Genomic DNA, 72,089 nt, shown 5'->3' with positions numbered 1-72,089 from the left:
AACCCAAACAAGGAACAATCATGGTGAGAATCATACTCATAAAATAGATATCAATGTTTACAATGTTTAGGCCATAGGCCAAGGATCTCACTACTGTAGACTTGCTAGCTATGGTACACAACCTTAAGGAAAGGTACTAGTAAATGCATAGCTAAAGATCACTTCTTCAGGAGAAGATACATATCCTTAAATGATACAATATCGAAAGATTGAACTTTTATAAATTTACATCTACCAAAATGCAGATTATAGTTCACAAGTTACAACAGATTTGAAATATCCTTCATCTCTACTTTACAACAAATTTGGATCATTATGTATTTTCGCACTATTTCCACAACAACTATATATTTTATTTACAATGATTTTGTCCTTTTTATACCATTTGTAACACTTAGAAAATTAGGTTAGCCAAAGAGTAGATGAAATGTGTATAAGCAACTATTAGCCTCAATAACAGTCTCTGATGTAAATCCAAAAAGAAAAAGGAAACATGTGGAGGACTACACCATGTCGGCACACCTACCAGACACTACCCAAATAGTACCACACACAATGGCACTGATCAAAGCCCTTAGATAGGCCCAAAAATAGAACCTTTTGGCTTACACTAATATTCAAAACTCAAACTTCAATTTGAACCAAAAAATGCAATAGGTAGACAACAAAATGAAGTATAAGTAAAACCTTAGTGACCATTCTCAACATCATCTAACACATTTCTGTCATAGATTGGACCAAAAGATGTAGAAGCCATTTTGTTCACCAAAACACTCACACATAGAAACATTACATCTATGAACCAAGAAGCCATTTTGTTCAACGAAACACTCACACATAGAAACATTACATCTATGAAGCAAACTAACTAACATCAAAGATTTGGAAACACAACATACCATCAATATTTACCATCAAAAACACCCTCAAGTAGTTTCTATGTGTTCATACACCATGTACACACCCTTTATTGGTATAGAATCACCATGGTCTCTCACATAATCATTGCCCAAGACAATATTCTTTCACTAGAGTGATGCTTGAATACTAGAGAATTGAAGATGATAATCATCAAATTTGGACCAGACAATTGTTTGCAAAAGACCTTCAACATTCTAGACCAAGACACCAAATTAAAACAATGTATTAGTATACACAAAATATCCACATAGTCTTGGAAATTAAGGTGATGCACCATAACACATTTGTTAATGTTACACCCTCATAGAACATTAACACATTGAATAATAATTAACAAAAACTAATTTTAAGCATGATCACTAAAATGTAATTGAAATTTTGTCTTTTATAATTAATTTTAGAAGAACGATAAACTTATCATATCTTTATATATTTTTAATATTTCATTGTATAAATAATAATGTTTTATAAAAACTGTGAATCTCCAAACACAAATAGAAGATGGTCTAGGATTTGAGATGTAGCCTTCAACTATATGTCTAATATTGTGTCACAATTCACACATTATATAATTCTTTAAAAAAATGTTTGTGACCTTATTTAAATTTGAAAAGAGCATGCACCAAGATAAATGACAAATAAGAGTCAATACTATGTTTTAACAAAATTCATAGTAATAACGTAATACACGTGACAATAAGTTCAAACTTATCCACACCACAATGCATACAAATATTTAAATGGCACGTTATAAATGACCAATACTAGTTTATGTCTCACATCAACACATATTAGTATTTGTGATAAGAATAAGACTTTAATATCACATCTTTTAATATTTTAACGTTTAAATTTACCTTATCAAATAATCGTATTGGTTGCAGGAGAAGTTAATGCATTAATGAAGAAGATGCTAAATGAATACGAATGATCAGGATTAAATTGGGAAAATATTGAAATCTAATTTTTTCAAAATTTTCTATGTTTAATTGCAATTTTGAGGGTCTTCGGTGCATTTTTGGACAAATATGCTGCCGAAATTTGGTTCTAGATTATTTGAATACCTTTCCAACGCATCAAACGGTTTGTAATTCGGAGCTAGGATGAGAAAGTTATGCCTTCTCAAAGTGGACTAAAATTTTATATTTAGTTTTTTGATAATTTTGATAGTTTTAGTAGTTTAATTGTAATAAACATTATGGTGACTCTTCGTTTCAATTCCAAGGGATTTGTGTGACCCTTGGGATACATTCGACTTGTATAAACTCCAATTTTGAATAGAATGGAGACAGTTTTTGGTTTGCAATCTTCTTGTTGTCAATTTTTGTGTTGAAACCTACAATACCGCAGGTATCACACTAGGTATTGTAATCTGGTTTTCATAAATCAGATCAACGAAAGGGAATCTTATCATCTTCTGTTTTAAAAAACCAAATAATTAAAACAAAACACCAAGGAAAAACATATGGTAGGTGCCATGTGAATGTTAGTACTTCCGCGTGTAGAAACTCGTAGAAGGACAACAATGAAGCAACCTTCTCTTAAAAGTACATTCACCTGTTCTAATATGTGAAGGATAAAACTTACCCTCTGGTTTAATTCAGAGTGCGCAGATGGACAAGTTCAAGAATTCTCTCATCTTCCACTTCAAGATAATGAATGTTGGTGGGCCACGTGATTGTTTGCACTCCTCCATGTGAAAACCAATAGCTGTCCATCACTAGTTGCACTCAAGCAGAATTTTACCTAGCAAAATAGCCTAGGGGAAGAGCACAAGTAGTTGAGTACCCTAACTTCGCGCTTTTCAAAATCTTACATGGAAATTTCAAATCACTCCCAATTTTTTTGCAGTAGCTTACTTGGCAAGTCCCCTCCTTATAACTAAGCTTTCAACACCACATCATCAAGTATGGTGCCACATCAACATGCTTTTTGCCAAGGTGTCAAAAACAGCCCCCCCAAAAAGTGAGACCAATAGGCTTTCAAAAGAGGCCCCAATAGTTGTGCAGCTGATTTGGCATCACCTAATTGGTTACTTTTTACAATATTGGTGCATTTCGTAACAACTGTTGGTACATTTCCTAACGACTACTGGTACATTTCCTAACAAAAATTGATATTTTATGTTTCAAACAATAGGTTTTATTTTTTCAATTTTTGGAAGAAAAGGTATCAACAACCCTCACAATAATTGGTACATGCTCAACTACTTGTGCTCTTCCCCTATATAATGAGCACCATCCCAAACTCTTAAAGCATGGAAAAGCATTCATTATGAGGCATGGAGAGTCATGGAATATTGAGCCAGAAGTACTCATTTCCCAAGTGTTGCCTAAAATCAAGGCTTTGTCAAGTAATGGAGGAGTCATGTTGTGGTCCAAGTAGTGGGACAAGCAAACCAATTAAAACTCGATCATCAAAGATTTTGTAATCATGAAGCTGTCCTTGGTTCAGTTGCCTAATTTGGCATCTGTATGAGAAGTAAACATGTAGTAAATGAGGTGTAATTGGTAAGTCGATAATAATTTATATAACTATAAATGTTGTAGAATGTTCATAATTGAATGTATGAATATCTTTTCAAGTATCTTAAAGTTGTATCAAAATTTCTTTTTAGGCGAACTAAATTTGTGTGAAGGATAGATCTTGAATGCATGTGAAAATTTGTTTCCCCAATTTTTACAAAATCATTTTTCTTCTTAAGACCTTTCAAACTTTTCACACTATTTTTTTTGCTTCATCAGATTTAAATTTCTCTCTATTTATGAAATAGGCAAAATATAAGGCCTTTGAGTTTGATGCAAGAAGGAGATTTTCAAAACCATAAAGGTTTTCATTTATCTTATTAATCAAATTAATAAGTTTTCTAAAAATATTGTACTTTCTTCAAAAGTCTCAAGCAAATCAGGTCGAGCTTCTACAAAGAAAGTTGCAGAGTTTGTCATGACAAATGCTCATTATATCGAGAAAAGAGGAATGCAAAACCTCCATGTAAAGTTAATCAAATCTTCAATTTTTTTCTCTAATCTTTATGAATTTGATTGAGAACAAATCTGAACTAAATGCGAAATTGCAAACATTCTTGATGGTCACATATTTACCATTTACTTAATTTTTTAGTATTGAATGATTTGATCTTGGATGGATGATAAATATTGTAAATGTTGTTGTCTTGTTCTTGAAAATATTTAAATTACTTTTCATGAAAAGTAGCAAAAATATTTGACTTAGAGTGTTGATAGCAACAAACAAAGTGAGAAAACCTTATAGGAAGATGCCCATGTGAAGAAATCTAATGTTTTTATAGAGGCTTCTTTAATAGAAGAAAGCATCATAACAAATGATGGTGGAGTTGATAAGGAGAACACAGGCTTGCCAATATCTTCTTTCTAGGGCACCTATAAAAATCAACCAAAGACTAATCTTTACAAGATGAGCAATTGACGACAAAAAGTTTAGTATTTGATTGACAACAATATTATTGGCATATTATTGGCAACTTGCACAAATAAAATATATTTATATTCATCAAACATGATTATTATTAAGAAACACGTTATCTAAATCTAGGAGGAAAATAATTAAATATGATAATAATAATAATCTAAAGAGAGTGTACACTCCTATAAAACAAAAAAAGGGTTAATTGATTAGCCAATTTGTACACCACATTTCATCATGGGAAAAAAGCACTTAAACATTTACTAAATCTTATGTTTTTGTTGAATTTCTTAACAAATTTTCTTTGACAAAGGAAACTTGTTGTACATCTTTAAAACATCAACAACTTTTACTATCTTCAAAAATGAATATTTTAACTAAGGCATTCATCTTACTTCATATAGCTTTCTTGTCAAAGATACAATTTCTTAAACAAAGATAATTTAAAATAGAGCAATTAAGAAAAGGTGAAATCTAATCATGTTTCATTTTTTCAATAAGTAAGGTTTATCCTCACATTTTAGCCTTGAGTGTAATGAAATGTTATCTTTCATTTTATTTAATGCAATATTCTAAAGAATTTAATCATATGTTTTATAAAAAATTGAATATAATCATACATTAACGAATATCACTATAACATGTTTCTATTAACCTTTCCAACTATTAGAAAAAAGATTAAAAACATATTATTTTTTAATAAGTATTGATTACTAATTACTTTATTTTTCTTATCATTATTTAAAAATATTGAAATTTTTTCTTATAAAATATTAATTATGAATAGAAAAAAAATAATTTTACCAAATATCATTTATGGAATTTCTTATTGATAAATTTATTTTTAGAACAACTCAATTATGTAGAGGTTACAATAGATGACAACCAAAAGTATACGAGAAATCGTTCGAATTTACAATAGACGAAAGGGAACGAACATATTGCACCACTTTAATTCACATTGTTTGTTAGGCTCTGAGAGCAACAAAACACTGTACATCTAAATCCTATTACTTCATTGCATTAATTTCAGTCGATATCATATAAATTAAATGCTAACTAATTAAAAACCAAACACTCAATTAAAATAAAGGATATAGAAATTGACATCCTACTATTGAAATTTGATTGTTTGCTTCCATAGCTAAAATCCATGTACACCTTGAAGCACTCTCTCTTACCTAAAATTGGGGTCCCATGAAGGAGGGCTTCCTGAAAAATAGACCTCTTATAATGTCGACAATGGAACACTGACCACCAAAGAGCCATACTCTATTCTGGCATAGAGGTCACATTATCAATCCCTATGCTAGCTCTACTAATAGCCTTGAGGTATCATGGTGAGTTCTTTATGCTGTGCACCTATTGTTAGTATGTCATTGTGATTTGGGATACAAGGACACAACATAATTTTTTGAATGGAGAAATAATTTTTTTTGATGAAATGTCTACAGTGAAAACCACTAGAGGAGACTTTCTCGATGAGATTTTATCGCACGAGTTTGGCGTGAGACACTATTCTGGAGGAGGTTTCCCCCACTGGAATAGTCTATCGGCTAATAATAGTTGAGCTTAAGTAACACTCAACCCGCTTTTCTTCACCCTTCTAAGAGTGGAGATTAAGATATGTAATTATTATACATAATCTATGTATAAAGTAATGGTACTAAGAGATTGGCACAAGTATATAAAGTCTGATTGAAAAAATTAATTAACTAATTCTATATAAAGAGGACTCTATAAACAAAATCATAACTAACACCCTAGTCTCCTCTAATTAAAGGGCCATCTTTGTATATATATCTATATTGAAAGATGATGAAGATGAGACAAGTCCTAAACTAAAAATTTAGGTGATCATGAGATCTTTTACTATGGACAAGCACCCTTGTCAAATAACTGTATATAGATTCACCAAGTTTGCATGGAGTTGAATTTAGTAGGGCAATTGAAGATCTCAATTTTTCTCTAAACAATATAGAAGAAGAAACAAATCCTAAACCAAATATTTAGGTCATGGTGTGATATTCTCCTACGGACAAGCACTCTTGTGAAATTTAATTGAATATGCAACAAATATGCATGGGGTTGAATTTGGTTTGGAAATTGAAGATCTCGCTTTTCATCAAAAGAGTCTAGGATAAATGACAAATCATAACCAAAAAATTAGGTCATCATGAGACCTTATCTTATTGATAAACATTGTTGTGAAATAATTTCATATAGTTCCACCAACTTTGCATGGAGTTGAATTTGGAATCAAAATGGGGTATACTCAATGTAATGCAAAAAATATGATACATTTTTATTTAGAAAAGAAAACTATTTGATGTTTATGGGGTTGACAATGTTGCTTGGAGGTTCACCTACAACAAGTAGTGAGGTGATTATATTGGAACAAAATGTTTTTTTCCATTCCAAATAATTTACAATTTGTTGATGGGGTTCATTTATGATCTTATGTAAGTTATTTGGGCATATTTATTTAATTGGAATCACTTCTAGGATTTGGAGTGTAACAAAAGTTAAAAGGGTTGTGGATTATAAAGAGAAAAATTTATTTATGCTAGGATTGTTCTCTTGCCAAAGTCTGGTTGTTTCCTTTGTTTGGCACCACAGTAGATCTCCTTCAATTCGCGAGTAATATTTTACTATCAAGGTAATTACACCTTAGTCATGTTGGGGCACAAATATATAATATAGGTCATAAATGGTGACAATTGAATTGTTGTGTCATGAAAATATTTTTATGGTTGCTTGAAGAGAATACAAGGATATGTGTAAAGTTTCTATAAGAAGTATGAATAGAGTAGGGCTAGAGTTTTGATATTATTAAGATAGCTCTAGTTAAATATTTTATGGCATAAACTCTATGTATTGACATTGACCTAATCGTAGGATGCTAATCACATAAATTTATAGAGTTTTCATAGCTAATAGATTAAATTACAACTTTGTGTAAGCATCATCTAAGAAGTTCAGTATGATCAATATCTTAGAATAAGAGAGTGAACAAGAAAAGCCTAGACCAATGTAAGTAGAGAAATCCACTCAAAAGTGTTTTTGTTGCTAAAGTGAAGGTAGACATACAACAATATGATGGAGAGATAAGAACAAAGAAAAATTATATCCTTGGATTTGTGAAAGAGAGGCATATTTTAACCATATAATTTGGCTCCTAATTAACAATTTTTTTTCCAAACTCTAGGTATTATTTCAAGCTCACATGGTACAATAGTTATGCTTTATGCCTTGAATGTAGAGAGATACCTATAGTTTTAATTTAAGGTCACTTCAAGAAAAATTTGAAGAATTGTTTTTACCAAGAAGACTATATAATATAATAGTATCACTTTCAGCAACACCAAGGAAAAATTGTTTAATAGTATATGAGCAAGTTCCAAGAAAAAATATCAATTTAACTAGCCATGTATGTTGTAGAGAAATATTTTTTTATAACAAGCACCAAATTAGTAACATATAATTTTGATTCTATGAGGAAGTGTACACATTTTTTTTGATTTTACATGTATGCTTAATAAAAAATGAGATAGAAATGTTAGCTAATAAATCAATTAAAAACATTAAAAATATGTGTGGAGGATACAAGAATATAGATATAGGATAGAATAAATATTATTTTATTAATATATATGTTGTTTTAAGAGAAAAATGAACAAAAGCTATGTAAATATTAAAAAAGAAAATAAAAATTGAAGCATCTTAAATAATTACCAAGAAATTAAATATTATGGTGTAATTCTTGAATGAAATAGTATTTCAATATATATTACAGGGATAAATATAGGTAGTGATAGCAGAGAGCAAATAAATTTATCGCATGCTATTTAAGGCTAAGATGAAGATTGAATGATAGAAGCAATAATTTGTTACATTTACTTCCAACAAGGAAGAAAATAAGTAATTAGTAGTTACCTTAAATTTGAAGGTATATGGTTTTGTGAAAGTTAAAGAGAAATTCAAAGTGTAGAGTGAAACCCTATATAAGAAATAAAAATAAAAAGATTTATTTGTATAAAATAGTTAATATTGAGAGGTAGTATATAATGACAAAGTGAGGAATGGAGTGTAATGAATTGAGTATGTTTAGAGAATATTTTTCCTCTTGCCTTAAAATTGATGCATATTTAAATGTAAAAATATTAATATTTAATAATAAGTAATATTTCCAAAATAAGTATCACTTAAGTTTGATGTTCACATCTATGTATTAGCTAAAATATTTTTGAAGTAAAATAAAAAAACTTTTAAGTGAACAAAATAGTTTGAAATTAATATATATTGGCAATATTTATATAGATGTATTCAACATATATATTTTAGCGATAGGAGAAGCCAAATACAAACAAATGTGCATTATAGACTTTGTGTAAATAATAATAAAACTAAATGACAAAGTAGATAAACATAGCACCCATAAAGTTCAATAAGCTTTGACATCAAGACCTTCTTATAAGCTTTATTGTTAAACTATCTCACAAGCAAGTTATATTGGGTATCGGAATTATTTTTAATTTATTGGTATAGTTGAAAGTAGATGAATTTTGTAATATCATTTCTTAGATAATGACAAGTGTAAAGGTTTTCTAGTGATTGCTGATAAATTTTGTAACATCCTTTCTCAAATATTGATAGGTTTAAAGGTTTTATATTGAATATAATTTTGACATTTAATTAGAAGCATGATGTGAAATATAAATATGGAACTATAAAATATTAAAACTATTGAAGGGTCTTATACATGCAATTAAATGATGTGCACAATAAGGATTCTAGGCATGAGATCATAAGATGCAATTATTCTATGATAAGGATTAAAATACTGGTAATGTAACATGAGAGTGAGCTTAAATATTCAAGACCAATGAAGATAAGTATGAAAAGCCATTTAGAAATATATATGAGTTTCATAAGATAATATGTAAACACAAAATAAATTATGGCTATTGTAAAAATGACCATAATAAGAACAATGAACATTCTGTAGATATAATCTTCATTAAACCTAAGGAACATAAAGAAATCAAAAAATTATATTACATAGAATATGAGAAAGGAGAAAGTGAAATGTTAGGTGAAAAATGTTAGATACAAGAGGAAATATGTTAATTATGATAAGTAGGAAATAATAGAAACAAAAGATAAGGAGGAATGAAAAGGAAATATGTGTTAAAGTGAGAAAATAAAGTGGGAAGCATAAAATAGAAGGTGAAATACAAAATCAAAATGAACAAGATGTAAAAAGAAGTAAAGTGCAAGGAAATAGTAGGAAAATAAAATGAATAACCAATATCAAAATATACATAGAATAAGTAAAAGGACCAAACAAAAGTGGTATGAAATAAATTACCACAATGACATGGATGAAAAGTACATGTTGAAAGTCACAAGAGGAGAAATGCACCACTAGAGGCATTTTTGTGATATCAATATTCTAAACAAGTAAATTGACCAAATACACATAAACATAAATGGAAGAAAAAAACATTAAGCAATAAAATATATAAGTGATAATATCTAAGTAATTTATTCTAGGAAAGGTATCTCAACCTTTCTTTTAATTATATCATGGTTTTATAACTACCATATGATGCTTATGTGTACCATTTATCATTTATTCTGAAAGTATTTTTAACATGAGAGGTATACCTTTTATAAACTCTAATCAATTATACTATATGAACATAATATATTTACATGATAAAAAAATTTGCCTTATTAATTGTTATAATTAAAAATTTCCCTTAACCACATGATTAGTTGCTTGTTTTAATGTAGAATATTCTACCAAGAATATTTCTTTCATATGAGTTTTATAGTTTATATTGTCCTACTAGGATAATGATTTCTTAGGTGTGATATATCACATGCATAGTAAATAGCTTCTTACATGAATATTTATCTAGTGTGCAAATAAGTCAATAGTTGAACATTGTATCTAAGCAATATAGGCTCTCTAAGTTATCTTTGATATAGCATAAGAGTGCAGGAGGCCTAAAACATGAACACTAGCTGATCAATAAGGATGGGATATTTAATTTCCCACTAGTTTATAGAAGATAGACATGTGAGGTGACATGTGGTGACTTTTGATTAGCCAATAGGAATGAGGAAATGAGAGGGAAAAATCACAAAAGGGATCCACTCAAAGGCTACAATTTAATTTAATTAGGGAAGATAAAATAAAAATAACGTATAATTTAATTAAAAATATAGATATGTTGCAAATAGGCTACAACAAATGGCAACTCTTTAAAAAAATTATAGAATAATAAAATTCTAGAATTTATAATTGAGAAAGGAAATTTAACAAAGCAAAGAGCCATGTTCAATTAATGTTTTTCATATCTAAATCAACAATAGGAGAAGGTAAGCGTGCATTAGTTATAATTAATTAGAAGGCATTTCTAAATATGATTCTTTTAATATTTCCTATTTATGTAAGAGGATTATTGCTTAGTCAAGGAAATTAGGTTTAGAAATAGGGTTTATCCAAACACATATTCAAAATTGATCTATTTTCACATAAGATTATATAGCTCTGTTCGAGATACCTATAGTATTTATCATAGAATATATCTACTAACTACTAGACATCATAAAATTTTAGTTTTTTATGAAACTATTCTTTTTACTTCTACTTTTCTCAATTTCATTTTACTTTGTTATTTATTATTTATATATCTTTAATTTAACAACATAGCCAAAAATATCACTGTCTAGGTTGGGAAACACCATTCATGACCATTACGAATTATCAATAAAAAAATGTCCTATCAGGTAATGTCATAATGAACCATCCTAACAAATGTTTTATAAGTAAAAAATGGTTATGGACACATACTAATTCTAGAATCAACCAAATAAGAAATACTATCGTTAAATTTAATATCACTTTAAAAAAAAAGATTGAAAAAAGAAATAATCATTAATGATACAAAAGAATGTCATAAGACAATCATGTAACACCAAGAACAAATACATTAGAGAAACCCCAAAACAATGAAAAAAACATGAAATCAAATACACTATAAGAAACACCAAATATGAACATAAAAAATCCACTCAAATCTTTCTACTTATTTAAATAATTCATCAATATAGTAAAGATTCCTTGGATAATTAAAAAGGTAGGGATATCCTCCAAATTAAAAATTACGATAGCTTGTAAAAGCCCTCACCTTTAAAGCAAGATTTCTCTAGCAAATGGTCTATATTGAGACAGACTCCCCAAAATAGACCATTATAGATCAATCATCAAAGATTCCGTAATAAGGAAGTCGTCCGTACTTTGGCCTCTATTTGAGAAGGAAGTATGTAGTAATGTAGTAATGGTTAAAAAGAAGTTGAGCTTAGGTTATGCTCAACCTAATTTTCTTCAGCTCTTGATGAGTGAAGATATGTAATAGTTTCATATAGACAATGTATAAATTAATAGTACTAAGGGTTTCTAAGTTTAGCATAGGCATATAAGATCAAATTTTTAATTAATTATTTCTACAAATAGGATTTTCCAAAAGAATCTTCCTAACATATATTTTACTTCATATATCTAGATATTTAAAATGAAATTGATAAATACAAGATAGATACATAAAGAGTATATAATGAAGAATCTATCTTAGATAAAATGTTTTCTATGCAATACATGATAGGTGGTGAATTAAAATTTTAAAATTTAATAAGACAATATTTAATAACTTGTTAGAAAATTGTTGAAGTTGTTGAATAATGATACATTATTATAGAATTGGTATATTTATTTTTAGAAAGTTGAAGTAAAATACGATGAGAGATGTAAGTTTTAGGTATCCATTTCATTTATATATCATATTTTTCTTTAAAAATTCATATGTCATGTTCTTCAATGTAATGCCAATAATGAATTTTCAAAAAAATAAATCTTGTGGTATGTGTACTATCAACTACCAAAATCAATCATATGAGTATGAGGATAATTATAAGTGTATGTAGAGTTTGGTCTTCAAACATATCTTTGAGTAACTATCACATTCACCTATGATGTGAGTTAGTGGTTATGGTGCACTTTTATAGTTGTATATCATATTTGAACATACCCTAGAATTTCATTTGCAAAGTATACATTTTTGTAAAAATTTACAAATTAACATTATTATTATTTATTCATATATTTATGTAAGTTGTGTTTTTATTTTGATTTTTTATAATAGGTCCAAGGCCTATGTAAGGAAAGTGGAGTCTAGAAAATACCTTCCTAATGTTAATCTGTTAGAGGAGAAAAGAAGATATGTTTTTCAATTCAAACTATAGCAACTTAAGATACACAATACAAGATAAACAGAGCAACACGAAAAACACAATCATGGAGTGGTACACCATAATACATGTGGGAAAACCCTTATTGGTGAAAAATCCACACACAAAAGTAATCTCTTGTATTACAGTAAAAAACTATTTACATACAAGTTACAAATTTTCAAGCTTTGATCCACTCTTTATTTAGGTGGGAGCAGTTTTGAAGATTATCTTCATAATCAACTTTTCAATTCAACATTACAAAATTACCAATTAACACTCAAGCTCTCTGCACAATGACAAGAATCAATATCTCATCAACCTATCATCCAACATGACCAATTCAGACACTTCAACTGTTTTCTAGATGTTTATATGTCTCTATCAAAAAACAGTTCAATTCAGTTACCACATCTCCAATTGTCTAACTTCCGCAGATTATTAATAACAAACCATGCTTTCTCCATCGCTTCCTTTAAGTCATTATAGTTTCCACCAATCATATACATATGACTCAACAAGTTTTTTCATGTTTAGTCATTGTTACCACCTCTGTCGCTCTTATCTTAACTTGTCACCGAAGCCACTTTTGACATCGTTGTGGGACGACAAGATGAGCATGTCTCTTGCTCCCCTAGTTAGCCTGTAGTGCTCCTAAAGAAGAGTCAGATTACGTGTGGGGTGGTGGGGAAAATAAGTCTCCTTGATTCCCTGGAGGCCCGCAACACCACTGTTCGAGCATTGTTCATCATACGGGGTGGCAAGAAGAAATGTCTCTTCACCCTCCATCTCTATCCCACACTGCACTTGCAACTATTAGAAAACCCTCACAACATGGTGGAGAAGATCAAGCTATCTCTCTTCTTCTACCCTGCATGTTCTTCTACCTTGAATTTTCTCTTGGAAATGTTTGATCATCTTTTGATTCCCTTTGCTCTACACTTGGAGAACTAGTAAGTGAAAAATGACCACGCAAAATACTTTAAGTACCTCTTTTTGACCTTATCGGGTTTCGTGTAGTTAGGTAAAATAGGCATTAAATGCACTCAGTTCCACTATACCGACTATCTCTCTTATTAGCTTTTACTGACTAGACAGGTTTAAAACTTTTGCCGACTTCTTTGGTAATTCAAAAGACTAGATAATATTTCAAACTTGCTATTGCATCTTAGCTATGTAGATTTTGGAATTATGTACATGATTATATAGAAACTATTAATATCTTACCTTGTGAGAATGCAGTCCCTCCATACATTTATTTATTAATTCAAAGTAGATGCACCTAACTTGGTAGGTAAGGTGCTTCCTTCATCAGTTGACACATTTTCCTTCTTTTTCTAAAATTTTTGTAATTTGCTTCTTATCTCCTTAGTATCTCCTCTAGGTTGATCTTTGCAGTCTTTAGCCAAGTGTCCAACTACTATGTCTGTATCTTCCACAACATTCACACCATATTCTTGTATTGTAATCCCATGGTATTGAAGTATATTGTCAATTGAGATGCGTGTGAGTTTGGTAACTTCTAGTGTTTGCTCAGTGTGGAGTCCACATATAGTTTTTCTGCTTAAACCAACATTTCTTGGTATTGTGTCCATATCTATCGCAATTTTTGCAAAATCCCTTGAATTTTGCCTTCTGATAATTGTTAACAAATTTTCTCCTACATTGCTTAGATGTGTGACCATACTTACTGCAATTATAACAATAACCATCAAACCTAGTAACATTTGGTTGCTTACGTTTTCTGATCTGGCAAACATTGGTAGTATGTCCTTGTTTTCCATAGTAGTTGAAAATAGGCTTCTTGTCCTTCATGTTATCTTTGTTTCTAGCTTTCTTTGATGATTCTCCTTTCTCGGTAGTGTTGATCCCTTTCTCAGTAGAGTTGTTTCCTTTGTAACTGAGTCCTACAACTTTGTTAGGTGTTCTAATATTTAGTTGCTCATCCAACATTCTTGACGATTCATGGCTTTTCCTTAGTGTTTCTTTTGACTTCTTTTCTACTTCTAGTTCATTGGTCAATCTTGATAATTCAAGTTTCAATGCTTGAATCTCATTTTCCATTAGAGTAGCTTCATTATGTGCATAATCCAATTGATTAGATAGATTATGTTGAACTTCAGTAATCCTTGATATTTTGTCATTCTTTGCAGACACCATTTCTTCTAGCTATTGTTTTTCTCCTTCTAGATTTTGCTTATTATCTTCAGCTGTTCTCAATGCATCAACATTTTCAGTCATCTATGTTGTGAAATACTCATGTTCCTTTCTCATTGCTTTTAGCTGTTCATTAAGTGCTTTGTTATTTTCTCTCAATTTTGCAATCATTTCTTCAGATTCTTCTGATATCCTGTTCTCAGATGATGTCTCAATTTGTTCCACCAACTCTTGTGAGTCTTGTAAATCACCAGACAACCTTCTTCTGACTTTCAGTGATCTTTGCATTTGCCTCTGCATATCTGCAACCACTTGATTAGCATGATCCAATTCTTCTTGAAGATTCACAATCCTACGTGATTGTTTATAGCCTTCCATTGATAGGGTCTTTCTCTTTAGGCTATTAGTCCCTTTACCAAGAATTAGGCTTTGATACCAATTGTTAGGTCTGACTTGGAAAGCTAATGTACTGAGAGGGGAGGGGGGAATCAGTACTTCAAAAATTTTCTTGAAAAACAATTTTACTGATAAACACAAACTAAGTTTGTTGATCTCATAAATATATAATACTGCAACATAATCATAGAAATGACATCTATTAAAATTTCACTCCATAACACAAAGGTTTTTGGTCACGTAGAAACTCTTAGTTAGAGAGACAAACTATAGTAGGGATGGCACCCACAACTTCACTACTACAGTAATCAAGATTGCTCGTTTAGAGCTACATGTTTAGCTATTTCTGATAGCTTACCCCATTAGGAGTATAACGATCTTTAGATCTACCTTGCTAAAAGATTTTACAAACACTTCTATAAAATGTTGTACCTGGTTAAAGGTTTTACAATTTATAGACTTTATTAGAGTCTTTTACCTTGTTAAAGGTTTCTAACACAACTTAATAATTCAATCAAAATCTTTACAAAATATCTGCAACTTCACATCTAAAATGTTATAGCAGACTCTATGTGCTCAATATAAAATTACCTTGCTCATAGCATTCCTCGGTAATTGACAAATAAACTCGGTAGCCACTTCGATATACTCTGTCCCTTAAACTGTTCTCTGAAACCTTCTCAGTAACCTTTGAATATCTCTATCAATCTTCTTTCTTCACTATATCATCACTTCATATTTTCTCTATCGATTTTTCCTGTCATGTCTCAAATACTCAAATCATTCTATTTATATAGATCTCTGAGATGGTGATCTATTCATGCTTTGATCATACAAACATGTTTTATTGAATGAATAAACATAGAAATTATTTGATTGGATATTCTTCCAAAAAATCATACAAAATCTTTAAATGCAATTTCCTATGTAATTACGGTTTCATCTTCTTGAATCTTGTAACACGTTTCACATGTATGTCCAGGTTCATTGAAACTGGTAACACATTTCCACTTAGTTTAGATTAACTTGGTATACATTCTTTGCTATTCGATAGACATATTAACCTTACTCAGTAGACATTTTGTATTCATCTCAGTTCATAGCTCGGTGTATATCATCTTGGTGACTTGTCTCTCTTCTATAATCGACACCAGTAGCCTTGGTATTTACTGACTGGACTTTTCGGTAGTCAACCGACTAGAGTATATAGGATGACTTTGGGCATAAAACCAATGAGAACTTAGTAAATAGCAACAAGTTCATCAAAGCTATCAACTTGCCCTTAATGTGGAAGAAAAACCGAAAAGAAAACATGACTTAAGTAGTAATAGGGGCAAAGGTAGAGGAAAAGAAAAACGAGGCCATAGGGGAGGCTTTGGAGGAAGAAGTTCAGAACAAAGAACACAAGGTGAGTCTAAACTCACTGAGAAGCAAGAAAGTGGCACTGGTAAAGGAGGATTCAATAGAGGAAGGGGATCAAATAGTGGTTTTAGAGGAAGATCTAGTGGACAAGGTAGAGGTTCCTCATATGTTGCAACAATGAAGTTTTACCATTGTAACCAACTTGGTCATCCAGCATATAGGTGTTTGGAGAGGGCTTCATCATCATAGAATAGTGAAAGGAGAGTGAACTACCTTCAAGAAGAGACTTCAAGAAGCAAGACTTCAGAGGTTGCCTTAGAATTAGAGGTAGGTGACAACTTGATGATAAGAAGAACTTTGATAAAAGAACTGGTCAGAGAAGATCCTAGCCAAAGGAGGTCATTATTTAGGATCAAATGCAAGATAATGGACAAATTTTGTAAAGTGATCAATGATTCAGGGTCATAAAACAACATTGTGTTAGAAGAGGCAGTGAGTAAGCTTAAATTGCAAAGGATACCTCACAACAACCCATATAGAGTCACTTGATTGAACAAAGGCCAACATGTCCTAGTCAATGAGCAAGCATGGGTGGATTTTACCATTGGGAGGTATAAGGACAAAGTGTTATGTGATCTCCTACCCATGGATGCATGCCATATTCTATTAGGAAGACCATGGCAATTTGATAGACAATCTATTCATGATGGAGCCAAGAATGCATATTCATTCAAGAAAGATGGAGTCACATTCAAGATCCAATCTATCCTTGAGGAAGGTGAAAAGAGGGCAGCAGGTCCTAATGTTCTTTTGGTGAGTGAAAAATAGTTCTTAGAGACACTTGAGGAAGGTAAAGGTATAGGCTATGCATTAGTAATGAAGCCTAAAGAGGAAGAAAAGAAAGAGCAGCCAAATTTGCCAATAGAGGTTCAAGACCTATTGAAGAAGTTCAAAGGGATAGTGAGTGATGGACAACCAGCCACCTTACCTCTTAAAAGAACCATAAGCCATCAAATAGACTTTATTCCTGGAGCATCCTTACCTAACAAGGCATCTTACAAAATGACTCCCCAACAAAATGTTGAGATTGCCAAGCAAATCCAAGAGCTTTTAGACCAAGGCCTAATTAGGAAAAGCAATAGCCCTTGTGTTGTACCTACCATTTTAGCCCCAAATAAAGGTGGTACTTGGAGATTGTGCACTAACTCTAGAGCTATAAATAGGATCACCATCAGATATAGGTTTCCAATTCCTAGAATAGAGGACCTAATTAATTGTTTAGGGGAAGCCAAGTACTTCACCAAGATTGACCTTAAAAGTGGATACCACCAAATTAGGATTAAGGAGGGTGATGAGTGGGAAACTGCATTCAAAACAACATAGGGTCTTTATGAATGGCTTGTAATACCATTTGGCTTATCCAATGCTCCAAGCATCTTCATGAGACTCATGAATGAGGCGATGAAGGACTTCATAGGTAAATTTGTGGTGGTATATCGAGATGATATTCTCATTTTCAGTAAGGATAGAGTAGGTCATATTAATCATTTGCAAAATGTGTTACAAAGATTGAATGAAGAGAAGCTAACCATGAACTTGGACAAGTGTGAATTTGTTAAGTAGGATTTGGTTTACCTTGGGTTTGGGTTTTCTTAAGGAAACCTCAAGATGGACCCCAACAAGGTTGAAGGCATAGTAAACTAGCCTACTCCTAAGTCAACAACAGAGGGGAGAAGCTTCCATGGACTAGCTCAGTATTACAGGAAGTTCATTAGGAAATTCAGTGCTATATGTGCACCAATGTTGGACACTATTAGAGGTGGAATGAAGGAAAAGTTTTAGTGGAATGAACAAGAACATAGAGGTTTTGAAAACTTGAAGGAGAAGATAGATACTCAAGTGGTGTTAGTGTTGCCTAGTTTTGAGAAGCTCTTCACAGTGGAATGTGATGCAAGCAATGTTGTAGTAGGTGTTGTCCTAAGCCAAGAAGAAAGACTAGTAGCTTTCCATAGTGAGAAAATAAATGATTCAAAGAGGGAATAATCCTCATATGATTTGGAGTTATATTCTTTAGTGCAGGCTTTGAGGAAGTGGAGACACTATCTCCTTCCTAAGGAATTTGTAGTCTATACATACAACCAAGCCTTGAGCTTTCTAAACTCACAAGACAAACTCAGTCACAAACACATGAAGTGGGTGGAGTATATGCAAGCCTACACATTCACAATCAAGAACAAAAAAGGTCAATTAAACCAGGTTGTTGACTGCATTGAGCAGAAGACTTTTGACAGTCCAAGAAATTCAGTTAAGGAGCATAGGTGTTGACAGTTTTAGAGACCTATACCTAGATGATGAAGACTTCTCAAATGCCTACAAGGTGTGCAAAGAATACCAAAATCATTTTCATAGTGAGTATTCAGATTTTACCTTGCAAGATGGATTATTGTTTAGAGGTGGACAACTTTGTGTGCCTAGAGGATCAATGAGAGAAAATCTCACACAAGAGAAGCATAATGGCAGCCTTAGTGGTCATTTTGGAGTCAACAAGACTCAAGAGTGGGTTCAGAGGTATTACTATCAGCCTAGGATGAATCAGGATGTGAAAAAGTATGTGGAGACTTGTATTGTTTGTCAAAAGGCCAAGGGCACTTCTTCAAATGTCAATTTCTACCAACCTCTTCCCATACCAGATAGACCTTGGGAGTGCATCAGTATGGACTTTGTAGTTTTATTACCAAGGAAAAAGCAAGGATTTGACAACATTTATGTCATTGTGGACAAATTTAGTAAGATGGCCCAGTTTGTACCTTGCAAGACTACTCATTATGCATGTCATATAGGTAATTTATTCTTCAAGGAAGTGATAAGGATATTATTATGTCCAACCAGGAAAGCTAATGTACTGAGAGGGGAGGGGTGAATTAGTACTTCAAAAATAACTTTACTGATAAATATAAACTCAATACTGTAAATCTCATATTATATAATGCTAAAACATAATAACAAAAATAACATTCATACACATTTCACTCCATAACACAATTATTTTGGTACGGCAGAAACTCTTGGTTACAAAGAAAAACTGTGGTGGGGATGGCACCCACAACTTCACTATTGCAATAATAAAGGTTGCTCGGTTAGAGCTACATGTTTAGCTATCTTTGATAGCTTACCCTGTTAGGAGTATCAAGATCTTTAGATCTACCTTGCTAAAGAGTTTCACAACACTTATACAAAATGTTGCACCTGATTAAAGGCTTTAAAATTTATAGACTTTGTTAGAGTCTTTTACCCTGTTAAAGGTTTCTATTACAACTCAAATGATTCAATAAAATCTTTACAAAATATCTGTAACTTTACATCTGAAATGTTATAGCAGACTCTATGTTCTTAATATGACATTACCTTGCTCATAGCATACCTCAGTAATTGATAAATCAACTCGGTAAACCCTTTTGTTTACTCTATCCGATAAATTATTCTTTGAAGACTTTCTCGGTGATATCTAAATATCTTTGTCATTCTTAGCAGTCACAACACATTGTCTCTCCTCATTTCATATTCAAATCATATTGTATAAATAGATCTCTAGCATGGTGACCTGTTCATGCTTCGATCTTACAAACATGAATCATCGAATGAATAAACATAGAAAATATTTTATTGGATAAACTTCCTCAAAATCATACAAAATCTTGGAGTGCAATTTCCTCTGTAACACGTTTCACATATGTGTCCAGGTTCATTGAATCTAGTAACACATTTCTACTTAGTTCAAATTACTCGGTATTCCTTCTTTGCTGCTTGGTAGACATAGAACGTTACTCGGTAGACAACTCGGTGTATACTTAACTCTGTGACTCCTTTCTTCTATAACTGACTGCATTAGTGCTTACTAACTGAATATTTTGGTAGTGTTAACTGAGTAGAGTATATAGGATGACTTTGGACATAAAACTAATGACAACTTAATAAGTAAAAACAATCTCCCCTTTTGACATTAGTTTGGTATGTTTGACAGAACTCTTTTCAAAGTCATCACTCAAAATCTATATACTTACAAAATTTGACTAGAATGACAGTATATACAATTGTCAATGAATAGTAACATATTTAAATATATACTCCCCTTATCAATATACTTTAATGCTCGGTGTTCCCTGCTCTATGTTCTATGCTCCCCCTATCAAATTCAACTGTACACTCGAATACACTCTTCTGCTCGATACACTCCCTCTTATATTCGGTACACTCCCTCTTTCTGACAAACATCAAAACTAGTTATCATTCGGTGGGGGCAACTAATCAAAAATAGATTTGTACTTAGTTTGAGCATCGATGAGAGCATTGGTAAGTGCACCCTTAACACTTGCCATTAAAGAATTCTGAGTTGTAATATTAGCTAACAGTGAAATCAAACCATCCAATGTGCTTCCCTTGGCTTGAGTGGACAACTGTGTAGCTTGGTTAATCTTCTCTTGGACTGATGAAAGATGGGGAATAAATAATGCTTGAAGAGTCATGATATCCATCCTGATTTTTTGCTCTTCATTCCGAAGTTCCAAATGTTGAGCCATAAGAGTTTGCAGCTTGGTATAGAAATTCTGAACATAATTTGGACATAATTTGGCTCGGTGGTCAATTTATTTGCGAGATTTGAAATCTCTTGTTTAGTGACTTCGGTCTTATGTTTGATATCCTTAATAAATAATGAAAATGTACATAATTTTTGGAATAAATAAAGAGTGTGCTTGAGTTGAGGGGACAACTCAGCAATGAATCCAACAAGCTTGACTTTACCGATAGCAATGACTTTCTGCAGTTCTTCAATCATTTTGGTAGTTAGCTCTTTGTCCTTTAATTTGCTAAGGTATTCTAATGCATCTACTCTTGATGCTTCTAATTTAGTGATTATTTAATCCAATTGTATATGGATGGCAACATCTTTATTCATGGTAGCTTCAGGTAGCATGTCTATTAATAATCCTTTAACCTTCTGAAGTACTCGATTCTTCTTCTGAATAGGCATTTGTCTTTCTTGCTCTGCTTTGGCTTTGCATAGTTCTCCGAATTCAATAAGTGCTTGCCCTTTCAGTTTGGAAATGTCAACATTGGGCAACAATAGGTTTAGACAGATCTACCTTGAAACTGTTCTTTTTCATTTTCTTTTCCTTGGATGATGAGGCTTTCATCAATTGAACTAGTACAATCGCTCTGGAGGCTTGTACATCCTCGGTAGGTTTCTTGGTAGAGAGAACACTTTTATTTGTTCCTTTAGCCTCTGATGAGTCCTTCAATGATTCATTGCTTGGGGTCTCAACAGAAACAGTTTCAGTGCATGCAGGTGCTTGAGAAGTTTGTTCCTCGGTGGCTTGAGAAGAAGATTCTCCTTTTGTAGACTGTTGACCCTCTTTGCCTTGATCAGTGTCCTGAGGTTGCTTAGTGATCACTTGCTGGGTTACCAGAGCATAGGACTTAACTTGTTCCAAAACTGATTCACTTGATACCAGCTTGGCATAAGCATTTCCTTGTATCATTTCTTGTTCCTGTACCTCAGTATCCATGACATCCTCATCTTGTTGAATATTTAAAGAAGGATCTTGCTCGGTGATGTCAAGAATTTCTACTTCACCTTGAGTTTCTTTAGTCTGAATTCTGAAGATTTCTTGCCATTTTTCCTTTGTCTCCTGTTCAACTTCAAGATAGAATCCATTCATCATTTTCAGGGCTCTTTGCTTCACTTGAAAGTTTGTTGGGTAGTTTTTCAAATGTTTTCTTATATCTTCTATTGACATGTCTGGAAAGAGATGTACTAAAGCACTTTCTCTTATTTACTTCTCTGAGTCCATAGCATATTTCCATCTGTTGTCAATGTGAGAATATAATGCATTTGGAAGAAAATTACTTCCAATGGAACTACTTGGAATTTAAGAAGTGTACATACAACTGACTCTTCTATTTGCCTATTTTCTTCTTCTATCCGAGAGTCATATTTGACATACCTAAATGACCCAAATCCACCATATTGTTTCAAATTGGCACAGAAGTTGTCAACACTATGTCCATCTTCCTTTGTTCTTTTGACAATCTGAAATTTATTTTTGTCTTCAGATTCTGTGTCACTTTGCTCCTTATTCAAAATGAGTCTCTTGGTTGACTTTCTATAAGTCTTAGTAACCTTAGGCAAATCAACAATTTTCTGCCTCTTACTGGGTGACACTACAGATGATCTAGTGTTGGGTCTTTTTACTTGTGGAGTTGATGATACCTTAGGTGTATCCTATCTCTTTCTTTTCAATACTTTTCCCTTTGGCAACTCAGCGCTTAGAGTAATTACTGCTTCTTGAGCTTCAAATTCTTCCTCTATTGAAAGTAGCTCATCTTTTGACTTAGTAGGTGTGGAGGTAGAACCTTCTCCAAATTTCTCCGTTAAGTCTTTTATCATTTTAGTGGCTTTTCTTGTAGCCTTCGGTACTACTATGCTCATTTTTACCTTTTGTTTTACCTCTTCATAGGCACCATATCTGATGTCGGTAGAGTGCCTTGGAAGTGCCAAAAAGGCATCTATCTATTGTTAAGAAATTTCAGAACCAATCTCATAACCCATAGGTGATAAGGATTGAATTCTGGGTTCTACTGCATTGACATAGCAGTAGTCGGTGTCTACTTCAAAACATATATCATCCTTATATTTCTCCACTAGCTGAGGTGGGATTCTATACCTATTATGCATCTTTTGTTGAAATTTTCTAAAATAATCATCCATTATATCATTGAAATTATCACGTAGCTATTTGATAAAATCATTTATCTAATGGGTGATTGGTCGGTGTAACTCCCATACAACATTACCGAGTAATGGGAAGAATTTCTGAAAATAGAAAAACATGCACACTAAGAGTGATCCAAACTTTAGTGTGTTAGCCGAGTTATTCTTCTTGAGTTTCCTTATAGTGTTGAGATTTTCAAATAGGTTTTTCAACAACACTTCACATAGATCAATCTTCATGCCTTTCTTCATAGTCTTGTAGGCCAAATCTATGGCTGCACATGGTACATTGTTCTCTCTTGCTGATTAAAAGAAACAATAACCTATGACTCTAATTGCAAATTTTAGCTCTGCATCTATAACATTATTCAACTTAAGACCTCTACAATCAGACTCAACTCCGGTTAAAGTTATCAATTCCTTTTGTGAAATCATCTTTTGTGCTTGGGCATGATCGAATATAGGATATCTGGTTATTAAGTGAATAATCTCCTTGGTGATTTTGAATGGTTGCTCCTCTAACCACATGAAGTCATCATGAACTCTTCTCAAAACAAATTTAACCCATTGGTGTTTGAAAACTCGAGGGTAGGTTAGGGCTTCGGTCAATCCCTTTACTTTGATATGCTCATACTTGCTATTCAGGTTTCCATCGGTGCATAGCTCATCATACATGACCTTGATTTCGGTATGACCTAGTTCTTCAACACGACACTTAGTGTAGAATTTGACATCCTCAACTAATAGAACCCTATCCGAAATGAGAGAGAAAGTAGTTTTATCGTTGGGTTCGGATGCTACCTTAGGAGGTAATGAATACTTTATTGATGACTTCTCAATGGTCTTAACTACAATAGGATTCTGCAACTTAGGAGCCATTTCTAAGTTGGATTTCTACTAACAAAAGAGCTTAGGGTTTTATCTTGATAGAAAACACTCTTCGACTTACTAAATATAATGCAAATGTTCACAACTGAAATTGCCCAGTTAACTGGTTTTGAAAAAATGTTTGAGATTGTTGTATAAATACCTTGAAATTTTCTCAAGATGTGTTTGATCGCCTTTGAATTTCTTAGCTCTGCTCTTCGATAACTGGTGAGTGTAAAATGACCATGTAAAGGACTTTAAGTACACATTTTACCTTATCGGGCTTTGTGCAATTAGGTAAGAAAGCATTAAATGCACTCGGTTCCACTAAACCGATTACCTTCCTTTTTTAGCTATTACCAACTAGACAAACTTCCTTCATTTACCGACTTCTCTTGTACTCCAAAAGTCTAGATAGAATTTCAAACTTGCTAATGCATCTTAGCTATGCAAATTTTGAAATTAAGTACATGATTTAAATTGGAACTTGTTAAGATATAATCTTTGAATGAATGTAGTCCCTTTATACCTTTACTGATTAATTTGAGGTAGATGTACCTAACTCAGTAGGTAAGGTGCTTTCTTCATTAGTTGACATATTTTCTTTCTTTTTCCCAAACTTCTGAATTGTGCTTCTGATCTCCTCAATATCTCCTTTGGATTGATCTCTACAATCTTTAGCCAAGTGTCCAACTTTGTGACATTGAAAGCATGCCATTCCAGGATTTCTCCATGATCTCCGGTTGTTCATTCCAAACCGTATCATGCAGCTGGCACTTATATGTCCATATCTTCCACAAAATTCACACCATATCCTTGTATTGTAATCCCATGGTATTGCAGTATACTATTGGTTGATATCTGTGTGATTTTGGTAACTTCTAGCATTTGCTTGGTGTGAAGACCACATATAGTTTTTCTGCTTAAACTAACACTTCTCGATACTATGACCATATCTATTGTAGTTTTTGCAAAACCCCTTGAATTTTTCCTTTTGATAATTGTTAATTGAATTAGTCCTACATTGATTAGATGTGTGACCATACTTATTGCAATTGTAACAATAACTATTAGACCTAGTGACATTCGGTTGCTTACCTTTTCTGATCCAGCAAATGTTGGCAATATGACCTTGTTTTCCACAGTAGTTGCAAATAGGCTTCTTATCCTTTATCTTGTCTTTGTTTCCAACTTGCTTTGATGATCCTCCTCTCTCGGTGGTGTTGATCCCTTTCTCGGTGGAGTTCTTTCCTTTGTAACCGAGTCCTGCATCTTTGTTGGGTCTTCTTGTAGTTAGTTGCTCATAAAACATCCTTGATGCTTCATAACTTTTCTTTAGTGTTTTTTTTGACTTCTTTTCTGCTTCAAGTTCATCGGTCAATCTTGATAGTTCAAGTTTCAATGCATGATTCTCATTTTCCTTTAGATTTGCTTCATGATGTGCATAACCCAATTGATTAGATAGATTACTTTGAATTCCAGTCATCCTTGTGATTTCATCATTCTTTTCAGACACCAATGCTTCTAGCTGTTCTCAATGTATCAAGATTTTCAGTCATCTGTTTGTTGAAGTACTCATGATCTCTTTTCATTTCTTTTAGCTATTCATTTAGTGTTTTGTTCTTTTATTTCAATTCTCCAATCATTTCTTCAGTCTCTTCTGATACGCTATTCTCAGATGATGTCTCAATTTGTTCCACCAACTCTTGTGAGTCCTGTAAATCATCAGACAACCTTCTTCTAACTTTCAGTGATCTTTGCATTTGTCTCTGCATGTCTGCAATCACTTGATTAGCTTGATCAAGCTCTTCTTGAAGATTCACAATTCTCTGAGATTGTTTGTAGTCTTCCAATGATAATATCTTTCTCTTTAGGCTATTAAACCCTTTCCCAAGAGAATAGCTCTGATACCAATTGTTAAGTCCAACCAGGAAAGAAAATGTACTAAGAGGGGAGGGGTGAATCAGTACTTCAAAACTTTTCTTCAAAAATAACTTTACTGATAAACATAAACTGAATACTGTAGATCTCATAATATATAATGCTGAAACATAATAATAGAAATAACACTGATACACATTTCACTCCATAACACAATTATTTTGGTTACACACAAACTCTTGGTTAGAGAGAAAAAATATGGTGGGGATGGCACCCACAACTTCACTACTGCAATAATAAAGGTTGCTCGGTTAGAGCTACATGATTAGCTTTTTTTGATAGCTTACCCTGTTAGGAGTATCAAGATCTTTAGATCTACCTTGCTAAAGGGTTTCACAACACTTATACAAAATGTTTCACCTAATTAAAGGCTTTATAATTTATAGACTTTGTTAGAGTCTTTTACCCTGTTAAAGGTTTCTATTACAACTCAAATGATTCAATAAAATCTTTACAAAATATCTATAACTTTACATCTAAAATTTTATAGTAGACTCTATGTGCTTAATATGACATTATCTTGCTCATAACATACCTTGGTAATTGATAAATCAACTCGGTAAACCCTTTTGTTTACTCTATCCCATAAATTGTTCTTTGAAGACTTTCTCGGTGATATTTGAATATCTCTATCATTCGTAGTAGTCACAACACATTGTCTCTCCTCCTCATTTCATATTCAAATCATATTGTATAAATAGATCTTTGGCATAGTGACCTGTTCATGCTTCAATCTTACAAACAAGATTCATTGAATGAATAAACATAGAAAATATTTTATTGGATAAACTTCCTCAAAATCATACAAAATATTGAAGTGCAATTTCCTATGTGATAATGGTTAGATCTTCTTGAGTTTTGTAACACATTTCACATATGTGTCTAGGTTCATTGAATTTGGTAACACATTTCTACTCGGTTCAAATTACTCGATATTCCTTCTTTTCTGATCAGTAGACATAGAACGTTACTCGGTAGACAACTCGGTGTATACTTAACTCTGTGACTCCTTTCTTCTATAACCGATTGCATTAGTGCTTACCAACTGAATATTTCAGTAGTGTTAACCAAGTAGAGTATATAGGATGACTTTGGACATAAAACTAATGACAACTTAATAAGTAATAACAATCTCCCCTTTTGACATTAGTTTGATATGTTTGACAAAACTCTTTTCAAAGTCATAACTCAAAATCTATATACTTACAAAATTTGACTAGAATGATAGTATATACAATTGTCAATGAATAGTAACATATTCAAATATATACTCCCCTTATCAATATAATATAATGCTTGGTGTTCCCTGCTCTGTGTTCTATGCTCCCCCTATCAAATTCAACTATACACTTGGATACACTATTCTGCTCGATACACTCCCTCTTATACTCGGTACACTCCCCCTTTTTGACAAACATCAAAACTAGTTACCATTCAGTGGGGGCAACTGATCAAAAATAGATTTGTACTTAGTTCAAGCATCGGTGAGAGCATTGGTAAGTAAACCCTTGACACTTTCCATTAAAGAATTTTGAGCTGTAATATCAGCTAATAGTGAAATCAGACCATCTAATGGGCTTCCTTCGGCTTGAGTGGACAACTGTGTAGCTTGGTTAATCTGATCTTGGACTAATGAAAGATGGGGAATAAATAATGTCTGAAGAGTCATGATATCCATCCTAATTTTGTGCTCTTCATTCCGAAGTTCCAACTATGGAGCCATAAGAGTTTGCAGCTTGGTATAGAAATTTTGAACATAATTTGGCTCAGTGGTCAATTTATTTGAGAGATTTGAAATCTCTTGTTCAATGACTTCGGTCTTATGTTTGATATCCTTGATAAATAATGAAAATGTACATTATTTTTGGAATAAATAAAGAATGTGCTTGAGTTGAGGGGACAACTCAGTAATGAATCCAACAAGCTTGACTTTACTGATAGCAATGGCTTTTTGCACTTCTTCAATCATTTTGGCAATTAGCTCTTTGTCCTTTAATTTGCTAAGGTATTCTGATGTGTCTACTCCTGATTCTTCTAATTTAGTGAGTAGTTCATCCAATTGTATATGGATGGTAGCATCTTTATTCACGGTAGCTTCAGGTAGCATGTCTGTTAATAATGCTTTAACCTTCTGAGTAGCCATTGGTCTTTCTTGCTCTGCTTTGGCTTTGCATAGTTCTCCGAATTCAATAAGTTCTTGCCCTTTTAGTTTGGAAATGTCAACATTGGGCAACACAATAGGTTTAGATAGATCTACCTTGAAACTATGCTTTTTCATTTTCTTTTCCTTGGATGATGAGGCTTTCATCGGTTGAACTAGTGCAATGGCTTTGGAGGCTTGTACATCCTCGGTAGGTTGCTCAGTATAGACAACACTTTTATCGGTTCCTTTAGCTTATAGATGTTATAGATGTTATTGGATCCTTTAGATATTGCAGAGAATTGTGGAGAGTACTAATGTCAAGGTGGATGAGCTGAATAGAGGTCAAATCAAAGTTTATGCGCAAGAACCAACCGTGGAAATTATTATATTTGAACTGGTAGCACCTTTACTAGAACACAATGTTGAACCAATTAGTCTGGTAGTATTAGAAAATTCAACAATAACTTAAGAACCGGGAAGAGGAACAGAGAGTTAGAAGACTCCTAAGTATGTGAGACTAAATCATTCAGAAGATCAGACCATTAGGGATAAGAACAAAGGAGTGATGACAAGAAGAATACTGACAAATAACGAGGTATGTTTAATTTGTCAAGTTGAACCGGTACTAGTAATTGAAGCATGCAAAGATAAATATTCTTTGAAAGCTATGGAAGAACAATTAAATTAGATTGAGAAGAATAACACATGGACTTTAGTTCCCCGACATAAAAATAAGAATGTTATTGGAACTAAATGGGTTTTTAAGTATAAATTGAATGAATATGGTCAAGTTGCAAGGAATAAGGCTAGATTGGTTGGTAAAGGATATTCTCAGAAGGAAGGAAATGATTATGGAGAGACTTTTGCACATGTAGCTAGGATTGAAGCTATAAGATTATTTCTTGCCTATGTTGCCAATAAAAACTACAAGTTTTATCAAATGGATGTTTAGTGCCATTTTTGAGTGGGGATCTTGATGAGGGAGTTTATATTGAGAATCCTGATGGTTTTTCACTATCAGATGATACAAACATGGTTTTCAAGTTAAGGAAAGCTTTATATAGATTGAAATAGGCACCTAGAGCTTGATATGCAAGGTTGGATATATATCTTTTGAAGCTTGGTTTTACTAAGGGTAATGCTCACAATAATTTATATTATAAGCTCAGTGATGATGATATACTGACTATTGAAGTATTTGTTGATGCCATTATTTTTGGAGGTGAAGATAAGTTACGCATGAAATTTTCTAAGAGTATGGAGAAGGAATTTGAAATGATTGTGATTGAGGAAATGAAATTTTTCTTAGGTTTTCATATTAATCAGACTAATAAAGGTATTTTCATCTGTCAAACTAAGTATGCAAGGGAATTATTGAAGAAATTTTGTATGGGAGACTCTAAACTGGTAAGTACTCCTACGGTTACTAGTTTGAAATTGACAAGGAAAGATGCTTCTACACCGATAAATGCTACAAGATATAAATCTATGATTGGAGGTCTTCTTTATTTGACTCAAACTAGGCCTGACATAATGAATGTTGTTTGTATTGCATCTAGATATCAGAGCAATCCTAGAGAAAATCATGAGTGCAGTGAAAAGGATTTTTAGATACTTGCAAGGTGCATTAGAATATGGTTTGTGGTACCCTAGGGATGATGACTTTACTTAATGTGCATATACAGATGTTGATTGGGCTGGAGATGTTGATGATCAAAAAAGTACTTCTGGTGTAGCTTTCTTTCTTGGAAAGAAGTTGGTTTCCTGGATCAGCAAGAAACAATCATTTACTTCTTTATCTACTGCTAAAGTTGAGTATGTTGTTGCTGATACTAACTGTACCAAGGTTCTCAGGATGAAGCAAATGTTGAAGGATATCAAAGTGCATTACACTAGACCGGTAGTTAATCAGTGTGATAACTCTGCTACTATTGAAATATCAAAGAATCGGGTATTTCACTCTAAGACTAAGTATATATCTATCAAGTATAAATTTTTGAAAGAGAAGGTGGAAGAAAATGAAGTTAGATTAGTTTATGTGAACACTAAAGAGAAGATTGTAGATATTTTCACTAAACCTTTGCCTAAAGAATCATTTGAGTACCCGAGAGATAGATTAGGGGTTTCTACCCCTCCAATAGAGAACTGATTGATGTGATTTGGCATCAGTCTGGCATGCATTATCAAAGACATTATTCATTTTGACATTGATGTGGGGATGCTACTACTTAGGGGGAGTAGTCAGCCTTGTGTTTTGATGGATTTTGTTTTTACTTTGATATTTATGTCATATTTTTGGCATTGATGTCAAAGGGAGAGAGATATTGATGTGAAAAACTTAAGGAGTTGTATACATTAGGGGGAGAGATATATGTGTAATACAGAGCTTTTACAGAGATATCATTCACAGGGGGAGTTTGGTATTTGTTTGATAACTTCATTTCTATATCTTTATGTGAGAGATTGTTGGTTGTCTTCCATTGGTGGACACTTGTTTGTCATTTTTGGGCACTTGGATGTTTTTCACATCTAGTGTTGCCATCAATGCCAAAGGGGGAGAATGTTGGCCATTTGGAGGAATTTATTATGTGTTGCATTGATGTTTTGTCATTGATGTCAACACTAGTTGTTTTGGATGCTTTATCGACACCCTTCTGGTCCTAGTAGGATGTGTGGTTTCTGGTTGTATTGGATCTGACATGATCCATTATGCTCTGATATGATTGGGTTATGGAATTGGATTATTTATGTTCATATTCAATTAGTTGGTTTTGATCTCGTGATCGGATGCTATCTTGTTTTCTTGGAAGCTTGGTTTGTAGTTCTGGCGAGGGTTTCACTAACAAAGCTTTGATGAAGATCTTTGATGATATGCATAAGTGGTGTTGGTGCAGCTTCTGGTATGGTTTTAGGATGTTGATGGTGATCATGTTTGAGAATTGGTAGATGGAGATCATTGCTTTAATGTGTGGACCTATATTGGGTCTCGGTTGATCTAGGTTATTAACAGGCTTAATGTAACTTATGGATTGGACCTCTTGATGTGTTTCTGGGATGTCTTATGGATTGAATATTATTTGTTTTGTCTAAGGCTGATATTTTTTGTAATTATGTAATTCGCTTATTATTTCTTGACCGACCTGATTGCTTATGGTCGAGGGTTTGTATATATATGATGTAAGATCTCATTGTAGATCATGGTAAGTGAATGTGATATGGATATGTAATGTGTGAATAATGTAATATTATTTAGGAAGAGGATTGGGTCGATCATTGGAGATCGAGTTGGGTTTATGTATGAGGATTTATTCCTCCAAGATTGAGCTTAACCGAAGCTATACTTAGGCATAGGAGTTGCTATCTTTGCAGTTCATTCATTCTTCTAGATTGTAGTCTAGATTGTTGGCCTTACTGCAAGTGCACACCCCTCAATTGTAATTCACATACTTACAACAAAAGTATTATCTGACTGTGGGTAGGCTTCCCACCATGTTTTTCCCTTTACTGTGTTTTCCACATATAAATCTTGGTGTCATGTGGATGGTATTTATTCTCGAATTATTATTTATGCTTAATTGGTTTATCTATTATTTCACTATTTGGTTTAAGCATTCTGATATTAATGTTTTTGGTTCTGGTATTAAATTTTTAATTGCTAAATGTTATGGTAATCTATGACAACTAATTCACGCCCCCCTGCCCCCCCCCCCCCTCCTCTTCCCCCCTCTTAGTTGTCTTTCGGTTATTTGAATTGTCTAACAATTTTGTCATTTTACTATCTTAATAATTTCTATATGCATCACATAACGATCAACTAAATTAACTTTATTCAAGTTTTGTATTAATTTCTATCCATCCTAATAATAAATACACTTGTATAATTTTTTTTTTTTCTTATTTCAATAATTTATACCAGCTGTATTACCCAATTACAGTAGCCAACTAAATATGAGACAAAATATTATTTAGAAATTATATAATTTATAATTTATATAATATATGTATTGTTCTATATTCATTTCCCTCTTTAAGAAATAATCATTAATTACATGTACCTATCTACCTAAGTCTTTTTACCATAGTATATTGTGAATGTCAAACATTGACTTCATCCAGAGCTACTAAAATTGATCTTTTTATCATTATAATAAGTTGTTTCTAATAATACCATGGTTCTTGCTCATGATTCTATTATATGTTAGGTAATAGTGATCTATTATGCTACAATATTCCATGGTCATTACATATTGCACATGGTCTCATGTTCTAATAAATTTATTGTAATGACATGTATAACACTTCAATATATTTATAGGGTCCTCCTTATAGTTTGCATGATTATCTCCAAGTATTGTGATACATGTAGCGTTACTACATATTCATTTGTATGATTATATCATTTCTTATGACTATTGTACTTACCTTCGCATTAATCCAATTTTCTTGTGATCAAAATCATCTTTATTTCTTAAACTTATATATGTATCATTTTTTAAAAACGTGTAGGATACATTTATGAAGAACTTTATAGCTATAAATTTTTCTTTGTTTGGCATCTACGGATAGTATATCTTTTATATATTATTCATAATAGTCGAGATTTCCAAATCTCCATATACTTTTTTCTAACTTGGTTTTATTCTTTGCAAGCATGTAATTGAAAGGGAGGATTCTTTCAGTATTCTTGGTGTTCTTATCAAATGATGAATGTCCATTTTAGATGGTAGTACATTACTTTTATTTCTCCAAGTTGGTATACATTTGTTTCCAAGCTAGGCAATATCTTTGCTCATTTAGAAGTGGAGTGTTCCTCATGTTCTACTCTTTGATTTTTAGGTTTCCAAGTTCAAGACTCACTTCAAGATAGCAAATATCAAAGTGAAACAATCATCCATATCTATCTGTTGTTTATGAATTTTTTAAATAGATTGGGTTTTGTATGAAGACTATTTGTATTTACACTGATATGTAGTCTTATAATCTATTGTACACACAAGTTAAATAGCAATTTAAATAGATTTGGTTTTGTATGAAAACTACTTGTATTTACACAGATATGCAGTCTTATAATCTATTATACACACAAGTTAAATAAAAATTAAAATAAAATGTGGAGTAATGAGTATCTCACACTTTTGATGTTATTATGCCAAGAGGCATCTACAATGACATCAAAATGTCCATAAACAAAAACTCATTTTTTGAAAAAAATTGGCATGCAAATGACAGGTAAATGCATGAAATGTGTCATGTCTCACTTTTTGTGGAGGTTTTATTTTATTACTTCAACTAAAATAGAACCTGCGCCACTTGTCTCCAACTAGATTGACAACTTTTTGCATGCAGGACTTTAATGGATTTGTCTTCTTCATGTTTAGTATTCTAGAAGAATATTTTTTTTATAGATGATTCTCTTATATTATAAGAATCTCTCGACATATTTTACATATATTTTTTTAATATAGATATACTAGTTAGTAGACTAATTTTTATTTGGTTAGGTAGTGCAATAATATGCATAGATGGTGTGCTATTAATTTAGTTGGAGAACACAATGTATATTACATTTACAAATATTTTGATTTAATTATATATCTTCTTACATTTAGCTAACTGGTTCATTCTTGTAATCATTTTTTAGATGTATTTGTTAGTTACTTGCACTTAATTAGTTGGTTAATTAGATGCATGGTTTTTATTTCATATTACATTTGCAATACATCTTGTGCATTAAAACAAAACACACAAAAAAAAACTCTTTTCTTCTTTTAGAGTTCTTCTTTCCACCAATTTCTACGAAAACATGTCCATGAAAACTTTTAGTTGCTTCAAAATTTCCTCATCTCACCATCTGAAAATTTGTATCACTACATCTCAATGCCTAAAGAAAATAATTTGTTTCACAATCGAATCATCCCACAATCTAAACATTTGTATGAACATGAAAATATAGATCAATTTAAATGATAAATAACCATGAACTTACTATTCACTCATTATTTTGAGGTTTATGATGACTACCTCAGCTTTTCTCTTTATTTTACTTATTCCTTGGCAATATTGCAAACATAATTCTTAGACAAATTTCTTATGAGATTCTATACTAACTGTAACAAAGGAATTAGATATATTTGTATTAGTTAACCCAGTGTTTGAATCCATTTTGATAGCAAGCATTACTTTCTTTGAAAAAATGAAAGGTTCAATTTTTTATGACTTTAGATTCTCTATGTTATATAAAGTTACCACTTAATGATAGTCCAATCTCCAGCAAGATAAACTTTGTGGCTATACATAATTTTTCATGATTTTCCTCTCTTGTTTACCAATAACTCACTACTTGTAATCTAGAATATCAATTAATGGAACACCATGTGATGATAAATGAAAGTAATTTTTGTTTTGTATTAATCAAGTTCAAAAGATGGTAAACACTTATACAACACTCTACTATTTTTACAATGTCCTTCTTATAGTTTGCAAGATTATCTGCAAGAATTTTGATACAAGTATTACTATATATTTTTTCTATAATTATGATATTTTCTATCACTATTGTACTTATCTTCACATTCATCCAAATTTCTCATTATTATACTTATTGTCTTTGTATCTTACAATCATATAATTGTAAGATATATAATTTTTTAAGATATCTTTTGACTTTTAGTCTTGTATGATATGATAATTATACATATTTCTCTATTTCAACTTCATTGTTGGTATATTTTTTTCCTATTATCTATAATGATCAAGATTTGTATATCCTTATATACTTTCTTTCTACTTAGATTCATTATTTGCAAACATGCAATTTGAGAAGATGCATATAAGGTCGCTAATGCTTACTCTTTGAGTATGTTGGGAGTTATTCTCACATGAGGAAAGTCCTTTATAGGTGGTACCTAATTATTTTTACTTCCCCATGGTGGTATATATTTGTTTGCTAGCTAAGTGCTATCCATATTCAACTAGAAGTGGAATATTCCCCAACCCTTTATTCTTTGATTTTTTTCTTTTAGTTATAAGCACAAGACTCTTATTTTTAGTACCACCATAATATACAATTTGATTTATTTGTAGGTTTCTAGGTTCAGAACCCTCTTCAAGAAAACAAACACTAAAATTAGAATAATCATCCATACTTATTTATTTCATGTTTATTTATTTCAATAATAAGTATAGATGGTGCATTATTAATTGAGTAGGGGAACACAACTTAGGAATTTTTCATTTCTCTCTACACCCATTTCCATGTATTGATCATGATATATAATTTTATGGCTTTCCTTGCTTTTATTAGTTATGTAGTCATGTAAGTGATCTTGATACATTTTTACACTCACAAAATGACCCCTTCCTTTCAAATTCAAAATCTCAATTTTGGTTGAATTTGCCCTTCCTTGTGACCATTAAGTTAAATTTCAAAGGTTAAATCCTTGTTAACTTTAGACGATATGATGCTAGATTATTATAACTAATAATTAAATTATACAAAACATTTTATGTAAGCTAGATTCTCAAATTCTACCCTCTTTATCTATGTACCCTAGATTTAAAAAAGATAAAAATAAAAATTATTTATTTTTCTTTTTTCACCCTTTAATTAGAGAGTAAGCTGTCAATTATGATTTTTTTTTTAAGTCCTATTTATAGAACTAATTTAATTAATTAATTCACTTCTTAAATCAGACTTCATATACCAGTGCCAAACTTACAATCTCTTAGTACCATTAAACATAGATTATGTAGAATTATTACATATCTTAACCTCCACTCTTAGAAGGGTGAAGAAAAGAAGGCTGAGCATTACCTAAGCTCAACTATTATTTAAGTACTAGTGCATGTTTCCTTCTCAAAGAGAGGCCAAAGTAGGGAGCTCAACCAAGGAGGGCTTCATAATTGCAGAATCTTTGATGGTCGAGCTGTAATTGGTTTGCTCGTCCTAGTACTTGGACCATAGCATGACTCCTCCATACTTTGAGGAAGGCTTGATTTTAGGTAGCACCTTTTCGATGAGTATGTGTGGCTCAATATAGCCACTGCCAGTAGCAGGAGGCGCAGTTGGAAGACCGAGGTAAAAGCTTCGTGTTTGAGCCGTGGGTACGGACGTGGTCCAATGGTTCCATGAGTTCACCAGATTGGAAGTGTCCTCATTCACATACTGACAGGGAGGGTTGTTGTAGAACTGGATCCACACATAGTCGAACAGCCCCGTCTGCAAGGCATCTCCGAGAGAAGCGTTGGGATAGGGGCACTGTGGAGCAGCGCTAAGGTACACCTTCTTGGAGTTGGTGCTAAGTTTGGACACGGCCTTGGCTAGATCATCCCAGTGCACCATCGTGGACTCGATATCGAATCTATGCCATCCAGAACGGCGGGTCTTAGAGGCCTGGAGCCAGAATTCCCTCCGAGATAGTTGTTCCACAGATAGTTGGCCACCTCTTGCACATCCTCTGCTGACGTGATCATCACGTTTCTGACGGATCCTCTGAGGGAAAGAAATACCTTTATGCCACTGGAGTGATAGGACACAATCTGGGTGCTCAGCAATTTGCAACCTCTCGAGGGGGGATCGCAGTGGCCCACTAGGTTCAGCACTAGTGTCTGTCCATTGCCAAACATGATTAGAAATGTGACCACTTGCACAGGTGTCAGCAAGAGTGGCTTCATCACCTCTCTGACCTCAGTATATGCTTATGCTTCCCCCACTTACCTCGCTCCAGTATATATGTATATATTTATATATATTAATTTCTATCATCAAATTTGTACTTCAATAGTTTTAGCAGGGTGATTTCAAATAATAGAATAATAGTAAATTCCTTTTTTTTTTTTTAATTTAGGGCATTATCTAAATTTATTTTCTGTTTTTATAGAATGTAAAAATATGACTATTTTATTTATTTACAATAGCAACTAATTTTTTTTTTTGAAAAAAATCGTTAAATCCCTAAACAACATGATGTATTTCATTACTAACATTCATTTTTGAAAAATCCATTATCTTTCCCTACTAACATGCACTTCCAGATTTATAACTTTAGCTAAAATGAATTATTTTACAGCTGCAACTAACAATTTCTAAAATCCATATTAACATCTATTTATTTTTCTTTTTTTTTTTAACATCTATATTTTTTTTTCAGAATGAAAACAAAAATAAATTAAATAGAAAATATCTTTCATTCCTTTCTGCATTAATATTTTAAAACATAATATAACATCATTTTTTTTCCAGGAGCTATAAACAAACATAAAATAATAAAAAATGCATTCATTTTATTAAAAGGATCAACACTTCAAATAAAATACATTTATTACATAGTAAAACTGAGTCAATAATACATTTTTATTTCTGCAATATAAATACAATAGAAAACTATTTTTTCTTTCTTTTTTTTTTGCATCTAAATAAAATAAAGAACTCTTTTTCTGCAACTAAATACAATTAACATTAGGATCATCTCCAAGCTTCCCTTTCTAAATCTTTTTCCAAAGCAACCTACAATAAAAACTTGAGGTTGTGATCATGGAGGCTCACCTCCCAACCTAGGCTTACTAGAAGCCACCCTCGAGCTAGGAGAATCAAGGGCTAGAGGGGAAACACACAAACAAACACATACATGCAAAAACCCAAACATAACAAAAACACTCCCAACCCAAGGTTTAAACAATGTCACTTATGCGACTTTGTAAGTGGGGTGAAGGTGGTCTAAATACCCTTGAGGAGAATTCTGCAAATAGTGCACATTATGCCATAACAAGGCTGCAAATATAACATATCCACAAGTTCCAAACTTATCCCCTAAATTCCTTATGATCCCCAAGACATGCAAGCCTACAACTCCCCTTATAAACCTCATTTTATCAACATAATAATATGCAACAAGGGCCACAAAAATCCCTTGAGAATTACTCTCTTCCAAGGAGAGCCTCTCACTCAAAAGGTTGTCAAACAACCCTTCACCCCAAGGCAACTCTACCCACCCAAGGGTGAGTTTGGCCTTGAAAACTCCCATAAACAAAGACATAAAAAGACAACAAAAACACATAAGGAATATTTCTACTCCTTCCTACACATAAAAAGAAACAACAAGAATGGAAATACAAGAACAACCACAATCTTTTCAAATTCAAATAACATCATACAATAGTTAGAAATTCAACCAATCTTAATCTGCCAAAAAGGTAAGGAAATTTGTAGGAGAGCTTCCCAAATACACAACTTTTCTCATTCCAAACTTAGCCAAAAATCCTTCCAATACTTGCCAAAAATTCTGCAAATTCTAAGTCTCCAAAATGGAGAGTGGGTGATCAAACTCTTCCCTCCCAAACAATTCCCTATGAAGCCACACCTCACTCTTTCCAACCCACTTGGGAAGGGTGAAGGATGCTTGTTGGTTGGTCTTCCAAAAACCTTACACTCCCTAACCAAAGCACCTAAAAAAGGGGAAACAAAATGGGGAAGAGGAATGACACTCATGAAGTGGGTTATCTAACCTAGGAAGGCTCTTCTAAAGATGAAATTCGGCCAACTTGGGAAACTCACTTTTTTGGGAGGTTAAACAAGTCCTAGCGAGTGGACACATGGCCAAATTTGGCCTTCATCCATAGGCACATCATATGGCCCACTAAAAATGCTCCAAACTTGACCCCAGGAGTTAGTTTAACCCCTTGGAAGTCCACCCAAAGTTTACCTACGGGTCAACCTTGAGTTGACCCTCCTAATGGCTCCTTATCCTATGTTTACTTGGGACCATTTTGGGATAATTGAAAATATATGCATTAAAAAAATAAATTTCTCAAAAAGAGACATGACAATGCCAACTCAACTTACAACACATGTGTCAAGTGACACTACAAAAAGAATTACACATCACTAAAACACACATGGCAATTGTCCCTTTTTTAGAAATTTATAAATAAACAAATTTCCACATTAAACATTCATCCAAGCATAACATTTACAAATTAAAATACATTTGCAAACAAGGTATTGTCTCTCCAAATAGACAACCCCTGGCTTCACAATCGCACATAGGCCTAGGCTTGATTCTCTGAATAATTTCCATGGTCACATGGAATGATTTCCTGCACATCTCATTTGCACATTAGTAATTCCAAAAATCACGTATAATATAGTCAAAAAGAGTACAATTCAGACATCACATAAAATTTCAATTATAAAATCAAGTATCCAATTATATGATAACATCCACATACAATCATCTACTAAATGGCATCATCCTCATAAACATGGAATTAAATCATTTATAGAGCATGCATCCATAATTTCTAGTATAAAATGAAGTACTGTAAATCAAAGTAAATGACATAATCATATCAATGTTATCCACCACATGAGATCATATAAAATCTATGTCCAAAATGCATCACAATATAGTATCCAACATAGGTCCAACATCAAAATAACAGAAAAGCTATGACGGCTCGGGGTAGGCCCTCACACAGGCCTTGGAAGGCAACAATGATATTGTTATTTATGTTTTTAAGGGAGGAGCAATAGCAAGTGTTGGTAAAAGAATAGAGAGAGATAAGCTTGTGCATTTGTTGGAAGTGTATGAAAAAGTAATAGTGCCATTTATGGTTTTGTGTTAAGTTTTACAAATTAATAAGTGTGTTATAAGTTGTGAATGTTTTTTTGTTAAATAAGTTTTGCAAGGTCCTATGCAATTTTTTTTTTTGTAGTGGGTTACAATAAGGGTTGTGTCAATTGTGTGTATTTAAATAAGATGTGGTATGTAGAATGAATATTTTTTGTGCATTTTATGTAAATTAACAAGACATCCATTATTCATGGATATAACTATCATGGTCTGTGAAGTGTATACTTGTGTACCTTTAACTGCAAACAAAAAAAACTCAATAAATCATTACAAGAAATGGTTAGAAAATTAATCAACAAAAGATAAAACCATACCTAATCTATCTATTGCCTCCTAGTAAATGAGAGTATGAATTTTGCTCTCACATCTTGTTATGCAAATTCCAGTGACTTGACTACACTTAGATGGAGGATTTGAATGATGAAGATGCATGATCTACCAATGATAGCATGATTAAGCTACACGATTTCATGATTATTCTAGAAAATAGGAAAGAATGAAGATGCAATTAAGCTAAGATTGAACATGATAACAATGCTTGAAATGATAAACTAGAAGCTAGATGGCTATAGTAACAATGCTTGAATGCAAATGAGATGAATCAATCAGGATGCAAAAATGATATAAATTGGGACCCTTTGCGCTCCAAAATGAGGTCTATTTATAGGATTTCCCAAGGCTAGGGGTGAGGTGGCATGAATCAACGGTTAAGATTAAGTTTGAAGATATCAATGGTTAAGTTGGAGGAGGTTGTAAAAGGGGTTGGAGTAAAGGGAACATCTTTCATCTCAATGGTGATAAGTGTCAAGAGGCTTCTAGAAGGGGTTAGATGAAAGGGAATACTTAGTGACAAGTGTCACAAAGCTTCTAGAAGAGGTTGAATGAAAGGGAACATGTGGGTAGGTAAAATGGGTTAGGTTTAGGAATGGTTACTTTAGGTGGTTAAAAGTTAGGAGAATTTGAATTTAAAAATTCAAATAATAGGAAAAGGATAATTAATTTCAACAACTCATGATTTGATTTTTTTTAATTAATTAGAGGATTAGAAGAAATGATTTTGATGGAGAAGAATTGATTAATTTTAATTAATTAATCAAAGGGGATTATTGAAATGAACCTATTAAATAAATCCTTAGATTTATTAATAAGTAGAGGAAAGGGGATATTTAATCAAATTGTTGATGAATTTAATTAAATTGGGGAGGCGGATTAATTAAATAATTGCTTGTTGAATTAATTATATTCAGATCATTTTTAGGTGTATACATTTTGTCCCTCTTTGAAGCGAGGTGTGTTGACACGTTGATTCAACAAATAATTTCCTTTTGATGATGATATTGATTTGATAGAATGCCCCATCTCTTGATTGATGGATTGTGGTATGATGATGCCCCCTCAAGAGATTAATTGAGATTTGTGAGATTGATGTCCCAATTAGAATTGGTTTGATTTCTGCAATTGTGTTTGATGAAAATGTGAGTTGTTTGATTGGCTTGATTGATTATATTGATAAGATTGATAAATATTGTTTGATTAGATTGATAAGATTGATAAATCTTGATTGATTAGATTGATACGATCGAGATTTAGTCTAGTTTTAGGAATGACACGTCCTGTATAAGACAAAGATGATCAAAGCGTCTGATTTCAGGAAGGATTAATCCTATATATGACATGATCAGAATGTCTAGTTTCAGGAAGGATGCATCCTGTATAAGACATGAATCAAATCATCTGGTTTAAGGAAGGATACATCCTCTATAAGACATGATAGAGTCGATTGGGTTTGATTGATCTGATAATGTTGAGTAGATAAAGAAGTGATTGTTTTTTGATATCAAGTTACAGAAAGATTCAGATATGTTGATGTAAATTCTGTTGAGAGTGATAGCAAAAGATTTTTGCAAGGTCGACAATATCTAAAAAGATATGAGTCATTTCTTTGATTGCGTATACACTTGTGATGATACTTTGATGATTCTTGTGATAGATTTAACCTTGGATAAAAGGAGCCCATAGGATCCCATGCAAGAATGAAATGCAAGCTAAAATGCAAACTATGATTGGACCAGTCACTAGATTATTGCATTTTTGTCATCATTGAGCTTTTCAAATGTGGGAAGGGAGTGCAAACATCGATGGTATAATTAATCGATGATGACCTGAGCACTTCTTTTCTGGCTTTTGATATAGAAAGTTAGCACAAGCATCAAGGTATAATTGAACCTAGATGACCCGAGTGTTGCTTGTGTAAAACAAGCAGTATTAATCATTTCAATACGTAAATCAGAAATGTCTTCAATGATACTCTGATGATCATGTCCAGAGACAAATTTGCACATATTAATGATTAATTATCAGACACTAGACAAGAAAAATATCATGTTCCTGCCTTGTTCCTCTAGTCAAAGACATCCTGGAGTCACTCAGAAATCATGATAGTGAAAAGCAATATAGAGAAGTTGAACAATCATGTTAAAATCATTATCCAAAAAGATATTATCCATTGAAAAGTGTGTGATATGATTAGATTGACTTTGTGATAGCTTGATAATTGATAGTTTGATCTTGTGTTCAACGTTGGATGTGTTGGAAATTTAGCATTATAATAGACAATGGAAGATTGTTGGCATTTCAACAAAGATATTGAGAAGGTTGTTGATGATTATGGATATAACTGATTAAGGATGTTTACTGTCTTGATATTATTATTTTGTCATTGATGTCAAGAAATTGATTTTCTAATTCAGTATGATGTTGCCATATCTTGAGAAGTATGATTTGAAGAATATAAAGATGTTAGTAAAAGACACAGAAAGTTTATGATGAATAAGAAGATGAATAAAGTATTCAATGGGCAACTATTACCGAGTCAGACAATGATGAGATCATGATGTTTAGATTGTTTTTAACATCATACATATGTTGTAAATTGTAAGGTTAATACTATACCATGTTACCAAGCAAAGAACCTAGTCGGTAAACCCTAAGGTTATCACTATCAGTTAATGAAGGCGGAATGTCTACCGAGTGAAGTTTAGTAATTACCGAGTTATAACCAAGTTGTAACCAAGTTGTAATAGAATGCATTAAAAGTTTACATGCGTTATTTAATGAAGGAAGTTGATGAGATGGAGTTGCTTAAATGAATGGTAAGCCGTGCATGAAGTTTGTTAATGAATCTATGGCAAAGGAAAGTCGACATGAAGATCTATAGCATAGATTGAACCGCAATACCCTAGCACAAGTTCCAAGAAATGTATGCAAGTTCTAAGGCGGGGTAAAACATTTTACAGATCAAAGGATACATTGAACCTGGTCAAGCATAAAGATCTGATGGCTATGATTGATCATGGGAAATGTGATGAAGGAGATTAAGTGGTTAGCTAATTGTTTATAAATAGGAAACTGTTGATAAATAATGTATGTGAGCAAGTGTATGCATAGGGATGCTACATACTGATTACCGAGCATAGAAGCTTGAAGACCTATTTGAATAACAGAGTATAGAAGCCCAGCAGATGGACAAGATTAGTTCTATGTCTAGATGGTATTGAGAAAATAAGAATCTACTTTAGCATTTTAGATGTGAAGTTGTAGATAGATTTTTATTACTGTTATTTTGTGAAAGTGACAGAAAATCTCTTAACCGAGTGGACTTAACAGTCTTATTTGTAAAACCCTCTAGCAAGGTGACATTCTGATTGAGTGTTTGAAATCCTTTAACAAGGTGAAGTTCCTAACAAATCAGAGGGAAATCCCTTAACCAGGTCACATCTAGCAATGTGTTTGTAATCTTTAATAGGATTTTCTTTTAACCGGGCATACTCTAGAAGGGTATATTTCTTAGTGGGTTTGAAATCCCATAGTGGTTTTTCCCTATTTGGGTTTCCACATTAAATTTGGTGTTATGAGGTTTATGATGTTTATATGCTTTTGATTTTGCATGTTTAACAATTTTAGTTATATTACTGAAGTACATGTTACTGAGGTTGAATCTAATGTTTTTATGGAAGATTATGTTTGTATGATTCAGCCCCCCTCCTCTCATCTTTTTGGCTATTGGATCTATACTTACATTTAGTATCAGAACTATCAGGATGTGTCTTAGTTTTCGCTTGATAAGAGTTGTCTAACTGTTGTTCTACTTGTTTGATTTATCTCAAAATGATCAAGAGTTTGCCCCCAGCTAGGTGTAGGATTTTACCCCAAGCCTAGAAACAAAGTCATTATGATATATCCAATGATCCAAACCATGACAAGAAGCCACCTAGGATGTTTGCATATGTACAAAGGCTTTATGATGGATAGCACTGATGGAAAATGAATGGATGCAAGCAGAAAAATACATGAACTAATAGATGGAAGAGCTAGCCGATAGATAGTGCCTGTTTGCTAGGTTTTCACCGTTTGTTTTATTGCACTTTTTCTCATATTTGTTTTTTTTTTTTATTTTTCCTTCTTCATTATTTTTTATTTTTTCTGATGTTTTAGTGTTTTTGATTTTTTTGCTTTTTTAGACATAAAACTTTTTTAGATGCATGTTATTTTTAGGTTCCTTGAGTTGATTGTCATCCTGTGTTGATAGCTAATATGCTTCTGACCTAAATATTGTTGTGACCACAAATGGACCTAACCAGCTCGGTTCAAATTTTCCTTTCTTTTCTCAACTTGCCTGGTTGCGTGGATTTTCCTTTAGTACTAGTTCCCCAATGTGAAAGACTCATGGTTTGACCCTATGATTATAGCTCTGACATATTCTTTGCTAATATACCTTTAGATGATCAAAGGCATTTTGTCTTCATTCATGGATTAATTCTCTCTTGTAGTCTAGATACTCACTTTTCTTCATCTGGGATAAGTCCTTTTAGTGATACACGTAGAGAAGGTATCTCTACTTCGATTGGAAATATGGCTTTTGATCCATATACAAGAGAGAAAGGTGTGGCACTTGTCAATGTCGGGATGCTGGTGCGGTAGGCCCATAGAGCAGGGTTCTATTGAATATGCCAATCTTTCCCAACATCATTCATTGTCTTTTTAAGGATTTTCATAGTAGTTTTGTTAGATGCTTCTGCCTGCCCAGTTTCCTATGGATAATATGGTGCGAAGAATTTGTTCTATATTTTGAACTTCTCACATAGCTCTTGGACATCTTGATTCTTGAATGGTCACCCATTATCAGTGATAATGGTCATTGGTATTCCATAGTGACAGATGATATAGTTCAAGATAAATGCAACAATTTGTTTTCCTATGATATTGATGAGAGGTACCGCCTCAATCCATTTTGTAAAATATTCTGTAGCTACAAGGATGAATTTGTGACCATTTGATGAAGAAGGATTTATCTTTCCTACTAGATCAAGACCCCATTGACAAAAAGGCCAAGATGTTGCTAAAGAATGAAGTTCTTGTGTTGGTACATGAATCAAATTCCCATGGATCTGACATTGTTTACATGTTCTAGCTATCTGAAAAGAATCTCATTCCATAGTTGGCCAATAATAGCCCAAGCGTATGAGTTTTTTTGAAAGGGTAAGACCACTTGGATGAGTGCCACAAATTTCATTATGGACTTCATGTAAGGCCTTCCCAGATTCTTCTTGTTCAAGACATCTTAAAAGAGTACTGTCTAGACCTTGTTTGAACAGGGTATCTGCGACAAGAATAAAATGGGAGGATTGGCGAATAAAGTTTCTTTTTTTATTTTTCAATATGTCGGGAGGTAGGGTATTGTCTTTCAGGTATGTTTAATTTTAGCCATAGTGGGAGGAATCATGCCCAATAAGTTGATAGATGATTTGGGAATTACGACAATTATGAGCAGGATAAAACAACTTTCCACTAGGAATTCATAACATTGTTGATTTTCCTGTGTCTATAATAGAGAAGCAAGTGTAGCAATGGCGTCTACTGCTTTTTTGTCATTTCTTGGGATCTATTCAAAATTTATTTCTACAAAGTGTTTCTTGATATCATCAACCATTTTTTATAAGGCATTAGCTTTTCGTCCTTTGTTTGATAGTCATTATTGATTTAATTTATGATGAGCTAGGAATTCCTAAAGACTTGTAGTTGCATAATATTTCATTCTATAGCCATTTTGATACATGTAACGAAAGCTTCATACTCTATGGTGTTATTGGTGCATGGAAAGCTTAATTTGTATGCTTTTGGGATTGTACATGATCTTGTGGTATGATGAATAGAATACCTACTCCATGTTGTGTATATGAACCATCAAAGTATAATTGCCATGTTTTTGGTGTGACTATTAGGATATTAGCATCAAGAAACTCAATCTGTAAAGGATGATCATCTTGAAGTGGTGTCTCTGCTAGTTGGTCTACAATGACTTGTCATTTGATAGCTTTTCTATCAACATATTCGATATCAAACTCGCTTAGAATCGTGATCCATTTTGCTAGTAGATAGTGTCATAATTTTTGAGAAGCAAAAACTACTACCAAGCATGCTTTTTTTGTTGGTGAATAGTTGATATCGTCTCCTACTAGTGCTCTGCTAATGTAGTAGATAGCTTGTTCTTTTCCTTCATTGTCTAGTTGTGCAAGCAAAACTCCTAATGATGCTTTGGTAGCTGATACATAGAGTAATAATGACTTTCCTAGAATTGGTGACATTAGAACGGGTGGTTGCATGAGATATGCCTTGATCTTGTTGAATGCTTCTTCACATTGATGATCCCATTTGAAATTAACATGTTTGTACAATAGGTGAGTAAATGGTTGGCATTTATCTACTAATTAAGCCACAAATATTCTTATTGACTGGAGTCTTCCTTGTAGTGATCTTAGTTGACTGATATTCTTGGGAGATGTCATTTCCATGATTACTTTAACCTTAGCTAGATCTACTTTGATTCCTCTTGCTGAAATAATGTATCCCAATAGCTTTCCTGAAGTGACACCAAAGGCACAATTCTTAGGGTTTAGTCATAGCTTGTATTGTTCTAACTTGTCAAAGATCTTTTCCACTATCTCTATATGTTCTTAGTTGTATGATTTAGCCAATATGTCATCCACATAGTCTTCCATGAATGTATGCATCATGTCATGAAATATAGTTGTCATAGCTCTTTGATATGTAGCACTTGCATTCTTTAATCCAAAAGACATGACGTTCTAGCAGAAAGTACCCCATGGGCATGTGAAAGTTGTCTTTTCTTGATCTTCAGGTGCTATTTTGATCTGATTGTATCCGGAGAAACCATCCATTAAAGAAAACATGGAGTGTCCAGCAGTTAAATCTATAATGATGTCGATGTTAGGCAAAGGAAAGTCATGTGTTATTAAGATCTCTGAAGTCTGTGCATATTTTGAATCTTTTATCTTGTTTTGAAATAGGAACGATGTTGGATACCCATTGAGGATATGTTATGGGTCTGATGAATCTGACATCCAATAATTTCTTTAGTTCTGCCTTGACTAGAAGAGCGATATGTAGATGAATCTTCCGTAATTCCTGTTTAACTGGTTTAGCTCCTCGATTAATATTTAAGTGATGCATAATAAGCTCTGGATCTAACCCTAGCATATCTACATATGACTAGGTGAAGTTGATTTGTTGTCACTTGAATAATTACACATATTGTTGCATTTCTACCTCGGATAAAGATGTTGTTGGATGAAGAATCTTTGGTTGTTCTATTGTGCCAATGTTAATTGCCTCTGTTGCTTCGATCAAAATTGATGACCTTTCTTGATAGTGCTCAGGTAAAGTGTCAAATCTCCCATCTTTTGACACCTCAAGGAGGTTTTCACGATTAGATGCATCCTTTGTTTTTACTTTTTCTTGGTCTAATGTTGCCAAGAAATGGTTTTCAGCATTAGACCCGATATTGTTTTATTTATTTTCACTTTCGCAACTAGGAGATTTGGCACTGAGTTGACTGGAAGATGCGTTGCTGGAATTCTTGGTGAAATTTGTTACTAGTTTGATTGCATTAAGATATATAGATATGGCATGGCCATTTGGAAAGTTATCAATGGCGATATGTCCTTCATTTTCCCAAGAAATAAGCTCAGGGTGGATTAGAGGTAGGGTATCTTGAGGTTGGGATGTTTCAAGGGTATCAAGGGTCATGATAGATGTATTAAAGTTTTTAGTATTTATGTCGATGTTGAGAATGGTACTCTCATTATAATGACTTTGTGTAGGAAGATCCTGATCGTCCTCGATTAAGTCCATGTTAGCCGAATGTCATTCTAATTCAAGTGAACTAGTTCCTGAGGTTTGTCCTACATACGTGTGAACTACATTGACTCCTACATCATCTTCAAATAAATTTTCTTCAGTTAATTCTTCAGAGTGATAGGAATCCCATTCCCATTCATTAGAATCTGTATCACTTGTAGCCTATAATCTACGAATTTGGTCATATAACATTTCTTCTTCTTTTTAGACAATGCTTTTCCTTCTTTCATATTCAACTTCTTCAAAACTGAGATTGAGGCCCATCAATTTTTTGATGAGTTCTCCTTGATCAGGACTAGGTTCCTGTTTGCTTTGATTGAGATTTAATGCTTCTTGAGAGATATTATTGGTTTGTTTTTGTTGTTGATTTGGAGCTTGCTTCTTTTGGCATTTCATATTTGTTTGTGCTTGTTTCTTAGTATATTTTTCTTCCTTTCAATTGCTAGTTATTCTTTTCTATTTTCATATTCCTCTTGTTGTTGACTAAAAGATGTATCTTCTAGTGGAGTGACTTGTCCATACCCTAAACCTATTTTGTTAGTAGTCTGCTGAGTATGAGGCTGAATAGGTTGTGAGATACCTTCTTTTATTTTTCCTATAGGGCCTGTTCCAGTGTATCCCATCCTTTGAGGAATGCTGAATCTTTTTCCATATTTTTCTATAGGTATTTTGACATTGTTGACCTTTTGTTGAACTTCTTCATCTTTGTATAGCCATTGTAGCACATCTTTGCCTTTTGTCTCCTCTAATAAGGTTCCAGCACTAATGAATGCTCCATCAAATATTGGAATATGTTTCCCAATTGGTTGTTGTTTAGAGTTTGATGGTTTTCCCAAGGATTTAGGAGAAAGTGGTAATTGTGATATTGAGTATTCTCCATTCCCTCGGTCTCTTAGCTGCATTTGTTTCTCCATGCTTGATAAAATAGATACAAATAATTGTTCTTCAGATTGTGTTTTTGATGTTGTTGCCTCCCTATTATGTGGAACAATTATTTGTTGAGCCAATTTTAGATTGCTCTAGTATTGGAATAGATTCGCATATGTAGAGATTGTCATTTCTTGTCCCTCATAGGGAAATTTGGCACATTGATGATATGTTGATGGTAAATTTTGTAAGTCATGTATCCATGGTCTCCCTAGGAGTACATTACATGATAAGTCCAAGTCTAGAACTTGGCATGCTATGTCTTTTTGTAGATGTCCCACTCTGATGGGTAGTATCACAATTCCCTTGGAGGAACATTCTTCTTCATCATAGGCTTTTATAGTGATTCTTTTTCGGACATCAACTACATCTTCTAAATATCCTAAGGCCTGAACAAGACTTAATGAGCAAATATTTAGGCCAGCTCCACCATCTATTAGAACATGCTTAACTCGTGTTTTATGAATGAGGACTTCAATATGCAAAGGAGCATTGTGAGGGTGTTGCAAGGACATGTCGTCTTCTTCAGGAATGATAAGCAATGAGGGGTTGTGAGGTGTCCCACAATGGTTTGGAATTGATCGATATCAAGATCTTTGGATACTGTGGTATCTACTAATGCTCGTTCAAGAATTTCTTTATGTGCGGGTGAAATATTTAAAAGTTCTAAGATTGATATTTGTGCAGGTCTTTTCTATAATTGTTCCACTAGATTGTATTAATTTGTTGTAGTGGATGATGTCTTTGTTGGAGGACCCGGTAAAACAACTTTGGCTTTGCTTCTTGTGATAGCCTGAGTGTGTTTTTGATTTTGTTTAACCTACAATCACATTTACTACATTGTCATATGTATGAGCGTAGTTTACCTTTTCTTTACCCTTACCATTGTTTGTTGTTGATAATTCACCTTTCTCATAGTTTGGAAGTGGAATCTTAAAAGTTGTATGAGATTAATTTGTTGTATGTTCATCCATAGTTATTACTCCATTATCAATCAAGTCTTGTATGACATGTTTCAACTTCTGATAATTATCTATGAGATGTCCCTTGTTTCGATGGAAATTGCAATATTGATTATCATTCCACCAGGGTGGTTTTATTTGAGGTTCGTAGTTCCTTTCTTCTGGTAAAGAAATCAATTTGTTTGTGATAAGCATTTTTTAGTACTGACCCAAGGGATTCACAAATGTTTGTAAATTATCTTTGAAAGAAAGTTTTGATAGTTTCTCTTTGGTGATTGTTGTTTTGTTGAGTCGCTACTGAGTGAGCGGATAAATTAAAAGCCGGTTGTTTTGGTTTCACATTTTTGTTATCCACTATTCCATCGTCGATGACATTTTGATTTCTATTCCAAAACTTTGGTTTATCATTGTGGTTGTTGTTATTGTTGTTGTTAGGAGGATAGACTCCTTTGTATATTTTCAATTCACCTTTCTTTACCATGGCTTCTTCCATTCTGATTTCATTATCAACCATTTTTTTGAAACTTTGATTTCCTTGCATTTTTAAGTAATAACTCATTTGATTGTTTAAGTTGTCGATGAATATGTCCATTTTTTCATATTCTGGCACTGTACAGGGATACCACGAGGCTAACCATCACCATCTTTATAAAAATGTCATGAAAGGTTCTCCAGCCTTTTGTTTGGCATTACATAGGTCTAGCATTGTTACTTCATGTTGTATGTTGTAAGTGTATTGTGAAACAAACTTATCCACCAATTCTGAGAATGATCTGACTCTAGGTAGAAGTTTGGAGAACCATTCCATAGCTAGTCCAATTAACCTTTTCAGAAATAATCTCATCAAGTGGGTATATTCATGTGCAAACTCCATACTCATTGTGCAAAATTCTCGTATATGATCTTGAGGGTTAGTGCTTCCATCATATTTTTTCATATCTAGGAGTTTCAAAACCTATAGGAAATGGTATCATGTTTAGGTTTCTGTTGTATGGATAAGGACATATTTCCTACAGTGAGTATCGTCTAACATTTCCTCTTTGCATATCTTGAAATTGAGTTTACATTTCTTGTAGTTGTTGTGTGAGAGTTGTGATAGGATTATCAACATGATTTGTTGTTGAATAACCATTATTTTCTATTCTAGGAGGATCTGGATCTCTTCTTGTTTCATCTCTACCCCTTCTTGTATCTTCATTAGATTGAATGTTGTTCAGAATTTCTACTTCATCTCTTTTGGGTATGTAAGTTTCTTCATTGGTTCTGGTGTTATTAGGGATTAACATGTCATTCATTTTGAGACCAATAATATCCTCATATTGTTTGTTATTAGAAGGAGGATCACTTTTCTTTTGTGTCAATTTTTTTACATCAAAATCTTGGGGAAGTGTAGCACCAAATTTGGCTAACATTAGGAAATATTTTTCTTTTTCTTCCTCCAACAATTTCTACATAAATTTATCAAATTGAGGATCCTTTTTGATGTCTCTAATATTTTGTTCTATTATTTCTCCTTCAACTTGTATTTCATCTTCATGTTTCATGATTATATTCATTTCTAATGTTTCGATTTCAATCTCTTTGATTTTTTGTCTCTGAGCTCTAGTTAGAATGGGCATACACATGTGTTAGATATTGTGCTAGAATTCGATTGTCCAAAATTTATTTTGGGTAAGTGATCATTTGTCAAGGTAGATACGTTAGAATGATATGACACGATAAAATGATTCAAGTGTTTAAAGGTTTGCAAGTTTTTCAATCTTTGATTTAGGAGTGCAATGATGGTGATTTGATAAGAACCAAGTCCACTAGGAACAATATATCCTACGATGTGGGACAACATTGTCCTGACCAAATGTTTCAGTTTCATGATAAAGGATGATTGATCCTAATGAGAAACTATGTTTGAGTGATCAGTTTATCAAAGAGGGTGATAATACACTTTGAGATGTTTAGATCTTGAACTTTTTGAGGGTGAGCACTTGAAAATCTTGAGGTGTTTATATTCTAAAGTTAGATTTTGATTGATGATAACTCAACCAAGAAAACCAACAAGACAATGTAAGCATAGAACAACAAATAAAATGTGTTTATAAATGTTGCAAATTGATCAAGTAGAATGATAAACCTGAAAAAGTCATGCAAAGTGGCAACTCGAGACTGATAAAAATAGAGACTCGTACAACAATACTTCATGAACAATACGACAAAAGATACAAGACCAGACAAAAAATCAGCAATTTCCTTTGAAAGAGCAAAGACTCATATGACAATACTTTATAAACCACATGACAAAACATATTCCTTGTATGAAAAATAACTTGACTCGTATGACAGAGAACAGGACAACGAAAAATACATTTTGGTTTGTCAAATTTTGGACTAGTGAATGTTGATGTTTTGCTTATGTTTTCCAGTTTTAGATGTCTGATTTTTCAATTTAGGGATGAATACATAGAAAACACATGATGTGATAAGTAACTCCAAGCATGCTAAACCCTAAGGAAGTTGGCTAAGAATGAAAACCTTTGCTTGCTGACTTAAGTACACACTCAATAGCTAATCAAAATACAGCTGCTAAGCATCACGCAATGGATTCTCAATGCCATATTATCCGACTCCAAACTCTAATGGGAAGTGTCTTGGGAGTGTTACTATCTCTCTTGCACAAATATTATCACCCTTTTGGAGGTGAATCGGGTAGCTTCTATTTTAACTGAAACTAGTAAGGAATCTGTTCAGTGCATCGGGGTATAAACTCAATTAAGAGGTCTCCCAGCCTTGAAAACCAAGGTTTGATATACCTGAAAGTACAAAGGAGAGCTATTCCCAAGCACTATTGTTGACTTGATTTTCTTCAAATCACATTTATTTTATAGTGGGTTGGATTACTTGGCGTTAGCCATTCTCACTTAGGTCATTCCCCTCACACCGACCATAATGGGTTTATGAATTTTTAAGCTCCTCGGGAGGGCGAGCCTGCTAAAGAAATGCACTAATGAAAGAAAAAGATGAGTCTAGTTTAAGATCACCTAAGAAAGGTGAGATCATACTCGTCTATCATCAAAGAAATGAAATACATGATAGTTCATTTTCCTTAGCAAAATTAAAGTGTGCCTAGAAAACTTTAAATGAATACACCAAGTTTAGTTGAATTCATAGGCAACCCACAAAACAAATTCATTAGTATTCTTGATTGGTTTTTGAATTATGTCTTTGACAAGTGTATCTTCATCAATCATCCTATAGAAAAGAGTTAGGCTACCAAAAATATCACAAACAAATCAGGGTTAGCATTACTGAAGTTCGGATTAAAATCAGAAAACCCTAACATGCAGTCTGTTAAAATCACAGATACAGAGACTCATATGACACAATTTATGAGCTCAAACGACACAACTTTAAACATGAGACAGAAACCAAAATATACTCGTATGACTTATGATTTAATAGCTAGAAATTTGTACGACATGAATTTAGCTCTCATAAGACAATGAAAATTAGCTCGTACGACACAGGATTTACTAGTCAGAAATTCGTACGACATGCATTTAGACCTCGTATGACAGGGATAATGAGTTTGTACCACATAAGATGAGGTTTCCTACCAAACTGAAAAGTAGTTCGTACGAGTTGGAAAATCAACTCGTATGACATTCTGATTTTGTCTTGGCAGAGATGGACGTTTGTTGAAGCTTGAGAGGCCAAAAATGATGATTTTGGCCCCACAATGGGTGCCAAAATGTCGTGTATCTATGAAGAGTACCTGTGTACCTATACTTGCAAACACAAAACACTGAATAAATCATTACAAGAAATGGTTAGAAAATTAATCAACGAAAGATAAAACCATAGATAATCGATCTATTGCCTCCTAGTAAATGTGAGTATGAATTTTGCTCTCAGATCTTGTTATGCATATTCCAGTGACTTGACTACACTTAGATGGAGGATTTGAATGATGAAGATACATAATCTAGGAATGATAGCATGATTAAGCTACATGATTTCATGATTATTCTAGAAAATAGGCTAGAATGAAGATGCAATTAATCTAAGATTGAACATGATAACAATGCTTGAAATGATAAACTAGAAGCTAGATGCCTATACTAACAATTCTTGAATGCAAACGAGATGAATCAATTAGGGTGCAAAAATGAAATGAATTGGGACTATTTGTGCTCCAAAATGAGGTCTATTTATAGGATTTCCCAAGGCTAGGGGTGAGCTGGCAGGAATCAACGGTTAAGATTAAGTCTGAAGATATCAATGGTTAAATTGGAGGAGGTTGGCAAAGGGGTTGGACTAAAGGGAACATTTGTCATCTCTATGGTGACAAGTGTCAAGAGGCTTCTAGAAGGGGTTAGATGAAAGGGAATGGTTAGTGACAAGTTTTAGAAAGCTTCTAGAAGAGGTTGAATGAAAGGGAACATGTGGGTAGGTATAATGGGTTAGGTTTAGGAATGGTTAGGTTAGGTGGTTAAAAGTTAGGAGAATTTGAATTTAAAAATTCAAATAATAGGAAAAGACTAATTAATTTCAACAACTCATGAATTTGATTTTTTTAATTAATTAGAGGATTAGAAGAAATGATTATGATGGAGAAGAATTAATTAATTTGAATTAATTAATCAAAGGGGATTAGTGAAATGAACCCATTAAATAAATCCTTAGATTTATTAATAAGTAGAGGAAAGAGGGTATTTAATCATATTGTTGATGAATTTAATTAAATTGGGGAGGAGGATTAATTAAATAATTGATTATTCAATTAATTATCTTCAGATCATTTTTAGGTGTATATATTTTTCCCCTCTTTGAAGCAAGGTGTGATGATGCATTGATTCAAACAATAATTTCCTTTTGATGATGATATTGATTTGATAGCATACCCCAGCTCTTGATTGATTAATTGTGGTATGATCATAGTCTATGAAGTGTATACCTGTGTACTTGTACCCGCAAACACAAAACAATCAATAAATCATTATAAGCAATGGTTAGAAAATTAATCAACAAAAGATAAAACCATAGCTAATCGATCTATTGCCTCCTAGTAAATGCGAGTATGAATTTTGCTCTCAGATCTTGTTATGCAAATTCCAATGACTTGACTAAACTTAGATGGAGGATTTCAATAATGAATATGCATGATCTAGAAATGATATCATGATTAAGCTACATGATTTCATGATTATTCTTGAAAATAGGCTAGAATGAAGATGCAATTAAGCTAAGATTGAACTTGATAACAATGCTTGAAATGATAAACTAGAAGCTAGATGCCTATAGTAACAATGCTTGAATGCAAATGTGATGAATCAATTAAGATGCAAAAATGATATGAATTGGGACCATTTGTGCTCGAAAATGAGGTCTATTTATAAGATTTCCCAGGGCTAGGGGTGAGGTGGCAGGAATCAATGGTTAAGATTAAGTCTGAAGATATCAATGGTTAAATTGGAGGAGGTTGGCAAAGGGGTTGGACTAAAGGGAACATCTATCATTTCTATGGTGAAAAGTGTCAAGAGGCTTCTAGAAGGGGTTAGATGAAAGGGAACACTTAGTGACAAGTGTCACAAAGCTTCTAGAAGAGGTTAAATGAAAGGGAACATGTAGGTAGGTAGAATGGGTTAGGTTTAGGAATGATTAGGTTAGGTGGTTAAAAGTTAGGAGAATTTGAATTTAAAAATTCAAATAATAGAAAAAGGCTAGTTAATTTCAACAACTCATGAATTTGATTTGTTTTAATTAATTAGAGGATTAGCATAAATGATTTTGATGGAGAATAATTAATTAATCAAAGAGGATTATTGAAATGAACCTATTAAATAAATCCTTATATCTATTAATAAGTAGAGGAAAGGGGGTATTTAATCAAATTGTTGATGAATTTAATTAAATTGGGGAGGAGGATTAATTAAATAATTGCTTATTCAATTAATTATCTTTAGATCATTTTTAGGTGTATACAATAACTATGATAAATATGTTTTTGAAAGGCTAAGTTTAAAAGTCTTTTTTTAACATGATTAGTGGAAAGAAGTATTATAAGTATGACTTTTAAATTTTGGGTATACTCTCTATAAGGAAATGGTGGTGATCATTGTTATTAAAAAAGTGTATATTAAAGGTGACCATTTAAGGAATTTTGAAAGTATCATTAAAGATGCAAGTAAAAGAGAAGGAGAAAAGAATAAAAATAAAATGACGTAGACTTTTTTTAATATTTGGAAATCAGCTAGGATGTTGGAGATTATTTAGGTATACAATATAAACTCAAAACAAACAATTATACATTTTTTAAATGGATTGAAAAGTTTCAAGCAGATAGTAAAAGGAAGAAAATTGATATGATTGTATCATAGTATTGGAATTTGGGGAAACATATACACAAATAAGAAAAGAAGCAACATTACATCTTGTTCTGAAAAAACATAGTTAAATTTTAGAAAATTACAAAGCTTATTCTGCAAGGTATAATTCTTGTACAATAGAAAATATTAAATAACAACCATCATAGGCAATGAGTACATTTTAAACATTTTCCTATGTGGTTTGCATGGGAGATTACAAACACAAGTAGTTGCATTTTTTTATTTTGATGAAACTATATTTGGGATTCCTTTAATGTCATTGGATCCTAGAATCAAAAACCAAAAACACAAGTGTTAGTGTTTCATAGGAAGAAGGAAAAATAAAATAGTTAAATGATAGAAGCATGAGAAGGATGATCTCTCAACAAAAGTAAATGTTAGAAGGTTGCAATAAGATAATGGTATATACTTGCAATGTAATTTTATTTTTTTGGAAAGAGTGAGTAACTAGTATAAGTAATCAATGAAAGCGATTAACAATGATTTAGTGGGCAAGATGGGGATGTCATCTACAAGAAATAAAAATGATAGTAAGTGAGAAAAATAGTGTACTTAAGAGCATTGCAATAAGACAACTGAACCAAAAGTGGAGGAATTTTAAAATGAAAGCACTTACACTTAATCAAATCACTATGATAAGGTTGGATAATTTGTTAAGAAAAGTGTATGCATGTAGATTGTTAAACCTAAAAGGAATACACATGTAAGAGGAAAGTGTTCAAATAGAAGGTGATAATAGATATAAAATAGTTGAAAATTAGAATTTAAAAATTTAATGTCTTTTGTACCTAGTGAGGAAGAAAATGACCATGAAAATATGCTATGTGGTAAGGTAGGTCAATACAAGTTAAAAAAAAAATTATCGATGAACACTCTTCAATTGGTAGAACCCCTATTCCCTGAAAATGGATCTCTACCCTCCTCCGCTGATTGAAGAGAAGTATGACTTCTAAAGCCACACTTTGTTAGAATGTTCTGATACAGGGAGTTAACTGAGAGGAGGGGGTGAATCAATTTACTCAACAAGTATAGAAAACAATTCAATTATAAACCTTAGACCAAGAGAAACACAATGAAGAATATAACATGAAAGAACAACACACATAACACCAATATTTTGACGTGGAAAACCTAGAAAGGGAAAAACCACGGTGGGAAACCCTACCCACAATCAGATGAATACTCTATGATAGTATTGTGAATAATTACAATGGGGTCTCCACATGTAGAAAGGCCAACAACCTAGAGCGCACTTCTCATCACAAAGGGAAGTTTCACTGACTTACAAAATCATTGGACTACAATCCGGGAAATAATGAACTCTGAAAGTAGCATCTACTAATGCCTGATACAGTTTCAGTTAATTACTGATGCCTACTCTACAATGCAAAACCTTCCTTTAACCTTTGCTAAATGATATAACCTTGTTTGGTCATAAACCAATCTTTGATAATGTAGACTTAACCAGCCATTGATCCATCCATCCATCATTCCATCAATCAATTACATGAATAAGTCACCTATAAATATAGATCATCAACCTTGTTGACAAGGTCGACTAAACCCTAAACCCATAAACCCATAATTAGAAAATTTTTATCACACGATATCACCGAACCAATATTATGATTTACATTACATAGAATGGACCTAAATCAAATAACCAAACAATTATATCTATCAATAATTCCGCTTAGACAAAAATCCAACACGCTTCATTGGCTGGTAGAATCCCCCAACAAAATTTTAACCGGATCTAATTAGGACCACCATAACAACATGTCATCTAATGAAAAGTCACAGAACACTCGAGATAAGATCAAGAAATACTAACAACATGATAGAAAATAATTCCATAAGCTAGACCCAAAATCCACAAATGAATTCACCAACTAATGCATACTAGTAAAGCTAACCGAGAACACCAGAAGCCGTTAATGCCAAAAGAAAGCCGAGAAATCCACAAACAAGTTGGTTACTGGTAGATACCAAAGCGATAACCAAACCATGAAACCAATAGAATAAGTTGTTGGTATTTTGGTATGGTTTTGTCATTGATGTCAACACCTACTAAAGCACTAGCACTCTGGATATCCAATAGCATTCACCGGCAAACAAGTAACTATTGCACAGTTACTAGTATATGGTTCACCGACAAGATATAATGATCACCAGCACTTGGAATGATATGGAAGACACTTGGTAATGTTGAAGACATCATGTGGACACTTTGTTTTGAAGAATTAATCATTGGTATAATCATATTTGCATATTTTCTTTTACCAGCAAATAGGTCCAGGGTTACCTAGGGTTACACCGGTAGGTTTATCTTTTTATAGATCAGCATGGCATGCTATGGAGATGATTTATTATTGTTGTAAATGCTTTAAGCCGACATGTTTAATCGGTTATTGCATTGGATATTATATTGTTTGTAAAATATTTTATTGTAATATCTTGTACAGCCAACCTACTAAAATTGGTCTTAGGTTATGGTATAAATGTAAGATCTTATTTGTAAGATCGAATGTGGGAATGCAAAAAAGAACTAAGTGAAGGTATATGTGAGATTAAGCAGAGCCTTACATGAAGACATCATTTGAAGGAGAAGCTAGGTTTTTGTGGAAGCATATCAACATTACACCGGTATTGAATCCAGCATATGAAGATGCTATTTTGTGTAGTACATTCTTATTGGTTTTAATCATCCAACTGTAGTCAGTGTGACTCCCATTTTATGATTGAGTAGTGAGCTCTAGGCTGTTGGCCTTTCTGCATGTGCAGATCCCATTTATGTACACTTACTATCTGCAGTAGTATCATTTGATTGTGGGTAAGGTTTCCCACCATGGTTTTTCCCCTTATAGGGATTCCACGTACAAATATTTGTGTTATGTGTGTGTGGATGACTTTGTATTTATGTTTCATGCTTTAATCTTTACCGGTATAGCAATTAACTATTAACACTATCTACCAACATACTTAACTAGTTTACCAGTATTAACCATTAAGTTGGTTGAGTTGTTTTTGGTTTGAATTTATTAGAAAACTGATTCACCCCCCCCCCCCGTCGCTCTCAGTTGTCTCTGGGACCTAACAATTGGTAGCAAAGCTTAGTCCTCTTCTTCAGAAGTTTAACAACTTGAGGAGATCCAATGACTACTAATTATTTTAGGAAGGACAGTCCTAAACTTGATGGAACCAACTATGGGATATAGAAGATCAAGATGGAGACACATCTGAATTGCATTGGTAAAGACATTTGGGAAGTTACAAAGAATGGTTATACTATTGTTGCAGTTGGTCATACCACTCCAACTACCTTAGCTAAAGATGAGGAGAATGATTGCAAAGCAAGAGAAGCGCTTCTGAGCACTTTATCGGATCAACAAATCATGGGATTATCAGATAGGTCTACTGCTAAAGCTATTTGGGATCATTTGGAAACACTGAATGAAAGAGATTCCACAGTCAAGATTGCAAAGCTTGAAAGCTTCTGAGTTAGGTATGAACATCTGAAAATGGAAGAATATGAAAGGATTTCTGCTTTTATGGAAAGAGTAAATGAAATTGTTTTGGATGTGAAATGTTGTGGAGGAACATTGAGTGAGGATGAAATTGTTTCAAAAATCCTAAGAGGATTGCCACTGACATATAAAATGAAGGTTACTACTATAAATGAGTTAAGAACAATGCCTAATACATTAGTAACTAGGGATACATTGATTGGAAAACTTTCAGCCTTTGAAATATATATATATATATATATATAAATTGCTTGTCAAATCCAATGGATTAATGTATTTGATTATATTATTGAATTATTATAAATGACCAAATGTGGTCTCTTGTTATTAATCTAAGTAAGCTATGTGCAAAACCTATGAGGTCTACTATCTAAATTGCGACATGAGGGTGCCATGTAAATGTAACTAACAAAAGAAAGGGAAAACTAATATTCCACTAACCTACTAACACGTGTCCACTTTGTGCATGTCTCATTGCTTATGTGGTTATTGATTAGTTTTCTAGAATTTCATTATGAATGCTTAATTCTTAGGATGCATGTTTATATGAAAATATTTACTTGGGAAGGTAACGATATTTATATGCATAATTCCTTTAGCATGTAATAGTCTTTAAATTGGCATAGTATTTTGTAGAAACTTCATGCATGATAATTTTTAGTTAGCTTTAATTTATCTTATTCATATACCTGTTAACTTTAGGTTGCGATATTTATTTATTTTGATATGTTATTTCATCTTCCTTCTTACTTGATATCAAGTATTTCTTACATTTTTAACTCTTACGAGTGTTAAATCTGGCATCTATATGAATGGTTATTTGTCTTTCATTTGATAAATGCATGATAGAAATCAAATATTGTTTGATAGATCTTAATAGGATTTGATTATGTTAGTTTGTCTAAGGTTTGGACTAGCGGGTCCTTACAAAAAATAGGGTTCAATATCTCAATACATGCAAACTAAGAAATTAGGCCTATTTTCACTTTGATTACATTCAAAAGGAGAATTATCCACTAGGCTCAATATGGCTCAAGTACAAAGTGGATGCAATGGTCCTTAATTGTTGAGTTGAAATATGAAATGTAATTGTAAGAAATAATTAATGAATTAGGAGTAAGTAAGTTTAAATGATAGCTTTTTGCATGTACAAGAAGACAATAATTCAACACCTAGTTTAAATGATTGAGCTGAGTTGGGTAATTCAACACTTAGTTGTACAACTGAAAAGATTAGAGGATGTGGTCATAGAAGACATACAACTATAGAATAAAATAATGGAGCAACAAATCCTAGGTAAATTGTAGAAGACGAGAGTGGATGAGGTTCAAATAATTTATTTTTTTTCATAGTCCATTCATTTGGAAATATCACGTCAACACATTAAATAATAACAAGAGTGATATCAATTTCCTTTATCACTTTTGTTGACAATGGCATATGGTGAAAACTCTTATCAAGGCTCAAATGAATCAACTAGAGAAATTGATACTCTTGAAGAGGACCAAATAGGGTGCACATAAATACATAAATGGATAGTCTCAAGTCCAAATTGAAGTATTTCATGTATAGTTCAAATAGCTCCAAGAATTTAAAAAGAAAAAAAGGCACAAATTGCATCAACTAAGGGAAGTAGTGAGTGTTTAGTTGGCACATATCATTAAAATTGTGTGGGAGACACAAAATTTATCGTAGAAAATTCAAGTTTCCAACACCCTTCTAGATATAAACCATATATTCACATATATTTAAATGTAGAATTAATATTTAAAATAATATATGGTCTAATGGGATGATAGTTTTGATAATCTAAAGGACACTTGCAAAAATACTTTTCTTGTAAACAAAAGTTGATATGAGGAAAAGCCAACATTTTGAAAGGGGAGATGATGTTAGCTACAAAGGAGTAAGTGTAGACACAATCAATACAATAAATAAAACACTTCACCACAAAGAGCATGTAGAGGGAAAATAAAATATCTATATGAGTACAAAGGATGGGTCACATCCCATCTCGATTAGATATTTGTATAGAAAAATATGTTACAAGTAATTGAAGAAAAAGATATAGAAAAGTGAAATACAGATAATGTATATGGAGAATATAGACAAAAGGCATATAATATATGTAAGAAGATGTACGGATAGAAGATATAAGGATAATAAATATGACCATTATTAATCCTTGATAATATAAATATACTTGAGTTCTATATCTATTGTGTTATGCTATGAATGTTTTAATGCTTTGATATTTTTGCTAACTAGTTCATGATTAACATTGTGCTCCATTCGTATAAATGTGTCTAGGGTATAACAATACATATCGATATTACTTGGGGATTATTACTCCGGTCTATGTTCCACATTTTTCTTGCCAATACATTACATTATTTTGATGTCTTTATCACTTGACAAGTATATCTTTTATGCCAATATATTCATAATAAATTTAGAAGATAAAATAATCTCATGGTCATTGTTGCATGTAGAAATTTTATTTAATTGCATCATGCTACCATCATGATCTACCCTTGATGATAATTATTTTTAGATCTCTTCATGACAATTATTTGTTTAATAGAATATTTCAAATAATTCTATTTATCATATTTATTCACATGATTTGTAACCTAATCCTTCTAAATAATTACAAGACATATTATGACTCCTAGGAACATTCCTCCTATGTTTATTGTATGCCAAGTAATGTTGACATATTATTTTACCATGCTCTATAATTATTATAGAATTTCTTGTAATGTTACACACTACTTTATTTTCTAATAAATTTATTGGAATAATTCAAACTTCAATTTTTTAATAAGGTATTTATAATTCACATGATCCTCTCTAAGAATTTTGATATATTTAACTTAGTAAATCATATTTTATTCCATGCTTACATTATTGTTAATAGATAGTATACTTATCTTTAATTTCATATAATTTCCTAAATATTGTACTCACCATCCTTGTATCTTATATTCATACGATTAGGAGTCTCATTATTTTTTAATCATATCTCACTTCTCTTTCATCTTCCAAAATGAATTTATCAAAATTTTTTGAGATATACACATTCCTATTTGGGTTTGATAAATGGCACACATTGACCGATGATTATACATGGTTTAACAATCAAATAATGATTATCTTTGTTATTGTGTTATGTGATAATATCTCTAAATTGTTGTATAATAATTCATATTTCCATATACTTACATCCATTACTCCAATTTGTTGTCATTCTTTGTAGGATATTAAATAATGTGGATGCATATAAGGTTACCAAATTTTCTTATTTGAGTATGCTTATAATGATTGTCACGTGATCATTTGAAGGCTATTTTAGATTATCACATAATATATTTATTTCTATATGGTAGTATATTTTCATTTACTACCTAGGCGCTATGCTTGTTCCACAACAAGTGGAATATCTGTCACCCCTTTACTCTTTGATTTTTTCTTTTAGTTATAAACATAATATTCATTTTTAAGTACCTCTATAATTCTACTTTATTCATTTTTTCTGTCTTTTAATTTTCCATTCTACCTAGTTACACCAATACAAAAAGCATACACAATCTTATAGTTCAGTTGAATAGTTACCCAAGGATACCATTTGAAGATAAAACTCCACAAACAATTCTAAGTACACCAATATGAACAACCCACAAAATCTAAATATTCTAACTATTCACTTGATTATTGATAACAAACAAATCGCTAGGCTTAAGTATATCAATATCATTGTCATTTATAGTTATATAATGTGAAAATTCATGGGAAGGTCACTATTTACATATGACTACTATAAAAAGACAAAAAATGAGACATAACATGACAACTATAAAATGATGAATAGATACTAAAATTATTAGAAGATCAATAATGTGATGCAGTTAGTCATATGTAAACATGGAAATAACATGTCAAGTAAACAAATGAAGAGAATGTACTAAAATTATTGGAAGATAAATGATGTAATGTACATCTATCAAGCTTATTTCAAACAATATAAATTGATCAATAGTTTTTTAGCTTCTTTCATTTGTAGAGTGTTTTGTCAAGATTGTTTAAACGTTCTTTGTTTCTCATTTCATTTTTTGTTATATTATTAATCTATTGTTTTTTCGATTAAGTGAAAAGCAAGTTTTGAAGGGGCCCCAAAACCCTTTACATAAAGATAATCAAAAGATAGAGCATTAAAGTCCAGCTAGAAAGAACAAAACACAACATAGAGACATCTGGCAAAGACAAAAAGATAGGAAGAAGCCAAAAGAGGCAGAGGGATAGCACAAATAAAACTAAGGGATAGCCATGAAAAATAGACCCTAAGAAAGATTTATGATAAGTTCCGTCATTTCTTGCTCCAACAGGACCATTGAGGCAGAAGCACTCTTTAGATCCTCTAGCTCCTTGGCATGTTGGGTCATCTTTCTAGTACTAGCACGGGTTCTTTTACCATGACTAGTTGTGCCCCCTTCAAGAATCAACACCTTATCCTTATTTGTATCAATAGTGTTGTTTTCATGTTGGACCTGTTCTAGCTTGCTAATCATCATACTTAAGCTATCGACATAGACTTTCAGTATTTTCTAGCTTTTTTCTCCAATCTTCTTTAGGGTATTCTCATGATTGAGAACCTGCTTCTCTAGATCATTAAATCTATCCTCCACAACCTTAAATTGAGATCCATATGCACCAGTGATAGCCTCGACATTGCTGATGGCTTTAGTCAATTCATTCAGGTAGTTGGGAAGGTTACTAAGCTTACTAGTACCAATAGCTTCAAGGGTAGTCACTTTCTTGGTTGAATCCTCCAGCTTATTCTTCAAGCTATTGATCTCTGAATAGATCTAGTCCAAACCTTACAAAATTCCATAATCCCACTCTTCGCAGTATTGAGCATAGGGGAATTTTTGCAGTCAATGTTGATCTCAGGGGCAGAGCTCTCAAGGGTCTTCACATTAACATTTGTAGCGTTGGGAGGTAGAGTGTCACCTTCCTTCACCATTTTCCCCTCTTCTTCCACATCATCAGTAGATTTATTGGGGTCCTGAGGATTTGGTTGAACATTAAGAGAACCATTCTCTTTATCAGGGATGATGTCGGTGATAACAGGGCTTCACTTGTTTTTCTTTTTTTGCAAAGGGGTAACATTATCACTATTAGTCTCCATCCCCTCGTCATCTTCTTCATCACATTCAAGCCAACTTTCCTCTTCCTAAACCTTACTTCTTTTTTCTATAACTCCTTTTCTAGATTTCTTATTTCTAGACCCAAATGCCAAATCTTTGTCCTTTTCCTTGGTAGAACCCTTAGCAGGGGTAATCCTATCAACATCATCTTCCCACTCAGTATCAGACCCATTATCATCACATTCATCAGAGTCCTCAGATTCATCATCTAAATCAGAGAGCTCGGTGATGGAACGCTACACAGAGGAAGCCTTGACATGGTTGTATAAGAGCAACATTAACCCTTATGCAACATTAGACCTAAAATCCTTCCTGCTAGTGTTAAGGGAGATCAACAAATAGAAAGGGATAGACACCAAGTCCTTATGTCGAAAATGATTTAGAAGCACAAAGTGATAATCATAGACACGAGAGTATCTACCATGAAGTGTAACATATTACATGACAACAAACATCATCCATGTCCATACATTTTTTATCACTTTTGGAGAGTAGTAGGTTTTGCTAGATTTCACCAACTTGCTTCTCTCAAACTCCTCCTTCAGGAATCACTTGATAGCAAGTTTAGTGAGCTTCTTGTCTCGATAAAACTTTTTTCCTTCCATCAACATACTATTAATTTATGCAATCATCCCTTCGTCAATTTCAACCTTTCTTCTTCCTATGGTTATTTTACCATCTTTCCAATTCTTTTTGAAAATTCTGGTCATGATAGGATTTCCCCCTAAAATTATCTCCATATACCTTATCATCTTAGCCATTTCCAGAATAGCCCAGGCCTTTGTCTTGTCTTTCCATTCATCACGGGAAAGTGGCTCAATTCTTTTCCTATTTCCTCCCATGGCATCCACAAATAGAAAATTCTTATCCTTCACAGTATAAAACAGGGCAAAAATAGAGATCAAAGTGCAAAGCAGGAATGCCTTCAAAATAGAAATGGGCACCCACAAAACATGCAGAGTCTTGTCTACATTAAACGTCATCTCAATCTTTGAGCGTTGCTCTTTTTGATTCATTATAAAAAATTTCATTGATAACTGCATTGTCATAATTACTTATCTCTCCCTTGTAACCATGCACTCTATCATAAATGAGGAGTGCACGCACCTCGTGAGGAAGATCCAACTCATATTGTGATCAACATAGATGGCCATGTTGGCAGCCTAGTCAGCAATAGTGCTGGTCTCTCTATAATTGTGAGACACAATACATAGCTCGAAAGAGTTGATTATCTCCTTATCTTGAGATATGATATTCTTTATGGTCCATGAAGGGGACGATAGGCCTTTTAGGCATTGAACAATATTATTTGAGTCTCCCTCTAGCCAAACTTTAGTAAATCCCATGGATTTAACTAGGACCAGAGTTTGGTAAACAACCATGCCCTTGGCTAAGTGGTTGGTCTAGGATCCCATGGGCAGTGTCACTACTGCAATACAATAGCCACACTCATTTCTTATCACTCCCCCACACCCAACTGTCCTCAGGTTTCCCTTGGCCACCCCATTATTAATCTATTATTACTGAAGCACAATTGATTAAATCATTAAAATAATGTATTAATATGTTATAACTGCAAATAATATTTACATACCTATTTTACAACAATCATCATAATATATGGAATTTCTTAAGCAATGATGATTTAATTTAATTAGTTATTTTTCTTTTTGAATCAGGTGATCCCTAAGCATCATTAACTTATACATAACTTATATAAAATCAGTACATATCTTAAATCTTCACTCCCCAAATACTTGAAGAAAAGCAGGCTGAGCAATACCCACTCTCAACTTTTATTTAAGCGTTACTACATTTTTTTATTCTCAGAAAGAGGCCAAAGTAGGCCCATCGACGGGAAACAGCTTCATTATCAATGATTCTTTGATAATTGAGCTATAATTGGCTATCCTGTCGTAGTAGTTGTTCCATAGCATGACTCCTCCATATTTTGAGGATGTCTTGATCTCGGGCAGCACCTCAGAGACGAGTATGGCTGCAGTAATGTAGCCATTTGCATAAGCTCGAAGGGAAGTGGAAAAGCCCCCGAAAAGGCCCTGTGTTTGAATGGTAATAACATTCACGGTGGTCCACTTATTCCACCAATACAACTTATTGGTAAGGGTCAGACAGCGAGGGTTGTTGTAGAACTGAATCCACATATAGTCGAAAAGACCCATCTCCAAGGCCACTCCTAGGTGATCATCGGGATATGGGCACTCCGGAGTGGCGCTGAGATAGACCTTCTTTGAAGAGGTGCTTAGAGTAGACAAGGCCCTGGCAAGAACATCCCAATGCTACGTCGTCGTTCTGATATCAAAATATATGCCGTCCAAAACAGCATCTCCCAGAGGCCTAGAGTCTAATTGCCCTCCAAGGAAGTTCTCCCACAGATAATTGGTCAGGTTCTGAGCATCCTCTATGGCGCCGAGTGAATAGTTTGAGAAATTGGGCCATCCTCTGATAGATAAAAACACCTTTACACCATTGGACTGGCAGGACTCAATATCAGCACTCAGTGATTTGCATCCTCCCGAGGGGGGATAGCAATGGTCTGCAAGGTTGAGCACCGGCGTCTGCCCATTGCTGAAGTCTCTTAGATAGCTGAGCATCATAATTTTGAGTCTGTCACTTGCAAAGGTGTTGGCAAGGGAACGTTCCCAGTGATTCTTACCCCAGTATATACTTATGTTTGCCGCAGATGCCCCTCTCCACAACAGAGCAATAACACAGGTAATCGCGGCCCCTCTCACTCTCACACTCATTCTAGGACTCTCCATGCTTCACAATGAATGAATGGTTTTGCATGATTTAAGCAGGTGGGATTGATATCCATATATAGCACTTTGCCACATGACATTTTACTTCAGTGGTCCTTCTACGAGTTTCCATACGCGGGAGCACTATGGTAACATTTCACCTACATTTGTTTTCTCCGTTGGCTTTTCTAAGTAGAAGATATGAGAATTTCGTTTGTATTATCCTTTTTTCTTTTCCTTCTTTCTCATTCATGTGTTAACTTCATATGTGCTAGCTATGATTTTATTATTTGTATATACTAAATCTTATCCATATGTGAGCTTGTGTAGTCTATATATATATATATATATATATATATATATATATATATATATATATATAAAGCTTAACATAGTATTTTGAGTTTTGTTATAAGTAATTAACTCAAAAATATTAAAAGTCAAAGCATCAATCAATCAGATTCAAGAATTAAAACATATTAGCTTTGTTCATATAGTTTTTATTCATTTATATTTATTTAAAATCTACAAATTTCTTTTACTTGTAATTCTATTGGATAATAGCAATGTACATTAAGATGATGTCAACTTGAATTGTTTTGTCAAACTTTTACTGCTTTTTTGTTGTAATATTGATTAATATTTTAATATGCACAATAATGTTACTATTTTAAAAAAGTCTTCAATAGTTTGACATAGTCATAGGTGGGCCATTTTTTTTTGGAACAAACTAATAATTTTGTAATAATCAAATTATAACTACCTTTTATAATTTTTGAATTGAATTTTCTACAAGTCTTTAGAAATCTTATCTTCATAAATACAAATGCAAAGAGAGCCAATGAGATGCGACCACTTGTTTTAGCAATCTACAAAAAAATTGGAAACATCTTATCCCATTAATTTTCTTATTTTTCTTCCTTTTATGAAGAAAATATTTATATCTATAGTTATATCAAAAGTTTCTAGAAATCTTATCTTCATAAATACAAAGGCAAAGAGACCAAATGAGATGCAACAACTTGTTTAGCAATCTACAAAAACTAGAAACATCTTATCTCATTAATTTTTTTTCTTCATTTTCTAAAGAAAATATTTATTTCTATAGTTCTATAAGTAATTTCCAAAAATATTATCTTCATAAATACAAAGGCACATAGATCCAATGAGATACAACCCCTTGTTTATTAATCTCAAAAAATAAGAAAACATCTTATCTCATTAATTTTCTTCTTTTTCTGAAGCAAATGATTGGGTGAATTGTTAGGCAGAATTACCATTTCCCATGGTGGTTTTCTCCCTAACATTCACAAGGTTCAACTTTATAATAATTCCATCGATTTAACAAGGAGCCAAAGTCTACCAAAAAAACTAAATCTAATTTAAGCTCTTTGGATTTAAGCATTTTCATAATTACTATTTTGAAACACTACAAATGTAATTATTTTGTTATCCCAATTTGATTACAGGATATCGTATGATTTCTTTTACCTACTGTTGTGTCTTTAACTGATTCTTAATATTTTATTTGTTTCAATTATAAATTTGTAATCATAGATTGTTGATTATGTTGGCCATTTGGAGGAATTGATTATGTGTTGCATTGATGTTTTGTCATTGATGTCAACAATAGTTGTTTTTGCTACTTTACCGACATCCTTCTGGTCCTGGTAGGTTGTTTGGTTTCTAGTTGGATTGGATCATCATGATTCGGTATGATCTAGTATGTTTGGGTTATGGAATTGGGTTATTCATGCTACTCAGAATCATGTTCAGTCAGTTGGTTTTGATCTAGTGATCGGATGCTATCATGTATGCTAGTAAGCTTGGTTTGTTGTTTCAATGAGGGTTTCACTGGCAGATCTTTGTTTAAGATCTTTGATGATATGCAAAAATGGTGTTAGTACGGCTTCTGGTGGAGATTCAGGATGCTGATGGTGATCATGTTCAAGACTTGGATGATTGGGATCATTGCTTTGACATTTGTCGACCTATATTGGGTCTCGATATTGTCTAGGTTATGGGTCAGCTCAATGGAACATGTGGATTAGACTTCTTGATGTGTTTTTGGGATTTCTTATGGGGTAAATATTATTTGTTTCATCTTAGGCTGACATGTTTTGTAATTATGCAATTTTTTTATGATCTGCTGGCCAATCTTATTGTTTATGGTCAAGGGGTTTGTATATATATGATGCAAGATCTCATTTCAGATCATATGGGTAAGGGATATGGAATGTAATAGGAATGAATAATGTAATAATCATTTAGGAAGAGGATTTGGTGGATTATTCATGATCGAGTTGGGTTTTTGTAAGAGGATTTAGTCCTTCAATATTGACAATAACTAGAACTGTAATCAGGCATAGGAGATGCTATCTTTGTAGTTAATTCATTATTTTGGATTGTAGTCTGGATTTTTATGTAGTCAATGAGACTCCTTTTGTGATGAGTAGTATGCTCTAGGCTTTTGGCCTTCATACAAGTGCAGGCCCCTCAATTGTAATCACATACTTACTACAGAAGTATTATCTGACTATGGGTAGGCTTCCCACAATGGTTTTTCCCTTTACCGGGTTTTCCATGTACAAATATTGGTGTCATGTGGATGGTATTTATTCTCTGATAGTTGTTCATGCTTAATTGGTTTATCTGCTATTTTGATAATTGGTTTATGCATTTTGGTATTGATCTTTTGGGTTCCAGTAATCTGTTGACAACTGATTCACCCCCCCTCTTAGTTGTCTTCTAGTTACTTGAACTATCTAACAATTGGTATCAAAGCTCCGGTCCTCTCTGTAGATGCTTAATCACTTGAGAAAATTCTATGGCAACTAATAGTTCAAGTTCATCTGCTTCTATCTTTTAGAGAGATATTCCTAGGCTTGATGGAACAAATTATAGAATATAGAAGATTCTGATGGAGACTCATTTGCGATGTCTCAATAAGGAAATTTGGGAAATCACGAAAAATAGTGTCACACCCTATAATCTGGCATCTAGCAATTGTCCTTTAGAAAAATTGGATAAGGATCTTGAGAATGTTTGTAGAGCAAGAGAAGCCCTCTTGTGTGCACTTTTTGATCAACAAATAATGGGATTAACTGACAAATCATCTGCAAATGCTATATGGGACAAGTTGGAGACTCTTAATGAAGGTGACCATACTATGAAGATTGCTAAAATTGATGGTTACCAGGTGAGATATGAAAACTTGAAGATTGAAGAAGATGAAAGGATTAATGCATTCATGGAAAGGGTAAATGAGATTGTTATGGAAATTCCATGGTGTGGTGGAACTCTAAGTGAAGATGAGATAGTTTCTAAAATTATGAGAGCTCTACCACTGACTTACAAGATGAAGGCTACTGCAATTAATGAATTGAGAACAATGGCTAATACTTCTATCAATAGAGATACCTCAGTTGGGAATATATCTTCATTTGAGCTTGAATAATTTGGATCTTTTGGAGCTATTAAGTCTAAACCTTCTTTTCATGCATCTACATGATCAATTCGCAAGCAATATTGGAAAGTTTTATATGCAAAGGAATTGGATGATATGAAGAGACAAGATAAATAATTTGAGCAACTTGAAGCCCTATTTGTTAGAAGAGTACCTAAAGGACCGGTAAGAAGTAAGTATGAAGAAAAATAACCTTTTAAATATTTTGTATGTAATAAGATAGGTCATTTTGCATCTAGATGTCCTGAAAGGAATTCAAGATTTGAAGAGAGAGCTAGAAGATCTTTTAACCCTAACCCTAGATATCAGAACAAGTATAAGTATAGGAAAAATAGAGACAATCCTGCTACATAGAGGATGAGAAAGGTGTGACTTATTTTGATGATGAATCGAGACAAGACTCTGCTAGTAGTTTTGACAATGGAAAGGAATGGGTGATATTTTCTATCAAGGAAGATGTTCAGGCATTGGAAGAGAACATACCTGAAGAGAAGGTGCTTGCTGCTAAAATTGAAGATAAGGATGAATGGGTAATTGAAAGTGGATGTTCACATCATATGACTGGAGATAAAAGGAAGTTTCCATCTTTGCAAGAATTTGATGGTGGTCTAGTTAGACTTGGAGATGACAAAGCATGTATAATCAAGGAAAAAGGAACTATATCATTGGATGGTAAGCACAATACTGATAATGTTTATTATGTTGAAGGTTTAAGGTGA

General features: G+C 33.0%; 1 protein-coding gene and 1 pseudogene across 1 annotated transcript; both read right to left on the bottom strand.

The window, feature by feature from the left end:
• Positions 1-36,150: 36,150 nt before the first annotated feature.
• LOC131077483 (hevamine-A-like) lies at positions 36,151-66,161 on the bottom strand (annotated as a pseudogene).
• A 1,281-nt stretch (positions 66,162-67,442) lies between these two features.
• LOC131077516 (acidic endochitinase-like) lies at positions 67,443-67,925 on the bottom strand. Its single transcript, XM_058015028.2, has one exon. The coding sequence runs from the start codon at positions 67,923-67,925 to the stop codon at positions 67,443-67,445; it is 483 nt and encodes a 160-aa protein (XP_057871011.2).
• Positions 67,926-72,089: the final 4,164 nt, after the last annotated feature.

This window comes from Cryptomeria japonica, chromosome 4, assembly GCF_030272615.1.
Source record: "Cryptomeria japonica chromosome 4, Sugi_1.0, whole genome shotgun sequence".
In the NCBI taxonomy this organism is placed as follows: Eukaryota; Viridiplantae; Streptophyta; class Pinopsida; order Cupressales; family Cupressaceae; genus Cryptomeria; species Cryptomeria japonica.
This window is presented reverse-complemented; position numbering and strand designations above follow the sequence as displayed.

Coding starts and splice junctions, on each gene's coding strand:
- LOC131077516 (XM_058015028.2), bottom strand. CDS start 67,925: ATGGAGAGTCCTAGAATGAGTGTGAGAGTGAGAGGGGCCGCGATTACC.